Source organism: Eumetopias jubatus, unplaced genomic scaffold, assembly GCF_037043125.1.
Source record: "Eumetopias jubatus isolate StellerSeaLion01/CBP00866 unplaced genomic scaffold, mEumJub1_p1.0 scaffold_13, whole genome shotgun sequence".
In the NCBI taxonomy this organism is placed as follows: Eukaryota; Metazoa; Chordata; class Mammalia; order Carnivora; family Otariidae; genus Eumetopias; species Eumetopias jubatus.
The window spans coordinates 63,233,620-63,305,708 of record NW_028274819.1 but is presented as its reverse complement, the minus strand read 5'-3'; positions in this window follow the sequence as shown (position 1 = coordinate 63,305,708).

The window sequence follows — 72,089 nt, the reverse complement described above, 5'->3', positions numbered from 1 at the left end:
GGGTGTTATACGCAAGCAATGAATCATGGAACACTACATCAAAAACTAATGATATAATGTATGGTGATTAACATAACATAATAAAATAAAATTAAAAAAAAACACAATAAGTAAAGGGTATTCCAGACTAAATAAAAAATATGTGCAGAAGTCTTGAATCAGGGGTGCCTGGGTGGCTCAGTTGTTGAGCGTCTGCCTTTGGCTCAGGTCATGGTCCCAGGGTCCTGGGATCGAGTCCTGCATTGGGCTCCCTGCTTGGCGAGAAGCCTGCTTCTCCCTCCCCCGCTCCCCCTGCTTGTGTTCCCTTTCTTGCTGTGTCTCTCTCTGTCAAATAAATAAATAAAATCTTTAAAAAAAAGAAGCCTTGAATCAAGAACAACCATGGAATATATATATGTATATATATATTTCTAATGGCAACACTGTAAAACAGGTATTATCACCATCTTGCAACTGAGAAAACAGATTTAGCAAGGTTAACAAACTTGCTCAAACTTGCTCAAAATTAGTAGTTAAGTATAGCTCTCAAGATCTGACTCCAAGGAGGGGCGGAGCAAGATGGCGGAGGAGTAGGAGACCTGGAGTTTGTCTGGTCTCAGGAATTCAGCTGAATAGGGATCAAACCATTCTGAACACCTACGAACTCAACAGGAGATTGAAGAGGAGAGGAGCAACAACTCTCTGAACAGAGAAGCGACCACTTACTGGAAGGTAGGAGGTGCGGAGAAGTGAATCTGAGGCAATATTCGGGAGGATAGACGGCGGGGGAGGGGGCCTCCGAAGGCTGCTTCTGGCAAGTGATAGAGCCGCGGAGCACAAAATCGGACCTTTTAGAAGTCGGCTCCGCGGAGAGACGTCGCTCCAGTGGCTAAGCGGGAGGTGGAATCCTCGCGGGACAGTGTGGTCTCAGGACCCTCAGGGTCACAGAAAGACCAGGGGTGCCTGAGTGTGGCAGAGCTCCCAGGGATTGGAGCGGGGAAGCTGGCTGCAGAGACGGAGCCAAGGCGCGGGCTCTCAGCTCGGGGTTGCCATAGACTGTGATCCGTGTCCCAGTCGGGCCACTGCTCCTCCAGCAGGGACCCAACAAGCAGCAGAGCTGGGGAGACTCCCCTTCCTCCCCGGGGAGGAGCGGCACGGGAGCGCACCGCAGGGATCTGCTGGGTTTGGAGACTCCACACGGAGTCGGGTGCCAGAGTTAGAAACGATCGGTCACAGGCCGGGTGAGCACGGAGTGTGGCCGGAGACCGGGGACACGGGAGTGACTGGCTGCTTTTCTCTGGGGGCGCACTGAGGAGCGGAGCCCTGAGTTCTTGCCTCCTCTGGGGAGGAGACTGGGAGGCTGCCATTTTCACTGTCATCCTCCAAAGCCCTACAGAAAGCTTGCAGGGAACAAAAGCTCCTGAGAGCAAACCCAAGCAGCTTGCTTAGCTGGGACCGACAAGGGCGCGGCAATTCTGCCTCGGGCAAAGACATTTGGGAACCCCGGCAACAGGCCCCCTCCCCCAGAAGATCAGCACGAACAGCCAGCAAGCCAAGACCAATGTTACCAATCAAGGAGAACAGGAGAACTCCAGCGCTAGGGGAATACTGACCATAGAATTCATGGCTTTTTTTTTACCATGATTCATTAGTTTTTCAAAGTTAATTTTTTAACTGTTTTTTTAATTTCTCTTTTTCCCTTTTTCAACCAACATCTTATCAATCACTTTTTTTAAAAAAACATTTTTTATTTTTCATTCTTAGAGTCATATTTTATCCCTTCATAGTAGTTACCCATATTTTTGGCATATATATATAAGTTGTTCTCTCTTTAAAATTTTGAGATACAGTTTCTTCTAACAGATCAAAATATACCCTAAATCACTAGTGTATGGCTTTGTTCTAGTCTCCTGCCTGATCACATTCTCTCCCTTTTTTTTTTAAATCTTCTTCTTTCTTTTTTCAAACAACTTCTTATCATATCAATTCCTTTTATAAAATCTTTTATAATTTTCATCTTTACAGTCATCTTCCATCCCTTCATTGTATCAACCCTTATTTTGTACATATATAAGTCTTTTATTCCTTTAAAATTTTAGGAGGCACTTTTTTCTAACAGACCAAAATACGCCCAAAATCTAGTGTGTGGCACTGATCTATGCACTAGCCTGATCATATTTGATCACATTCTGCTTTTTTTGTATTGTTCTGTTTTTGTTTTTAATCTTTTTCTTTTTTGTTTTCTTTCTTTCTGTTCTCTTTCTTTTTTCTTTCTTTCCCTTTCTTGTCCCCTGGTTTCAGGTCTGTTCCGATTTGTATAGAGTATATTTGCTGGGGACGTTGTTAACCTGTTACAATTTTGTTCTCTCATTCATCTATTCTCCTCTGGACAAAATGACAAGACGAAAAAATCACCTCAGCAAAAAGAACAAGAGATAGTACCGTCAGCCAGGGACCCTACACCTAAAGGAGCTGGAGAAAGAACAGCAAATAAAGCCTAAACCCAGCAGGAGAAGAGAAATAATAAAGATCGGAGCAGAAATCAATGAAATAGAAAACAAAAGAGCAGTAGAACAGATCAACGAACCTAGGAGCTAGTTCTTTGAAAGAATTAACAAGATTGATAAACCCCTGGCCAGACTTATCAAAAAGAAAAGAGAAAGGACCCAAATCAACAAAATCATGAATGAAAGAGGAGAGATCACAACCAACACCAAAGACATACAAACAATTATAAGAACATATTATGAACAACTCTATGCCAGCAGATTAGATAACCTGGAAGAAATGGGTGCATTCCTAGAGATGTATCAACTACCAAAATTGAACCAGGAAGAAATAGAAAACCTGAACAGACCTATAGCCCCTAAGGAAATTGAAGCAGTCATCAAAAATCTCCCAACAAATAAAAGCCCAGGGCCAGATGGCTTCCCAGGGGAATTCTATCAGACATTTAAAGAAGAATTAATACCTAGTCTCCTGAAACTGCTCCAAAAAATAGAAATGGAAGGAAAACTTCCAAACTCATTTTATGAGGCCACCATTACCTTGATCCCAAAACCAGACAAAGACCCCATCAAAAAGGAGAACTATAGACCAATATCCTTGATGAACATGGATACAAAAATTCTCACCAAAATACTAGCCAATAGGGTCCAACAGTACATTAAAAGGATTATTCACCATGACCAAGTGGGATTTATCCCTGGGCTGCAAGGCTGGTTCAACATCCGCAAATCAATCAACGTGATACAATACATATTAACAAAAGAAAGAACGAGAATCATATGATCCTCTCAATAGATGCAGAAAAAGCATTTGACAAAGTACAGCATCCTTTCTTGATCAAAACTCTTCAGAGTATAGGGATAGAGGGTATATACCTCAATATCATAAAAGCCATCTACGAAAAACCTACAGCGAATATCATTCTCAATGGGGAAAAGCTGAGAGCTTTTCCCCTAAGGTCAGGAACACGGCAGGGATGTCCACTCTCACCACTGCTATTCAACATAGTATTAGAAGTCCTAGCCACAGCAGTCAGACAACAAAAAGAAATCAAAGGCATCCAAATCGGCAAAGAGGAAGTCAAACTCTCACTCTTTGCAGATGATATGATACTGTATGTGGAAAACCCAAAAGACTCCACCCCAAAACTGTTAGAACTCATACAGGAATTCAGTAAAGTGGCAGGATTTAAAATCAATGCACAGAAATCAGTGGCATTCCTATACACCAACAACAAGACAGAAGAGAGAGAAATTAAGGAGTCGATCACATTTACAATTGTACCCAAAACCATAAGATACCTAGGAATAAATTTAACCAAAGAGGCCAAGGATCTGTTCTCAGAGAACTATAAAGTACTCAGGAAAGAAATTGAAGAAGACACAAAGAAATGGAAAAACGTGCCATGCTCATGGATTGGGAGAACCAACATTGTGAAGATGTCAATGCTACCTAGAGCAATCTATACATTCAATGCAATCCCCATCAAAATACCATCCACTTTTTTCAAAGAAATGGAACAAATAATCCTAAAATTTGTATGGAACCAGAAGAGACCCCGAATAGCCAGAGGAATATTGAAAAAGAAAAGCAAAGCTGGCAGCATCACAATTCCATACTTCCAGCTCTATTACAAAGCTGTCGTCATCAAGACAGTATGGTACTGGCACAAAAATAGTCCCATAGATCAATGAAACAGAATCGAGAGCCCAGAAATGGACCCTCAACTCTATGGTCAACTCATCTTTGACAAAGCAGGAAAGTATGTCCAATGGCAAAAAGACAGTCTCTTCAACAAATGGTGTTGGGAAAATTGGACAGCCACATACAGAAGAATGAAACTGGACCATTTCCTTACACCACACACAAAAATAGACTCCAAATAGTTGAAAGACCTAAACGTGAGACAGGAGTCCATCAAAATCCTAAAGGAGAACACAGGTAGTAACCTCTTCGACCTCAGCCACAGCAACTTCTTCCTAGAAACATCGCCAAAAGCAAGGGAAGCGAGGGCAAAAATGAACTATTGGGATTTCATCAAGATAAAAAGCTTTTGCACAGCAAAAGAAACAGTCCACAAAACCAAAAGACAACCGACAGAATGGGAGAAAATATTTGCAAATGACATATCAGATAAAGGGCTAGTATCCAAAACCTATAAAGAACTTATCAAACTCAACACCCAAAGAACAAATAATCCAATCAAGAAATGGGCAGAAGACATGAACAGACATTTTTCCAAAGAAGACATCCAAATGGCCAACAGACACATGAAAAAGTGCTCAACATTGCTCGGCATCAGGGAAATCCAAATCAAAACCTCAATGAGATTCCACCTCACACCAGTCAGAATGGCTAAAATTAACAAGTCAGGAAACGACAGATGTTGGCGGGGATGTGGAGAAAGGGGAACCCTCCTACAGTGTTGGTGGGAGTGCAAGCTGGTGCAGCCACTCTGGAAAACAGTATGGAGGTTCCTCAAACAGTTGAAATTAGAGCTACCATATGACCCAGCAATTGCACTCCTGGGTATTTACCACAAAGATACAAATGTAGGCGTCCGAAGGGGTATGTGCACCCCAATGTTTATAGCAGCAATGTCCACAATAGCCAAACTGTGGAAAGAGCCTAGATGTCCATTGACAGATGAATGGATAAAGAAGAGGTGGTATATATACACAATGGAATATTATGCAGCCATCAAAAGGAATGAGATCTTGCCATTTGCAACGATGTGGATGGAACTGGAGGGTGTTATGCTGAGTGAAATAAGTCAATCAGAGAAAGACATGTATCATATGACCTCACTGATATGAGGAATTCTTAATCTCAGGAAACAAACTGAGTGTTCCTGTGGTGGGGGGTGGGAGGGATGGGGTGGCGGGGTGATAGACATTGGAGAGGGTATGTGCTATGGTGAGCGCTGTGAATTGTGCAAGACTGTTGAATCACAGATCTGTACTTCTGAAACAAATAATGCAAGATATGTTAAGAAAAAAGAAAAAGAAGAAATAGCAGGAGGGGAAGAATGAAGGGGAGTAAGTTGGAGGGGGAGAGGAACCATGAGTGATGATGGACTCTGAAAAACAAACTGAGGGTTCTAGAGGCGAGGGGAGTGGGGGGATGGGTTAGCCTGGTGATGGGTATTAAGGAGGGCACGTTCTGGGTGGAGCACTGGGTGTTATGCACAAACAATGAATCATGGAACACTACATCAAGTACTAATGATGTAATGTATGGTGATTAACATAACAATAAAAAATTAAAAAAAAAAAGATCTGACTCCAAGGAGCGCCTGGGTGGCTTAGGTGCTTAAGCATCCGACTCTTGGTTTCAGCTCAAGTCATGATCTCATGGGTTGTGAGATCAAGCCGCAGGCCTGCATCGGCTCTCCATTTGGTGGAGAGTCTGCTTGAGGATTTTCTCCCTCTGCCCTAACCCCTACTCTCAAGTGCTCTCTCTCTAAAATAAATAAATCTAAAAAAAAAAAAGTGTTAGTCATTGTAAAGGATTATGTGTATCCTAAAACTACTGGGAACACTAAATCCCCTTCAACTCTTTGTCAGCATTTTAGCCACTCATAGACAGTTATGACCTATTTCAGTATAATGCTGTTTCTGATTGAATCATTAATCTAGTCCCATAACTTCTAGAATGATCTTTGAGACCTTAGGGAAATCCTCATTGATTTATTGTCTCAAATACCTCCTTCATTGTTGAAACAAGCACTGTGATCCTTTAAGTCTAGTAAATGTATTATTTTCCATATGAGCAACTGAAGCCCAGATTGGAAAATATTATTTGCCTAAAGTCATTCAAATGGTTAGCTGCAGAGCAGACATGAGAACTAACATATTCTGACTCCTTCCTACTCTGTTTTCTTTTCTCTCATCCACAGACTTGAATTCTGAGTTCAGTGCAATTTAGTTTAATGAACTTTTACCTAGAGCCTGACACATGCTAGCCATGTGCTGTGATGGACGCTGAGATAAATTATGGTCTCTGACCTAGTGAGGACACATATACAGATAGTTAGGAAGAGGTTACATAGTAAAATAGAGGTTCTCACCTTCTAGGGAACATTGGGTGCTATGGGAGCACTTGTCTAAACCAGAATACCTTTCTGGGTATTTAGAGATATTTTCCTGCATGAAGTGATTCTTAAGAAGATGAAAAAATTAGTGAAGTTTTATCCAGAGAAAGAAGATGGAGACTGTAGAGGAAGGGTGGATCAAAAGGAGGGCCATTCTGGGCAGACAGGAACAGCAACGATAAGATTGCATCTTAGAGCAAGAATGTATTTCACATGTTTTTTGAGTTTTGTTTGGTTTTTAAATCCTAGCTTCTTCTGTAAATTAAATTTTTAGAAAGCACCAGAGGGTGCAAACTCAAATGCCTATCACAACTAGGCACGTAACCTTATAGGTGAAGTCAGCCCAGTATAGAAAAATTGCAACCAATATTAATTGCGGTGAATTGGAAGTCCCTTTGTAAGGGAGAAGTTGCTGTTCAGTTTGTGTGAATTAATGCCACAGGGTCCTAGCCTTGCCAGATATTTCCATTTTTCAAGAGACCGCCAAATGTGGACTTTTATGTGAAATTCTCTGAATTTTTAACTGTTGGTAATTATATACTTCAACTTTGAGACCCTGTACAGGCCAACAATGCATATCAAATTCATGAGCTTTAAAATGATTGCAGGTGTCATTGTATTACCAGATTTTGGGTAGCTTTTCTTTGTAAAATAAAACCACATACATAACCATAGTAGAACAGTCACTGAACTGGGAGTTAGGAGATGTGAGTTTTGTCTGTTAAGTGATTGTGTTATCTTTTTTTAAAAATTTTATTATGTTATGTTAATCACCATACATTACATCATTAGTTTTTGAGGTAGTGTTCCATGATTCATTGCCTGCATATAACACCCAGTGCTCCATTCAATGCATGCCCTCTTTAATACCCATCACCAGGCTAACCCATCCCCCCACCCCCCTACCCTCTAGAACCCTCAGTTTGTTTCTCAGAATCCATCGTCTCTCATGATTCGTCTCCCTCTCTGATTCCCCCCCTTTATTTTCCCCTTCCTGCTGTTTTTTTTTTTTTTAACATATAATGTATTATTTGTTTCAGAGGTACAGGTCTGTGATTCAACAGTCTTACACAATTCACAGTGCTTTACCCAGTTTTCTCAGCAGAAAGTCATGAATTGCCTAAGTATACAATTAGGTTAGCTAGTCAAGGCATTTTAATATTGATATAAATAAGTTTTTAAGCCTAGGAAAACTCATGATATGTTGTAAGATGTAGTAATTTTTACTTTCTTCCCTGCCTTCAACTTCCCACTGTCCAGCTCTCATGTTGCCCTATTAGGCGTTTCTGCCTCAGAGTTAAGTATGTGGTGTTTGGGGAGAGTATTCAAAAACATTAAAATCTGGGACAGCTGATTCACACTGTATCCCTTTCCCTGCTCATATTATACCCCTCACCAGTTACTCATTGTTGATCTTTGAACAAGTCAATGAGAACTAGTTTGAGAAAAGTAGATGGTAATACCACATAGCGACCTGAATATCTAGGGTTAGACTAGAGGCCTGGTTGAGATCTCCATGACAGAGATCCAGTGGATTCTATCAACCTTCTGCCACCAAAAACCTATTTGCACATGGATTCTTTGCTTCTTCCTCCTACCATAACAAGGAAAGTGTCCTACTTTATAATGCTAATCCCCCTACCTGGACATTACTTTGTTCCCTCCCACTTTTTCAGAAACCTTAAACTTCTATTCTTTGATATGCCATTTATTTCAACCATCCCCTCTTTGTAGGATCTTGCTCACTTACATTTAAATATATCCAAGTCTCTCCTGTTTATTACTAACAATAGTTTAAACAATGTAAAACTTACTTAGATTCACTAGTCCATATAGCTGCTACCCTTTATAGATTATATTCATGGCCTCTGTTTTTCATTTCCTCACCAACCTCATACTCCTTACTGTCTTTACTGTGGCTTTCTTTCATGCTTACCACAGCACATCAAAGTCACCATCATTCTTGGTATTAAATCCAATATTCAATATTCATCTCACTTGATATTTTGGAAATTTTTAACACTATCTGATACATCTCCTTTAAATGCTCTCTTACTGTGACTTTTAAGACCCTATACTCTCTTTAAGTTTCTGTTTAATTTTTCCCTTTCTTTCCTTTTTGATTATCTTTTTACAGTTTCTTGGTGAATGGGACTTACAGAATGCCTTTTTTGAATTGATAAATATACCTTTTAAACATATTTTGGTTATTTTTGTTTGCCAGTTATACATATAAAATTATCTCTCAGAAAATCTCTATTTGGGGATATGGTTGTATCTTGGGGGTGGGAGCAGTGCAGGTCACCTACATATCTTATTCTCTCTGTCCCGTCTCTATTTTGCAGATGGTCTAGTCTGGGTGAGAGCGCCTGAGACAACAGGGATTCCCTTCCCCTATCAGCTTCCAGTCTCTGACCCACATGCAACAGGCCAAGATTACTGCTATCCTGATTTCCCCTACCCTGGATTGTGTTTTGGATTGAGGCTTCATGCCAAGAGGGGCAAGCTGGGAAGACCAGAATTTACTGTTCCACTCCAATTTCCACTCATAGAGTGGAAGTGACATTCTGGTAGAAGAGACCACTATCCCAGTCCCTCATTTCAAATGCAGAGGGTGAGATTCTGACCAAGAAGTAGTGTTTAAGGACTAGTAACTCCAGTTTTGCCTGAGAGCATTTACTTGGACTAGGACATGGAGAAGTTCATGCCTAAACTAGGGAAAGAAACATCCAAGAAGGACTCTCCTGAGATCCTACTCATCCCTGGGGGTCTGGAAGGCTGGGACAATCAGAGCAGGAGAGTTGAAAGCATCCTCTATACTATACACGTTAATGAGCAAAGGGCGGAAGTCTAATAATGTCTCAAGAGATCTAAGCACAACCTTTGACCAAATGCTGGCTGAATAATAAGGTACTCTGACCCAGGGGTGACTCAAGGTAGCCAAGATAAAAAATAAAACAGTACTTATCATTGGTAGTCTGGAAAGCTGAGCATATGCCCAAAGTTGTATCCTCCCAGGAGTAATCAGAGAGGGGATTTCTGAACTATTAGTCACTGACTGGATGTGGGCAAAAGTATAAACTCCCTGGACTATAAAAGCTGTCTCCATGTGCCACAGAGATCCAGTAGTAAAGGGTGAAAATCTTCCTGGCTCAGGTGGGATAAGCACAACCTTGTTGCATTAGCATCAATGTCTTATGTTGACACAGGAGTGATGCTAAAGGTAAAAACAAGGGGAAAATATTTGAATTGACACCAGATAGCTATTCAAATCTATATAAAAAACCAAAGAGCTCTGGTAAAATTAATGATAAAAAAACAGTATAATTACATATTTATTTTCTTTTCATTTCTTAACTGACTTAAAAAGCAATTGCTTAAAACAATATCCATGAAATTGTTTTATCCTTTAACATATGGAAGTGTAATATATTTGACAAAAACAGCACAAAGAGGGTTGAGTGGGAATGAAGCTATCTTGCAGTAAGGAAATAACACCAGATGGCAACTCAGATCCACAGGAGTAAATGGAGAGAATTACAAATGATACATAAGAAAGTTAATGTTTTTAAAAAGAATTCCATAAATATTATTGAGCCCTCCTTTATTCTCTTAGCTTCTTTAAAATACATAATTATGTAGAATAATAATTATAATGATATATTCAGGGCATTTAAACATATATAGGCTTAATATGTGTGATAATAGTGGCACAGAAAAAGGGGAGAGAAAGGAATAGAAGTAATGTTTTTATTATTTATTTATATTTATTTTGATGTAGTGTTCCATGATTCATTGTTTGCGTATAACACCCAGTGCTCCATCCACAACGTGCCCTCTTTAATACCCATCACCAGGCTAACCCATCCCCTAACCCCCCTCCCCTCTAGAACACTCAGTTTGTTTCTCAGAGTCCATAGTCTCTCATGGTTCATCTCCCCCTTCGATTTCCCCTCCTTCATTTTTCCCTTCCTTCTATCTTCTTTTACTTCTTCTTCTTTTTTTTTTTTAACATGTAATGTATTATTTGTTTCAGAGGTACAGGTCTGTGATTCAACAGTCTTACACAATTCACAGTGCTCACCATAGCACATACCCTCCCCAATGTCTATTACCCAGCCGCCCCATCTCTCCCACCCCCTACCACTCCAGCAACCCTCAGTTTGTTTCCTGAGATTAAGAATTCCTCATATTGGTGATGTTTTTAAATCTTACTGGGGTGAAGTTACTGTAAACTTGCAGTAGATTCTGATGTTATACATATTTTAAGACCTAGAATAATTGTTAAGAAAATAACTAAAAACTAGTTAAAATTTATTAAAGGACTTTAGGAGGTATGTTAGAAAATGTCCACTCAGTGCAAAAGGTGATCAAGGAGGAAGAGTTACAAAATAGTCATGAGCCATAGAAAACAAAAAGCACAATAGCATTTGTAAATCCAAACATAATAATGATAGCATTTAACATGAATGGCTTCCATAACCCAATAAAATGACAGAGATTGTCAGACTTCATTTAAAAAAAATCTAATTATAGATGTGTATAGGAGATTCAAAGTTACAAATAGTTGAAAATAAAAGCCTGGTAAAAGCTACCCCATGCAGACAGCAACTATAAGAGAGTTGGTCTCTCTGACTCCTTTGCCAACTTATATTCCTTTACATTGCCTTAAATTTATTTTTCTATTTATATACCTATGGGCTATTTCATCTCAGCCCATCATTGCACTATTTCCCGTCAAATTTCTAAGGAAATCTTTTCTAATGTACGATTCGAGGCCAGTTCACTGTCAGAGACTACCTCTAGTCTCAGAGACTACCAGGAAGTAGTTCATGATATTAATTATAACTGTAATTAAATGAACAATTATATAACTAATTTGTGATGTTGTCCTCATCTGATAGGGTAGACCCCATTAAGAGCAGGAACTAAGCTGGCCTTGTTCTTTTCTATATCTCTGGCTTTCCTCATGAAGCCTGGCATATATTCGTTAAGTTTATTGAAATGAGTAAATAAACAAATACGCAAATGACCCCAGGAACTTACAGGAAATTTACCTCTTCTGGAGCAATGGCTCCATTCTCCCCCCTGTCCCATGGGTCACAAAGTGAACAAGAGGGAGTTCCTCGTAGCCAGTATTTCTTTTTTTTTTTAAAGTTTGCAACTACTTTATTTTTTTTAATTTTAATTTATTATGTTATGTTAATCACCATATATTACATCATTAGTTTTTTTAATTTTTTAAAAATTATCTTGTTTTAATTTGTATCTCTTTGATTATGTATGAGGATGTATTTTTATTTTTATTTTTATTTTTTTATTTTTATTTTTTTAATTTAAAGATTTTATTTATTTATTTGACAGAGAGACACAGCAAGAGAGGGAACACAAGCAGAGGGAGTGGGAGAGGGAGAAGCAGGCTTCCTGCCAAGCAGGGAGCCCGATGCAGGGCTCGATCCCAGGACCCTGGGATCATGACCTGAGCTGAAGGCAGACGCTTAACGACTGAGCCACCCAGGCGCCCCGAGGATGTATTTTTATATATTTATTGGTTATTTGTATTTCCTTTTTTTTGCATTTTTAATTTTATTATGTTATGTTAATCACCATACATTACATTATTAGTTTTTTATTTTTTTAAATTATCTTGTTTTAGTTTGTATCTCTTTGATTATATATGAGGATGTATTTTTATATATTTATTGATTATTTGTATTTCCTTTTTTTGCATTTTTTAATTTTATTATGTTATGTTAATCACCATACATTACATCATTAGTTTTTCATGTAGTGTTCCATGATTCACTGTTTGAGTACAACACCCAGTGCTCCATTCAAGGATCGTCAATTGAATGGTGTATTGGGGTTAATGGGATACTGGTAAAATGCCGACTCCCAAGCTCTGTTCTAGTTTATATTCAGTGAATCAGAATGGGCCTATGAATCTTTTAACACTTCATGGGATTTTTCTTCAATTTCCCTATACTACATGTGCTCATATTACCATAGATGGTCAAAGAAACACTTGCCAACTCTTGACTAAAGAATGGACACTAGGCAGACAAAAAATGGGGTAAAGACAGAATTAACAAGTGCAAAAGCACAACAATAGGAACTGACTTGGCAAATTTGGTAAACAGGAATACATAGCTGAAGCTCAAAGCATTGGATCACAAAGATGAAGCAGGGCCTGAAATAAGGCTACAAAGTTAAACATTCTCCAGGTCATTAGCAATTAGCATGTCATGAGAAGGTATTTAAATTTCAACTTAGAGATTTCACATAAAAGCATAAAAAATTTCAATCTGATAACCACAAAGCCGAAGGACTGGCTTTCAGCTTGGACCACATATGCACATGGCTAAGAAGAACTCCAGTAAACAGCAATACAGATGACTCAAATGATTCAGATACTCTTGTTGCCAGAAGAAGCTTTTGAACCCATTCAAATTCCTCATTTAACAGTTGAGGAAACTGTCCCAAGAGAATTGATTTTCCCATGGATGAACGATGATATTTTGGTGAGCTGGGTTTAACAGTCTCTTACTTTATGGTCCAGGGCTTTGAGTTGTGTGTGAATCCTTGTAAATAATACTTTGTATTTAAGTCTCAACTGACAAAACTTTTGAGCACTAACTGCTCTGGGTTAGATGCTGTCCAAATTGTCCCATTTATTTTTTTTTTCCAAACACTTTTACCTTATGAAATTAGGTATTTTTTTTCCAAATATTTTACCTTATGAAATTAAGAAATATTTGTTATTTTGGACTTATAGGCTTATTGTTGCAAAAGGAAAAATTCTCATTATATTGAAATAAAATAAAAAACCTGCTGAGACAAGATATTTATGGGTTCTAAATATAATATATAATTCAATATATATGCATATATGTGTATGTATATGTGTTACTAATAAATGCCCATACAGTTCTGCAAATAATATATCATGTGCAAATTAGTGTCTGAATTAATGTTGTGTGACTACAGCTAGAAAAAAGGAACCTATTTCATTATGTAATAAAATGTTTTTAATTGTTGGAGTAGAACAGCTTTATTACATACATTATTTTTGGAAAAGCCGACCTTTCCATTGATCAAAAAATGTTATCAGTCATAGCAAAACTGAAGGTAAACTAAAGAATAACACTCCTGAAAGGGTGAAAGAAAGTGAAATAAAGTGACACAAGTATGACTTTGAATACAAAATGGAACATAATTAAGGAGCAAGTTGCTAGCAGATCTTATAGACACATTCAGCTTTTTGAAGTCAATTGTTTATATCAAGAGCTTTGAAGTGTTAGCTTGTGTTCTTATTTTAATTCTGAAATGAGGGCTTCTATAAAATTACAAAAACAAATTTCAACAAAATAAAGCTAGACTCATTCTCCCTCCCTCTTTCTGTTGGTGCTTTAATTAAAGATGCTTTTGACTGTGTATACGTCTTTAGATTTAAATCAAAGGTAACTACGCAGGATGGTTTCTATGTTAACATTAACTTTTACAAAAGTTTGCATATAATATATATATATATATATATATATGAACAGGGAAAGGTGGGAGAGCTTGGAAAGAAAACAGAAAGTAAAGAATATAAAGCCTCCTTTCCTTGAAGAATATTGGTGAGAAACTTCTGGCATAATCTTCAGTTAGAGTGAAACTCAAGAGCAAGCATTTACCCAAAAGTTCCCTCTGGTGGAGGAAGGTGTAAAATTGCCCTGGAAAGCTGAAAGATTTGGGGAATGGAATTTATATGGTTCTTGTCAAGTGACATTGATGCATTGGAGAAAATAAATGAAAGAGTGTGGATGAAAATCTCCAATTAAGAACAAAGGGTGAAAACCAGAGGGACTCCTAGGCAACATACAAGAGATTTTTATCTACTAAAGTCCAGAAAAAGCTAAGGTTCAGTTTAGGGAATTAATTATGAGAGTGACAGAACTCTAAAAGGGTTGAATTTTTAATCCTACTATATTTGCTATGCAAGGTCACAGCCCTGGATAAAGTGATGTGGGGGCTCTTAAACTTAGCATGAGGTTATCCAGGTTGATGTACTTAAAAATCTTAAAACTTCACATCATCTGGAACTCTCTGTGTCTGCAGAAGTAACCCATTACTCCCTGTTAGAGGCTAATGCATTCCAGCTTTTCCTTGCTTGAAGACAATATCAATGTCTTCACCATGCAAATCAACATGTACTCCACTCCTGACTGCAAGACTACAACACTAGGGTCAAGTCACAACATAACCAAGTATAGGAAAGTACTGAGTCTATAAAAGGAAGAAAGAGTATGTGGAATGAGTTGCAGAGCCTAGTTAATTTACACTAACAGGTTCCAGGAGTATATAGAGGATTGTATTCAAGGATTGCTGGGTTAAGGGGTAGAATAATAAATTTGAATAAGGGAGACTTACAAAAATTTTTGCTCATGAGAATAATCTTCTATGATACATGATTTAAAACAGCTGGGCAAGACCTAGGAAGGTGATGTTTACCCATTGCTAGGATGGTATTTAGAAGTTTGGGGAAAGTGATGCCCCATAGAAGTGAAACAGAAATGCCACAACTGCTATGTCAGATGGTAGGGAAAGAGATCAAAAGGTGAAAAGAATGTAACAGATGTAATCCACTAGTGTTCTATGGTCTTTGGGAGAGCTTAGAGGCACTTTGTTTACTAAAGCAAATGCACAAATGAGAGGGGCAACACTAAGAAGTCAGAGTGGCTGCCCACTGTAGGTCAGGGAAAGTAAGACTTGGTAGAATTGGGATTCTTGATAAAAATGACAATGGTGGAATCCTGAAATAACGTTGTAGTGGCAGCTGGAGGTGTTGAGACACTGACCTTTAGAGAGCTACGGAGTTGCCTAACTGAACACAGTGCCCCTACAAGCAAGACAGACCGAAAGTTGAAGCAGTTATGCTCAAATTATGTAATCAGAATAGATCAAGGATGGATGATCAGGAGGTTGAGGACAGGTGCTTCAACAATAAGTCATAATTCCTTGCTTAGGTTTTGGATCTGGGTTAGTTTTCAAACTTGGGTGTCCCTGACTGCAGAAGTAGCATAGCCCCCAGGGGGAAGAATCCCCAAACACTGTGTGTACAGGGTAAAGACTCTTCTATCAAGAATAGTTAGGAATACTGATGATAACCAGGAATAATGTATTTGGAATCCAGGTAATCCACTGAGGCATCTTTTGGTAATTCCTTGCACAATTTTATTCGAGGATAGCACTGACAATCTAAGAAAGGCATGATGATCAGCGTTTATGACTCCTCGGGGATAAAAGGTCTCTACAACAGGTGAGTCACCTAGACTAGAGGTATGTGGTGAGGGTGAGAGAAGTCTAGTATGAGTAATGGAAGAGATGATGGGTATCAGTTACAGCCTCAAGACTAGCTGTAGTGTTACAGTTTGCTTCACTAATGTTCCTCTTAAGTATTTTTCTAGGAAAAGAAACCAACCAGAACCCTGGAAGAATTGTTCCTAGAACTTATACAAAGAAAGTGTGTCCAAATGGGGTAGATGTTGTGTTGTGCCACTCACATCTCCTACTCAGGACAAAACATTCATTTCCTCTGCTCGAGGGAGTATGGTGGCTGGTAGCTCCTAGCTGAGTCCCTTTGCATGCATTAATACTAGCTGAATGGATTAGCTTTGCCGAATGTCACTTGCTCTCCAAGGGCAGCCTACATCCAATGACAGGTTGACATAGGGTTATAAAGTCCTGGTCACTTTTGCTCAAGATTGGATAATTCTGAAGCACCATGATAGCTAAGATCTAAGACCTAAGAGCTAAGATCTTTATTATAATTGCACTGTAGTTCAGCACTTTGCTCTGTCCCATCCTACTTCACTCTCCAAAGGTGTTGCTTATCCCCCAGGATTCATTTCAATATATTGCTTATATGCTAATCTTTCAGAGTATGTTTCCTGAAGAAGAGTGAATTAGCATGGAAAATAATTATATTAAGAGAAAAGGTAGAATAAAAATGATTTTTAAGCGTTTTCAGCTATGTGAAAAATACATAGAAAATTAGAAGAAAATATACCAAGATGTAGCAGTAACCTCTTTTGAAGACTACAAATGTTTTCTTCTTCAGAGTTCTTATTTTTTAAAGAATTTTGAAAGTTTTACATTGGGTATCATTATTTTTACAATAATAAAAACTAGTATTTTAATCAATTTTATGTTCTAGATGTATATGTGCTAGACTGTACTATATTATATTTGATCTACATTCATAGGGTGGTGTGCATTTTGTTTAGAGATGTCAAATTCCTGATTTTATTCAGTTGCATCCCTGAAGGGATAATTTAAATATTCTTTCATCTTTCAACCTTCATAGAAACCCAGAAAAATGCAGTATCTATCTTTATCCCTTTGTCATTATGAAATTTATAATAATTTTGTTAAATTAGAAAAGGTTAATATTTCTGTATTTAAAAGTAGAGAACTTTAAAAAACAGTTCCAAATTTATACTATGCAAAATTCTCTTCAACACACAATTAATGATTCATTGAATAGCTTTGATATTTTGAGTACAGATAGATTTATTAAAATGCATGGACTATAATTTAATGGCTGGTAAGTTGGCAATATTCCTGGTTCCCTATTGTTGAACTTTAAAAAATATGTTTTAATGAACAATTATCATTTTGTATTCAAAAAGCACATTGTTGAGCAAATAGCTAGAAAACATTATATTACCTAGATCATGTAGATTTTTCTATTCTTCTAGTGATGGAAACTAAGATATATTTCTTCTAAAATTTAGCCCTGTGAACAGAGTTTGTCATTTCTGAACTTGTTTATATAGTTCCAACTATGTCAATGACTACAAGTATATTTTCAGAACCAGTCATGGATCTGTGGGTTTAATTAATTATGGGACTCTAATTTTATTTTTCTAACTCTATTTTATATTCATGTTTTTAGTTTAATTAATATGTAAACCATATTAATTAAACCATATGTATGTAACCATAACATGATAATCAGGTCAAAATAATTGAATTGCATAAAATGTGAACTCATATTATTGCAAGGTTAATGATATGACTAAGCTGGGTCTATGCTGTAACTAGACCAGGAGTTTGGTGAAGTCTACATGTAATCTAAATTCACTGCAGGCCTTCTGTAGGATGTAGCCTGGTGATAGATGTTCATTCAAGCTTAAATAAAAATTGGTAAGATTCTGGGTGTTTTGGCTATTGGCATTTCAAACTCTTTTTTTTAATTATTATTATGTTATGTTAATCACCATACATCACATCATTAGTGTTTGATGTAGTGTTGCATGATTCATTATTTGTGTATAAACCCAGGGCTCCATGCAGAATGTGCCCTCATTAATACCCATCACCAGGCCAACCCATCCTCCCACCCCCCTCCGCTCTAGAACCCTCAGTTTGTTTTTCAGAGTCCATCATCTCTCATGGTTCATTTCCCCCTATGATATCTCCCCCTTCACTCTTCCCCTCCTGCTAACTTCTTCTTCTTTTTTTTTTAACATATAATGTATTATTTGTTTCAGAGGTACAGATCTGTGATTCAACAGTCTTGCACAATTCACAATGCTCACCATAGCACATACCCTCCCCAATATCTATCACCCAGCCACCCCATCCCTCCAACCCCCACCACTCCAGCAACCCTCAGTTTGTTTCCTCAGATTAAGAATTCCTCATATCAGTGAGGTTATATGATACATGTCTTTCTCTGATTGACTTATTTCGCTCAGCATAATACCCTCCAGTTCTATCCACGTCATTGCAAATGGCAAGATTTCATTCCTTTTGATGACTGCATAATATTCCATTGTATATATATACCACTTCTTTATCCATTCATCTGTCAATGGACATCTTGGCTCTTTCCACAGTTTGGCTATTGTGGACATTGCTGCTATAAACATTGGGGTGCACGTGCCCCTTCGGATCCTTACATTTGTATCCTTGGGGTAAGTACCCAGGAGTGCAATATCTGGATCATATGGTAGCTCTATTTTCAGCTTTTTGAGGAACCTCCATACTGTTTTCCAGAGTAGCTGCACCGGCTTGCATTCCCACCAATAGTGTAGGAGGGTTCCCCTTTCTCCGCATCCCCGCCAACATCTGTCGTTTCCTGACTTGTTAATTTTAGCCATTCTGACTGGTGTGAGGTGCTATCTCGAGGTTTTGATTTGGATTTCCCTGACGCTGAGTGTGTTGATCACGTTTTTATGTGTCTGTTGGCCATTTGGATGTCTTCTTTGGAAAAATGTCTGTTCATGTCTTCTGCCCATTTCTTGTTTGGATTATTTGTTCTTTGGGTGTTGAGCTTCATAAGTTCTTTATAGATTTTGGATACTAGCCCTTTATCTGATATGTCATTTGCAAATATCTTCTCCCATTCTGTCGGTTGTGTTTTCGTTTTGTTGACTGTTTCCTTTGCTGTGCAAAAGCTTTTTGTCTTGATGAGGTACTAATAGTTCATTTTTGCCCTTGCTTCCCTTGCTTTTGGCAATGTTTCTAGGAAGAAGTTGCTGCGGCTGAGGTTGAAGAGGTGGCTGGCTGTGTTTTCCTTTAGGATTTTGATGGACTCCTGTCTCACATTTGGGTCTTTCAACCATTTTGAGTCTATTTTTGTGTGTGATGTAAAGAAATGGTCTAGTTTCATCCTTCTGCATGTGGCTGTCCAATTTTCCCAACACCATTTGTTGAAGAGACTGTTTTTTTCCATCGGACATTCTTTCCTGCTTTGTCAAAGATGAGTTGACCACAGAGTTGAGGGTCCATTTCTGGGCTCTCTATTCTGTTCCATTGAGGTATGGGTCTGTTTTTGTGCCAGTACCATACTGTCTTGATGATGACAGCTTTGTAATAGAGCTGGAAGTCTGGAATTGTGATGCCGCCAGGTTTGCTTTTGTTTTTCAACATTCCTCTGGCTGTTCTGGGTTTTTTCTGGTTCCATACAAATTTTAGGATTATTTGTTCCATTTCCTTGAAAAAAGTGGATGGTATTTTGATGGGGATTGCATTGAATGTATAGATTGCTCTAGGTAGCATTAACATCTTCACAATATTTGTTCTTCCAACCCATGAGCATGGAATGTTTTTCCATTTCTTCGTGTCTTCCTCAATTTCTTTCATGAGTATTTTATAGGTTTCTGAGTACAGATTCTTTACCTATTTGGTTAAATTTATTCCTAGGTATCTTATGGTTTTGGGTACAATTGTAAATGGGATTGACCACTTAATTTCTCTTTCCTCTGTCTTGTTGTTGGTGTATAGGAATGCCACTGATTTCTGTGCATTGATTTTATATCCTGTCACTTACTGAATTCCTGTATGAGTTCTAGGAGTTTTGGGGTGGAGTCTTTTGGGTTTTCCACATAAAGTATCATGTCATCTGCAAAGAGTAAGAGTTGGACTTCTTCTTTGCTGATTCAGATGCCTTTTATTTTTTTTGTTGTCTGACTGATGTGGCTAGGACTTCTAATACTATGTTGAATAGCAGTGGTGATAGTGGACATCCCTGCCATGTTCCTGACCTTGGGGGAAATCTCCCAGTTTTTCCCCAGAGAATGATATTCTCTGTTGGTTTTTCATAGATGGCTTTTATGATATTGAGGTATGTACCCTCTATCCCTAACCTCTGAATAGTTTTGATCAAGAAAGGATGCTGTACTTTGCAAAACTTTTCCTGCATCTCTTGAGAGGATCATACGGTTCTTGTTCTTTCTTTGATTAATGTATTGTATCACATTGATTTATGTGTGGATGTTAAACCAACCTTGCAACCCAGGGATAAATCCAACTTGGTCGTGGTGAATAATCCTTTTGATGTACTGTTGGATCCTATTGGCTAGTATTTTGGTGAGAATTTTTGCATCCATGATCATCAAGGATATTGGTCCGTAATTATCCTTTTTGATAGGGTCTTTGTCTGGTTTTGGGATCAAGGTAATGGTGGCCTCTTAAAACAAGTTTGGAAGTTCTCCTTCCATTTCTATTTTTTGGAACAGTTTCAGAAGCATTGGTATTAATTCTTCTTTAAATGTTTGGTAGAATTCCCCTGGGAAGGCATCTGGCCCTGGGCTTTTGTTTGTTGGGAGATTTTTGATGACTGCTTCAATTTCCTTAGTGGTTACAGGTCTGTTCAGGTTTTCTATTTCTTCCTGGTTCAGTTTTTGTAGTTGATACATCTCTAGGAATGCTTCCATTTCTTCCAGATTATCTAATTTGCTGGCATAGAGTTGCTCATAATATGTTCTTATAATCGTTTGTATTTCTTTGGTGTTGGTTGTGATCTCTCCTCTTTCATTCATGATCTTGTCGATTTGGGTCCTTTCTCTTTTCTTTTTGGTAAATCTGGCCAGGGGTTTATCAATCTTGTTAACTCTTTCAAAGAAGCAGCTTCTAGTTTCGTTGATCTGTTCTACTGTTCTTTGGTTTCTATTTCATTGATTTCTGCTCTGATCTTATTATTCCTCTTCTCCTGTTGGGTTTAGGCTTTATTTGCTGCTCTCTCTCCAGCTCCTTTAGGTGTAGGGTTAGGATGTGTATTTGAGACCTTTCTTGTTTCTTGAGAAAGGCTTGTATTGCTATATACTTTCCTCTCAGGACTGCCTTTGCTGTATCCCAAAGATTTTGGACAGTTGTGTTTTCATTTTCATTGGTTTCCATGAATTTTTTTATTCTTCTTTAATTTCCTGGTTGACTCATTCATTCTTTAGTAGGATGCTCTTTAGCCTCCATATATTTGAGTTCTTTTCGACCTTTCTCTATTGATTGAGTTCTAGTTTCACAGCATTGTGGTCTGAAACTCTGCTGGGAATGATCCCAATCTTTTGGTACCGGTTGAGACCTGAATAGTGACCTAGGAAGTGATCTATTCTGGAGAATGTTCCATGGGCACTAGAGAAGAATGTGTATTCATTGTTTGGGATGGATTGTTCTAAATATATCTGTGATGACCATTTGGTCCAGTGTGTCATGTAAAGTCTTTATTTCCTTGTTGATCTTTTGCTTAGATGATCTGTCCATTTCAGTCAGGGGGTTGTTAAAGTCCCCCACTATTGTTGTATTGTTGTCGATGTCTTTCTTTGCTTTTGTTATTAATTGGCTTCTATAATTGGCTGCTCCCTTGTTAGGGGCATAGATATTTACAATTGTTAGATCTTCTTGGTGGATAGACCCTTTAAGTAGGATATAGTGTCCTTCCTCATCTCTTATTACAGTCTTTGGCTTGAAATCTAATTTGTCTGGTATAAGGATTGCCACCTCAGCTCTCTTTTGGTGTCCATTAGCATGGTAAATGGTTTTCCACCCCCTCACTTTCAATGTGGGGATGTCTTTGGGTCTAAATTGAGTCTCTTGCAGACAGCATATTGATGGGTCTTGTTTTTTATCCAATCTGATAGCCGGTGTCTTTTGATTGGGGCATTTAGCCCTTTTATATTCAGGGTAACTTTTGAAAGATATGAATTTAGTGCCATTGTATTGCCTGTAAGGCGACTGTTACTGTATATTGTCTGTGTTCCTTTCTGGTCTATGTTGCTTTTAGGCTCTCTCTTTGCTTAGGGGACCCCTTTCAATATTTCTTGGAGGGCTGCTCTCGTGTTTGCAAATTCCATTAGTTTTTGTTTGTCCTGGAAGCTTTTTATCTCTCCTTCTATTTTCAATGACAGCCTAGCTAGATATAGTATTCTTGGCTGCATATTTTTCTCATTTAGTGTTCTCAAGATATCATGCCAGTCCTTTCAGGACTATCAGGTCTCTTTGGGTTGGTCTGTTGCCAATCTAATATTTCTACCATTGTAGGTTACCCATCTCTTCTCCAGAGCTGCTTTCAGGATCTTCTCTGTGTCTCTGAGATTTGTAAGTTTTACTATTAGATGTCAGGGTGTTGACTTATTTTTATTGATTTTGAGATGGGTTCTCTGTGTCTCCTGGATTTTGATGCCTGTTTCCTTCCCCAAATTAGGGAAGTTCTCTGTTATAATTTGCTCCAATATACCTTCTCCCCCCCCTTTCTTTTTCTTCTGGGATCCCAATTATTCTAATGTTGTTTCGTTGTATCGCTTATCTCTCAAATTCTGCCCTCGTGATCCAGGAGTTGTTTATCTCTCTTTTTCTCAGCTTCTTTATTTTCCATCATTTGGTCTTCTATTTCACTAATTCTCTCTTCTGCCTCATTTATCCTAGCATTTAGAGCCTCCTTTCGATTGCACCTCATTAATAGCCTTTTTGATTTTTACTTGGTTAGATTTTAGTTCTTTTATTTCTCCAGAAAGGGTTTCTCTAATAATGTCCCTGTTTTCTTCAAGCCCAGCTAGGATCTTTAAAATCATCATTCTGAACTCTAGTTGTGACATTTTACTAATGTCCTTATTCATTAGGTCCCTGGCGGTCGGTACTGCCTCTTGTTCTTTTTGTTGAGGTTATTTTTTCCATCTTGTCATTTTGTCCAGAGGAGAATAGATGAATGAGAGACAAAAATGCTAACAGGGTTACAACATCCCCAGAAAATATACACTAAACAAATCAGAAAAGACCTGAAACCAGCAGAAAGAAAGGGAAAGAAAGAAAAAAGAAAAAGATAAAAACAAAAACAAAACGAAACAAAACAAAGAAACCAGAATATGATCAAAGATGATCAGGCTGGTGCATAGATCAGTGCCACACACTAGATTTTGGGAGTATTTTGGTCTGTTAGAATAAAGTGCCTCCCAAAATTTTAAAGAAAAAAAAATTTATGTATTTAAAAAAATAAGGGTTAATACGATGAAGGGATGGAATATGACTGTAAAGCTGAAAATTATAAAAGATTTTATAAAAGGAATTGATAAGAAGTTGGTTGAAAAAAGAAAGAAGAGGATTTAAAATAAAAGGGAGAAAATGTGATCAGGCAGGAGAATAGAACAAAGCCATACACTAGAGATTTAGTGTATATTTTGATCTGTTAGAAGAAACTGTATCCCAAAATTTTACAGAGAACAACTTACATATATATACCAATAATAAGGGTAACTACTATGAAGGGATAGAGTATGACTCTAAAAAGGAAAACTAAAAAATATTTTTTTAAAAAAAGGGATTGATAAGATGTAGGTTGAAAAAGGGAAAAAGAAAAATTCCAAAAAAAAGATAGTTAAAAAAATTAACTTTGACTAAAGAATCATGGTAAAAAAGCCATGAATTCCATGTGCAGTATTCCCCTAGCGCTGGAGTTCTGCCTTTCTCATTGATCAGTAAACTTCGTCTTGGCTGGTTTGTTCTTGCTGATCTTCTAGGGGTGGGGTCTGTTGCCGTGGTTCCCAAATGTCTTTGCCGAAGGCAGAATTGCCCTGCCCTTGCTGGGTCTGGGCTAAGTAATCTGCTTGGGTTTGCTCTCTGGAGCTTTTGTTCCCTGCAAGCTTTCCATACAGTTTTGGAGGACGAGAATAAAAATGGCGGCCTCCCAATCTCTGCCCAGGAGGAGCCAAGAACTCGGGGTCCCACTCCTCAGTGAGCCCCCTTAGAAAAGCAGTCAGTCACTCCCGTCTCCCCGGTCTCCTGCTGCACTCCGTGCTCACCCGGCCTGTGACCTAGCGTTTCTATCTCTGGCACATGACCCCGTGTGGAGTCTCCACACCCAGCAGATCCCTGCAGTGCACTTCCACACTGTTCCTCCCAGGGGAAGAAGGGACATCTCCCCAGATCTACCACTTGTTGGGTCCCTGCTGGAAGAGCATTGGCCCGACTGTGCCGCAGATCATGGTTTATGGCAACCCTGAGCTGAAAGCCCACTCCTCGGCTCTGTCTCTGCAGCTGGCTTTCCTGCTCTGATACTTGGGAGTTCTGCCACACTCAGGCACCCCTGATCTTTCTGTGACCCCGAGAGTCCTGAGACCACACTGTCCCCGAGAGGGTTCCACCCCCTACTTAGCCACTGGAGTGATGTCCCTCAGCGGAGCAGAGTTCTAAAAGTTCCGATTTTGTGCTTCAATGCTCTATCACTTGCCAGAAGCAGCTGACGGAGGCCCCCTCCCCCACCATCTATCCTCCCGAATATTGTCTCAGATTCACTTCTCTGCATGTTCTACCTTCCAGAAAGTGGTCGCTTGTCTGTTCAGAGAGTTGTTGCTATTCTTTTCTTTGATTTCTTATTGAGTTTGTAGGTGTTCAGAATGGTTTGATCCCTATCCAGCTGAATTCCTGGGCCCAGATGAAATTCAGGTCTCCTACGCCTCTGCCATCTTGCTCCACTCTTGTGTTAACCCTGGCTGTTGGCATTTCTAAAATGCAGGCAGCAAACTTCAGAAATCTCATGGAATTTGGTGCCTATTTCTTCATCCTGATCTAGGTACCTGGAGGCAAGATAAATTGGAAGTATGGAGACCCATTTCCCTGCCTAGCCTTATCCTTCAATTCATTTTCTCCATTCCTACCACTGAAGATTAAAATATTAGCTCACTACTATTTTAATTACTGGTCATAAAACACCCTAGTTGTAACATTTCTGAACATATTATCTTAAGGTTTTATAGTATTAGCATCTTCCAATGTACAACACACTATGTTGGCTGGTTTGAAGTTGAACAGAGATAATATATAGCCAAATGTAATGATGATTGTCTTGGTTATTCTTTAAATCATTACTCTTCCATCAACAAACATTGCCTATTTTGTTCCAGACACTGTGCTATCCCTTAATAAACAAAAGCGAAAACAGCACATTCCTTATCCTCATATTGCTCACTGACTGATTGTCAAGAAAAGGTTGTAAATCAACAATTCTGAATTGAATGATAAGTGCTCTGGTGTCAGTACTAAAAGCTGTAAGAATATGGTGAAATATTTCATTGTAAATGGAAAAAACAAGACGTGAGAGCTAGTAAGAGATGGGGCCAAATACGTTAAATGGGACGAATTATATATACATAATCTAGACCATCCATGATTTGGGTGGTCATTTCTTATATAGAACTTTAATGATATATCTAATCCATGGAGGGATGTGGTAGGTGTGAGATTGGCTTTAAAATAGTTAGCAATTATATCTGTTTTTTTTTTAATAGTGGTTAGATTGATGTTAACCATTGGACCACTTTCAAAGTGCTTTTTAATCTACTATTATATAGTAGAGTGGATGTCAATTTGTCTTCCTTTTCTCAAACATGTTCCTCCTTTTGTGCATGTTCACCCAGAACTTTTCAATTTACTTTGAAAACACTACTTTGAAAGCACAATAAAGATTGATCAAGAAGAAAAACCTGTGTGTGAAAATGAGGAATCCAGTCTTCCATACAATTCTAGATCAGGTTTGAAATCCAAAGAGCTTTGGCTACAAACTAGTTTTCTGGATCATATTCCTTCTTCCTCTGACCCATTTTGTACAGAGGGTAAATCCTATTCTCAAACCAAGAATAAGGATCTAAGATGCTGTAATGTATGTATGTATGTGCATTAGAGAAAAGTGTAATGAGGATTCAGAGAGTGGCATTATGCTTTTCTTCATGTATATACTATTAGAAGATAAAAATCCTAAAAAATCTGATTTTTTTTTCCTTAGGGGATATGTGGATATATTTTGAAAGTAAAGTCAATTTTGAAAATAATATATAGTGTATTATTTAGAATTAGTCTTGGCAACACATAACAGAAAGTCAATATAACAAAGATAAAAATTTATTCTCCCACATTAAATAAGTCCAGAGGCATGTATGTCAAAGCTGATAGAGCAGGTGCGGTCATCAGAGCCCTGGGTTCCTTCTGTCTATCTGATCAACTACTCTCGTGCTGACTTTCAAACGTAAGAATACCTCATGTTTCAATATGGCTACTGGAACTCCTTCTTTGTCATTTTATCTTAGGCAGCATGAAGGAAAAAGGAGGGAAAGTCAAAAGGAAGTTCTGTCAGAGGAATGGTTTCTCTTGAAACAAACTTCCTAGAAAGTTCATAAAACTCTTATTCATCTCTCATTGGCTAGAACTTGCCACATGTTAACAGTAGTGGCAAGAAAAGTGAGGGAAACAATCAACAAAACTAAAAGGCAACCTTTGGAATGGAAGAAGCTATTTGCAAATGACATATCTGATAAAGGGTTAGTATCCAAAATCTATAAAGAACTTATCAAACTCAAAACCCAAAAACCAAATAATCCAATTAAAAAATGGGCAGAAGACATGAATAGACATTTTTCCAAAGAAGACATACAGATGGCTAAAAGACACATGATCAGCATTACTTATCATTAGGGAAATAGAGATCAAAACCACAATGACTTACCACCTCACACTTGTCAGAATGGCTAAAATTAACAACAGGAAACAACAGAAGTTGGCAAAGTTACAGAGAAAGGAGAACCCTCTTTTTTTTTAATTAAATTTAATTTTATTATGTTATGTTAGTCCCCATACAGTACATCATTAGTTTTTGATGTATTGATTCACGATTCATTGTTTTTGAATAACACCCAGTGTTCCATGCTGTACATGCCCTCCTTGATACCCATCATTGGGTTAACCCATCCCCCCACCCCCTCCCCTCTAAAGCCCTAAGTTTGTTTCTCAGAGTCCATAGTCTCTCATGGTTCGTCTCCCTCTCCGATCTCTCCCCCTTCATTTTTCCCTTCCTTCTCCTAATGCCCTCCATGCTATTCCTTATGTTCCACAAATAAGTGAAACCATATGATAATTGACTTTCTCTGCTTGACTTATTTCACTTAGCATAATCTCTTCTAGTCCCTTCCATGTATCAGTGTTGGTTGGAATGCAAACTGGTGCAGCCACTCTGGAAAACAGTATGGAGGTTCCCAAAAAGTTAAAAAAAAAAAAAAGGTTAAAAGTAAAACTACCCTACCATCCAGCAATTGCACTACTGGGTATTTACCCAAAGGATAAAAAATACTGATTTGAACGGGCATATTTACCCAAATGTTTATAGCAGCATTATCAACAATAGCCATATTTTGGAAAGAGTCCAAATGTCCAATGACTGAGGAATGGACAAAGAAGAGGTGGTATATATATACAATGGAATATTACTCAGCCATTAAAAAGAATGAAATCTTGCTATTTGTAATGACATGGATGAAGCTAGAGAGTATTAGGCTAAGCATAATAAGTCAGTAAAAGAAAGAGAAATACTATATTATTTCACTCATATGTGAAATAAGAAACAAAACAAATGAACATGGGCGGAAAAGAGAGGCAAACCAAAAAACAGAGTTTTAACTATAGAGAACAAACTGAGGGTTACTGGAGGGGAGGTGGGTGAGGAGATGGGTTAAATAAGTGTTGGGTATTAAGGAGGGCACTTGTGATGAGCACGGGGTTTTATATATAAGTGATGAATCACTAAATTCTACACCTGAAAATAATATTATACTCTATGTTAACTAACTGGAATAAAAAAAACTTAGAAAAAAAAGTAGTGGCAAAAGAAGATGATAAATGTAATAACTAGATGTATCACAAATTCAAAATGGATTTTCCTACTAAGGAAAAAGAATAGAAAATTGTATTTTGCATGGGAATTAACATTTTTGACCATAAATTGATACTTTTGTCTTCAAGTAGCAGGAAATCCAACTAAAAATGTTTCCAATAATAAAGATTTTTTGTTATTTCAGGTAGAAATAAGTAAGTAAGTAAATAAATAAATAACAATATGGTAGTTTAAGGTTTAGCATGGTTGTGTCATCTTTAATGTTGGCATATCCTGTTGGGCAGGTCTCCACATGGTCCCATTTCCAGATTTCATGTGCAGACTGCCATGTCCAGAGGGAGAAAATGATGTTTGTTCTACTTATGAACTGAGAAGAAAACTTCCTGGCAGCTTCCCAGCAGTCTTCCTATCATGTCTCATTTCCCAGCATTGGGTCACAAGCCTGTGCCTAGGACCAGCTACTTATCTGCAGGGCCAAAGTCATAATGAAAGTGCAGGACTTCCTGTTCAAAATTGAGTATTTCAAGATGAAAGTGACAGAGCTCTAGATCAAGCATGAGGCCCTTCTAAATATGCCCATGAAGTTGTTCCTTTATGCCTCAACAGATCAGCTGGAGGGAGAGTGAGTACAGCATGATTAACCTGAATTACAAAGATTCTAGGGCTAGAAGAGGTCTGTCTTTCATGAAGGATAAGTCCTTTGTAGAAGATGGTAAACGAACTCAAGGTTCTGTTGTGAAGGAAAATGAAATGAGTGCTTGTATAGACAATACTAGTTTGTTACTCAAAATGTTGTGAATTTGGAGTTATGTTCTGAAGGGAGAAATCAATCTTGGCCCCCAAATATCACAAATCATGCTGAAAAATAAATACATCTAAATACTTAAACAAGTCATATTTAAGTGAAAAAAAGTAAGAAAAAAAGACCTACTAGATTTGATTTTAATTATTCATCAACTAGTAGCAATTAAAGGGTATCCATACATGTACTCCTGGTGAGTTATGTAATTAGGATGATTACATACTTATACCTATCAAGACTGATGAAAACCACTGCTGGGATGATAGATATGGGTTGTGATCTGAGTCTGTTTTTAAGATGTATTACAAGCCTCCATGAACAGGAGGTCATTCCAAAGCAGATATAATCAGGTGTTGTCAGTGAAATTTCTTTTCTATGGACTTTCAGTTTAGTTTTCCCCAAATTAGAAATTCTATCAACGTGTAATTGTGACCAGGCAAGGAGAAGAAAGAAGGAAAGTTCACCTAATTGATTGTTACATTATCAACGAGATCCTCCGCTTATGCTACTACGTTTAATGCATACAAAAATCTTGTGAAGTTGGATGTCATTACTCTTATTTTGTGGCTAAGAAATAAGTTAAATACCATTTCCAAGGGTAAGTAAAGGACAGCTGGGACTTAAACTCAGAGATGTCTGACCCAAAAGTCAAACTCTTCCAACTCTACTATATGGCAATATGATTTTTAAGGTCCAGATTCATCTTTAGAAATATATGATCTGGGATTGTGGAAAGCTATAACTTAATTGGCACATTTTTATCTAAGCAAGTTTACCTTTTCATTTAAAAAAATTTTTGAAGATTTTATTTATTCATTCGAGACACGGAGATACAGAGAGAGAGAGAGAGCATGAGCAGGGGGAGAGGCAGAGGGAGAGGGAGAAGCAGGCTCCCCGCCGAGGCAGGAGCCGGACGTGGGGCCTGATCCCAGGACCCTGGGATCATGACCTGAGCTGAAGGCAGACACCCAACCATCTGAGCCACCCAGGCACCCCAGGTCTGTCTTTTCAACTAGCTCTTCTTTTTTTTTATGCTTACCTTCCATCTGTGAAAAGAAAAGTTGTTATTTTAATTACAGTTAATATACAGTGTTATATTGGTTTCAGGCATGCAATATAGTGATTCAACACTTCCATAAATTACAGTGCTCATCACAGCAAGTGCACTCCTTAATCCCCATCACCTATTTAACCCAACCTTCCACCCACCTCTCCTCTAGTAACCATCAGTTTGTTCTCTATAGTTAGGAGTCTGTTTCTTGGTTTGTCTTTTTCTCTTTTTTGCTCCTTTTGCTCATCTGTTTTATTTCTTAAATTCTACATATGAGTGAGATCATATGGTATTTGTCTTTCTCTGACTGACTTATTTTGCTTAGCATTATACTCTCTAGCTTTATCCATGTCATTGCAAATGGCAAAATTTCATCCCTTTTTATGGCTGAATAATTTTCCATTGTATATATATATATACCACCTCTTCTTTATCCATTCATCTACCAATGAATACTTAGGCTGCTTCCATATCTTGGCTATTGTAAATAATGCTGCTATAAACAGAGGGGTGCATTTATCCTTTCAAATTAATATTTTTGTATTCTTTGAGTAAATATCCAGTAGTGTGATGGCTGGATTGTAGGGTAGTTCTATTTTTAACCTTTTGAGGAAACTCCATAATGTTTTCCAGAGCAGCTGCACCACTTTGCATTCCCACCAACAATGCAAGAGTATTCCCCTTTCTCCAATTCCTTACCAACACCTGTTGTTTCTTGTGTTTTTTATTTTAGCCATTCTGAGAGGTATGAGGTGATATTTCATTGTAGTTTTTTTTTATGTTCAGTTAGCATATAGTACATCATAAGTTTTTCTTGTAGTGTTCAATGATTTATTAGTTGAGTATAACACCCAGTGCTCATCTCAACACATGCCCTCCTTAATACGCATCACCTGTTTACCCCATGCCCCAACCCCTCCCTTCTGTAACCCTCATTTTGTTTCCCAGAGTTCAGAGTCTCTCATGAACTGAAGGGGAAGAAATCATTGCAGTTTTGATTTGGATTTCCCTGATGGTAAGTGATGATGAACATCTTTTCATGTGTCTTTTGGCCATCTGGATGTCTTCTTTGGAGAGATGTCTGATCATGTCTTCTGCCCATTTTTAAAATGCATTATTTGTTTTTTTGTGTTGAGTTTTATAAGTTCTTTATATATTTTGTATACTAACCCTTTATCAGATATGTCATTTGCAAATATCTTCTCCCATTCTGTAGGTTTCCAATTAGTTTTATTGATTGTTTCCTTCACTGCACAGAAGCTTTTTATCTTGATATAGCCAATAGCTATTCTTTTTTAAATTTTATTTTATTATGTTATGTTAATCACCATACATTACATCAGTAGTTTTTGATGTAGTGTTCCATGATTCATTGCTTGCATATAACACCCAGTGCTCCATTCAATATGTGCCCTCTTTAATACCCGTTACCAGGCTAACCCATTCCCCACACCCTCCCCTCTAGAACCCTCAGTTTGTTTTTCACAGTCCATTGTCTCTCATGGTTCGTCTCCCCCTCCGATTTACCCCCCTTCATTCTTCCCTTCCTGCTATCTTCTTCTTTTTTTTCTTAACATATATTGCATTATTTGTTTCACAGGTACAGATCTGTGATTCAACAGTCCTACACAATTCACAGCACTCACCATAGCACATAACCTCCCCAATGATTATCACCCAGCCACCCCAAGCCTCCCACCCCCCACCACTCCAGCAACACTCAGTTTGTTTCCTGAGATTAGCTATTCTTCATCATTTCAAGAAGTAATGAAAATTCTGTCTTTGCTACAAGTATAGGCAAACCAAGATGAGAAGAAATCCATTAACACAGCCACCAAGGTGTTTCAGGGATGATTTAGTAAGAAAGATTAGAAGAATACATAAGCAAAAATGGACTTAATTATGGAGGTCATAGTAATTACTGACATATATTTACAGGATAAAAATACTAAGGAAGTTGGATAGCTACTGTAGCATTAGGGTGCAAAAATTGGAACTAAGGTGGATAGTGAGGGAATAAAAGAGGAGCCAAGCATTAATACAGTCTTCTGCTATGCAGTTTTTTTAAAAATAAAGAATAATCTTTCCTCAGATTGCTGGTTGCCAGAGGCAGGGTATGGGGGATAGGGGAAATAGGCAAAGGTGATCAAAAGGTAAAAACTTCCAGTTATCAGATATATAAGTAAAAAAACAATAAGGCAAATAGGTTCTAGGGATGTAATATACAGCATGATGATTATAGTTAATAATATTTCATTGCGTATTTGAAAGTTGCTGAGAGTCAATTTTAAAAAATTCTTACCACACAAACCCATACACCCACACCCACACCCAGTTGTAACAATATGGGGTGATAGATATGTTAACTAATTTATTGTGGTAACTATTTTGTAATATTTACCTATTTCACAAATTACGATACATCTTCAACTTATTCAGTGTTATATGTCAAGTATATCTCAGTAAAGCTGAACCAAAAAAATTCTTTCCTAAGCATGACTTTTATAAAGCATTTAGACTAGAGTTGACCAACAGCTATATAAAAGAACCATTTTAAATATAGAAAACACTTAAAAGCAATGGTTTTTCTACATTTTATTAGGCAGATAGTAAGTAGTTAGGGTCATTGTTATGGGTTGAATTGTGTTCTCCAAAAATTCATATGCTGACATTCTAACCCCAAGTGCCTACTAAGGTGACTTTATTTGGAAATAGAATTGTTACAGATATAGTTAGTTAAGATAATGAGGTTAGTAGGGTGGACACCTCCAGTATGACTGATATCTTTACCAAAAGAGGAAACTGGCACAGAGACAGATATTAATAGAAGGAAAGCAATGTGAGGAGATTCATATCAGTACAATAATTCATTTTTCTGCTGCTTTTAATGTGCTTTTAAATCTATCCATTGAGTTCTTTGTTTTAGTTATATTTTTTGGTTCTTACATTTCAGGTGTGCTCTTTTTAGGATATATGGTCACTTTTTATAGTTTCCAGTTACCTTCTGAAATTTTTATGCTTGTCTTTAACTCCTTGAGCATAACATGCAAAGCAATGTTACAAAATATATCTTCTAATTCCAATATCTGTGTCCATGTCCACTATTTGTTTACATTCCTCTCCTGGTTTCATAGTAGTCCTCCCTTTTCTATGGGGAATACAGTCCAAGACCGCCTGCCCCCAACCAGCGGATGCCTGAAATTGCAGATAATACCAAACCCTATATTTATATATCTATTTGGGAAAGGGAAAGAGGGTGGGGAGGGGCGGGTGCCAAGAGAGGGAGAGAGAATCTCAAGCAGACTCCACAGAGTCTGATGTGGGGCTTGATCTCACAACCCTGAAATCATGACCTGAGCTGAAATCAAGAGTAGGACACTCAACTGACTGAGCCACCCAGGTGCCCCAAACCTGAACGCTATACATACTATTTTTTTCCCTATACATACTACCTATGATAAAGTTTAATTTGTAAGTTAGGCACAGTAAGCAATTAACAACAATAACTAAGTAGAGAAATTATAGTAATATGCTGCAACAAAAGTTATGTGAATGTTGTCTTTCTCACTCTAATTATCTTATTGTACTTACCCTTCTTCTTGTGATGATGTGAGATGATAAGATTCCTATGTGGTGAGATGAGGTGAAGTATGTAGGCATTGTGATGGAGCATTAGGCTACTATTGACCTTCTGATGATATATCTGGAGGAGGATCATTTGCTTCTGGACTGCAGTTGACCACGAGGAACTGAAACTGTAGAAAGTGAAATTGCTGATGAGGTGAGGGGCTCCTACACCTCGTGTTACCTGTTAGCTGGTATGCTCAATGTATGTTTGATCTTCTATTTGAAAATTTATTTAAAAAATTAAACCGAGACTACAGGATGATGTTCTCCTCTAGAAAAGGAGAATATCATGTTTATGTTCCCAAGGTGCCTAAAGACTGGCAGCATGGAAACAGTGTTTCCAAGTTCAAGGCTTGAGGTTTTCTCAACCGTTTAAACAATGTGAACAAGGAAACAAGGAATAGAGTGTGAAAGTTGTTTTTTTTTTGTTTGTTTGTTTTGTTTTTAATTCTACATATAAATGAAATCATATGGTATTTGTCTTTCTCTGTTTGGCTTATTTCACTTAGCATAATATTCTCTAGGTCTATCCATGTTGTTATGAATGGCAAGATTTCATTCTTCTTTACAGCTGAGTAATATTCCATTTATGTATATGTAAGTTTATATATATTTCACACACACACACACACACACACACACATCCCACATATTCTTTTTCCACTCGTCTATTGTTAACTTAGGTTGCTTCCACATTCTGGCTACTGTAAATGATGCTGCAGTAAGCATACAGGTGCATATATCCCAGAAGTGGAATTGCAGGATTGGATGGTATTTTTCATTTTTTGAGAAACCACTATACTGTTTTTCACAGTGGCTGCACCAATTTATATTTTTACCAACAGCACTTTTTTTCTCTACATGTTCACCAGTGCTTGTTATTTCTTGTCTTTTTTTTTTTTTTCTTCTTGTCTTTTTTGATACTAGTCATTCTGACTGGTGTGAGGTGATATCTCATTGTGGTTTTGATTTGAGTTTCCTTGATTAGTGATGTTAAACATCTTTTCATGTGTCTTTTGGCCATCTGCATGTCTTCTTTGGAGAAATGTCTATTCAGGTCCTCTGCCCATTTTTAATTGGATTAGTTTGGGGTTTTTTTGTTTTGAGTTTTGTTTGTTTTGTTTTGGTGTTGAGTTGTATGAGTTCTTTATATATTTTCAATATTAGTCCCTTATCAGATATATCATTTGCAAATTATCTTCCACATTCACTATGTTGCCTTTTTGTTTTGTTGGTGATTTTCTTCACTGTACAAAAACTTTTTAATTTGATGCAGTCCCACTAGTTTATTTTTTCAATGAAACATATGTTCTTTACCAAGCTCTACAACTTTGTCAGGACTGAGATTCTAATTTTATAACTCTGGTCACTCCAGGCCACCCAGAAGCACAAAACAACCCCCAGATGCTTCTCAATGATAAACAAATGCCCCTGGGACCAAAGCATTCCTGCTCCTCTCTTTGGAATCTTGACATTTCCTAGATATTGACTTTACTAGTTGATTAAGGTTTGATTAGATTCTTGATGCTTTTTATGGAAGATACAGTTTTTATTTCATTCATCTTTGAACAATTTCTTCAGTAGAAGAGTTGCTCTAAATTATATGGTCTGTAATTACCTGAAGCAGAATCATCAGTTTTCTTTCCATTACAAAATATTCAAAACTTCTTGAAAACTTACTTTAGTAATAGTGCAAAACAAGAAATTTGGTGGCTAATTTTTAAAATAATCTTAATTTTCTGTCTTCAATTAAATTATAAATCCTTCATTATTCAAACTCTACATGGTAACTTTCATGACTGGCATAGACCTAGAGGATGCTTAATAAGTGAATTGAGTGAAAGAATTAATTGGTGAATGCAATTTATTAGGTCATAATTAAGTGATGAAATTTCACCAGCTAGAAAACTGGGGTAGGGCAGGTAGTAAAATTTTTCCTATCTCCTCTTTTATTACAAAAGAAAGTAAACATTGTGACATCACTACATTTGGATGACAGATATCTTTTCCTTTCCCTTTATATCTAGGTATAATGGTTTCAGTCTCTGATTTTATATACTAAGGTTAAGAGTTACTTTAAAATTTCTGAGAAATTTCAGAAGCTCTTATGTAATCAAAGTCTACAGTTGAGTTTCTTCCTCCTTTTGAATCAGTTCACTTTAAACATCATCTCATCGATCAGGACATGTTCTCTGCATGTCCACACAGATGTAGAACTGAGGTCTTTCTGTTATTTCCTTATCTAAACTCATATTCTCACTTATATTTACAGTTTTATATAATAGAGATCATGCTGCATATACAACTTTTTTCACCTAAAAGTTTATTATGAGCTTTTTCTTATGTCATGAAATATTATCTGAAATCAAGCTGTGCATCATATTCCTTGGTATATATGTACCATACTTTAATAATTCTCTATTTGGGAGAAATTTAAAGTATTTCCTTTGTATTCTGTCACATAAATAGCTGTTCAATAAATATATTGATTCATAATCTTTGTCCAGTTTTTGTCTATTAGTGTGGAATTATGTCCAGGGGAGGTATTACAAGCTAATTATTATATGAACTTGTTAAAGGCTCTGCATATTCCAAAATACTTCTCCACAGGTTGTAAAGATTTACATTCTTTCCAACAGTTAATGATAATGCCATTTTTATGCCACAATTGGCAAGATTAATTCTTTTTAAAATTGCTAATTGAATAGATTAAAACAATACATCATTGTTTAAATATACCTTTTTTTTTTTACTACAAATGAAATATTTTGTTATATTTTGGCCTGGTAAAATAACTTGTAACTTTTGTTTCACAATGAATGCTACTAATATGAATAAATGGGTGGAATATGGAATATAATTTGTGTTCCATTTATAAAGACTTAATTGGCCAAGGAATCTTGAAGATATCTTCTTTGTGTGCCTTAGTAGTGACTAGAAAAATGAAAAGGCTACTGAATTTGTCTGAAAGCCAGATTGTCTTACTCAAGACCATGCTGTCATGAGAATCCATCAGAACTGGACAAATGTCCGGTTTAGGATGTGATGAAAATCCATGTGCACAGGACCATAGCATTTTCTAGAAGTAATGAGAACAAATACCAGTAGGAATGGTTTCATAGAAAAGTTGAAGTACAGGATGTGTTTCAGATTGCCTGGGCATGGAGATGAAGCTGCCCCCGTCCTAAAGTTGTTAACCTCAAGCTGATCCACGTGGCAAGGACACTATTCTCTGAAGATCTAACATTACCTAAAATTTAACTCTCAGATATGAAATGTACTCAAGAATGTGATGCTGAAAGCAGTTATACTTTTTTTAAATAATTTTTTATTGTTATGTTAATCACCATACTTCATTAGTTTTTGATGTAGTGTTCCATGATTCATTGTTTGTGCATAACACCCAGTGCTCCACGCAGAATGTGCCCTCTTTGATACCCATCACCAGGCTAACCCATCCCCCCACCCCCCCGTCCCCCTAGAACCCTCAGTTTGTTTTTCAGAGTCCATAGTCTCTAATGGTTCATCTCCCCCTCCGACTTACTCCCCTTCATTCTTCCCCTCCTGCTATCTTCTCCTACTTTTTTTTTCTTAACATATATTGCTTTATTTGTTTCAGAAGTACAGATCTGTGATTCTTCAGTCTTGTACAATTCAGCGCTCACCATAGCACATACCCTCCCCAATGTCTATCACCCAGCCACCCAGTCCCTCCCACCCCCCCCACCACTCCAGCAACCCTCAGTTCGTTTCCTGAGATTAAGAATTCCTCATATCAGTGAGGTCATATGATACATATCTTTCTCTGATTGACTTATTTCACTCAGCATAACACCCTCCAGTTCCATCCACGCCGATGCAAATGGCAAGATCTCATTCCTTTTGATGGCTGCATAATATTCCATTGTGTATATATACCACCTCTTCTTTATCCATTCATCTGTCAATGCACATCGTCGCTTATTCCAGAGTTTGGCTATTGTGGACATTGCTGCTATAAACATTGGGGTGCACATAACCCTTCGGATCCCTACATTTGTATCTTTGTGGTATATACCCAGGAGTGCAATTGCTGGGTCGTATGGTAGCTCTATTTTCAATTGTTTGAGGAACCTCCATACTGTTTTCCAGAGGGGTTTCATCAGCTTGCATTCCCACCAACAGTGTAGGAGGGTTCCCCTTTCTCCACATCCCCGCCAACATCTGTCGTTTCCTAACTTGTTAATTTTAGCCATTCTGACTGGTGTGAGGTGGTATCTCATTGAGGTTTTGATTTGGATTTCCCTGATGCCGAGCGATGTTGAGCACTTTTTCATGTGTCTGTGGCCATTTGGATGTCCTCTTTGGAAAAATCTCTTTCATGTCTTCTGCCCATTTTTTGATTGGATTATTTGTTCTTTGGGTGTTGAGTTTGATAACTTCCCTACAGGTTTTGGATACTAGCCCTTTATCTGATATGTCATTTGCAAATAATTTCTCCCATTCTGTCGTTTTTCTTTTGGTTTTGTGGACTGTTTCTTTTGCTGTGCAAAACCTTTTTGTCCTGATGAAATCCCAATAGTTCATTTTTGCCCTTGCTTCCCTTGCTTTTGGCGATATTTCTAGAAAGAACTTGCTATGGCTGAGGTCAAAGACGTTGCTACCTGTGTTGTGCTTTAGGATTTTGATGGACTCCTGTCTCACGTTTAGGTCTTTCAACTATTTGGAGTCTATTTTTGTGTGTGGTGTAAGGAAATGGTCCAGTTTCATTCTTCTGCATGTGGCTGTCCAATTTTCCCAACACCATTTGTTGAAGAGACTGTCTTTTTGCCATTGGACATACTTTCCTGCTTTGTCAAAGATGAGTTGACCATAGAGTTGAGGGTCCATTTCTGGGCTCTCGATTCTGTTCCATTGATCTATAGGTCTGTTTTTGTGCCAGTACCATACTGTCTTGATGATGACAGCTTTGTAATAGAACTGGAAGTCCGGATTGTGATGCCGCCAGCTTTGCTTTTCTTTTTCAATATTCCTCTGGCTATTCTGGGTCTCTTCTGGTTCCATACAAATTTTAGGATTATTTTTTCCATTTCTTTGAAAAAAGTGGATGGTATTTTGATGGGGATTGCATTGAATGTGTAGATTGCTCTAGGTAGCACTGACATCTTCACAATGTTTGTTCTTCCAATCCATGAGCATGGAACGTTTTTCCATTTCTTTGTGTCTTCTCCAATTCCTTTCATGAGTATTTTATAGTTTTCTGAAACCGATCCTTGGCCTCTTTGGTTAAATTTATTCCTAGGTATCTTATGGTTTTGGGTGCAATTGTAAATGGGATCGACTCCTTGATTTGTCTCTCTTCTGTCTTGTTGTTGGTGTATAGGAATGCCACTGATTTCTGTGCATTGATTTTATATCCTGCTACTTTACTGAAATCCTGTATGAGTTCTAGCAGTTTTGAGGTGGAGTCCTTTGGATTTTCCACATACAGTATCATATCATCTGCAAAGAGTGAGAGTTTGACTTCCTCTTTGCCGATTAGGATGACTTTGATTTCTTTTGTTGTCTAATTGCTCTGGCTAGGACTTCTAATACTATGTTGAATAGCAGTGGTGAGAGTGGACATCCCTGCCGTGTTCCTGACCTTAGGGGAAAAGCTCTCCGCTTTTCCCCATTGCGAATGATATTGGCTATAGGTTTTTCATAGATGGCTTTTATGGTATTGAGGTATATACCCTCTATCCCTATACTCTGAAGAGTTTTGATCAAGAAAGGATGGTGTACTTGGTCAAATGCTTTTTCTGCGTCTATTGAGAGGATCATATGGTTCTTGTTTTTCTTTTCTTAATGTATTGTATCACGTTGATTGATTTGCGGATGTTGAAGCAGGCTTGCAGCCCAGGGATAAATCCCACTTGGTCGTGGTGAATAATCCTTTTAATGTACTGTTGGATCCTATTGGCTAGTATTTTTGGTGAGAATTTTTGTATCCGTGTTCATCAAGGATATTGGTCTATAGTTCTCCTTTTTGATGGGATCTTTGTCTGGTTTTGGGATTAAGGTAATGGTGGCCTCATAAAATGAGTTTGGAAGTTTTCCTTCCATTTCTATTTTTTGGAACAGTTTCGGGAGAATAGGTATTAATTCTTCTTTAAATGTTTGGGAAGCCAACTGGCCCTGGGCTTTTGTTTGTTGGGAGATTTTTGATGACTGCTTCAATTTCCTTAGTGGTTATAGGTCTGTTCAGGTTTTCTATTTCTTCCTGGTTCAAATTTGGTAGTTGATACATCTCTAGGAATGCACCCATTTCTTCCAGGTTATCTAATTTGCTGGCACAGAGTTGCTCATAACATGTTCTTATAATTGTTTGTATGTCTTTGGTGTTGGTTGTGATCTCGCCTCTGTCATTCATAATTTTGTTGATTTGGGTCATTTCTCTTTTCTTTTTGGTAAATCTGGCCAGGGGTTTATCAATGTTGTTAATTCTTTCATAGAACCAGCTCCTAGTTTCGTTGATCTGTTCTACTGTTCTTTTGGTTTCTATTTCATTTGATTTCTGCTCTGATCTTTATTATTTCTCCTCTCCTGCTGGCTTAGGCTTTATTTGCTGTTCTTTCTCCAACTCCTTTAGGTGTAGGGTTAGGTTGTGTATTTGAGACCTTTCTTGTTTCTTGAGAAAGGCTTGTATTGCTATATACTTTCCTCTCAGGACTGCCTTTGCTGTATCCCAAAGATTTTGAACAGTTGTGTTTTCATTTGCATTGGTTTCCATGAATTTTTTAAATTCTTTAATTTCCTGGTTGACCCATTCATTCTTTAGTAGGATGCTCTTTAACCTCCATGTATTTGAATTCTTTCCGACTTTCCTCTTGTGATTGAGTTCTAGTTTCAAAACATTGTGGTCTGAAAATATGCAGGGAATAATCCCAATTTTTGGTACCAGTTGAGACCTGATTTGTGACCTAGGATGTGATGAATTCTGGAGAATGTTCCATGGGCACTAGAGAGGAATGTGTATTCCGTTGCTTTGGAATGGAATGTTCTGAATATGTCTGTAAAGTCCATTTGGTCCAGTGTGTCATGTAAAATCTTAATTTCCTTGTTGATCTTTTGCTTAGATGATCTGTCTATTTCAGTCAGGGGGGTGTTAAAGTCCCCCACTATAATTGTATTGTTGTCAATGTGTTTCTTTGCTTTTGTTATTAATTGGCTTATGTAATTGGCTGCTCCCATGTTAGGGGCATAGATATTTACAATTGTTAGATCTTCTTGTTGGATAGACCCTTTAAGTACGATATAGTGTCCTTCTTCATCTCTTATTACAGTCTTTGGTTTAAAATCTAATTTGTTTGATATAAAGATTGCCACCGCAGCTTTCTTTTGGTGTCCATTAGCATGGTAAATGGTTTTGCACCCTCTCACTTTCAATGTGGGGGTGTCTTTGGGTCTCAAATGAGTCTCTTGCAGACAGCATATTGATGGGTCCTGTTTTTTAATCCAATCTGTTAGCCTGTGTCTTTTGATTGGGGTATTTAGCCCATTTACATTCAGGGTAACAATTGAAAGGTATGAATTTGGTGCCATTGTATTGCCTGTAAGGTGACTTACTGTATATTGTCTGTGTTCCTTTCTGATCTATGCTGCTTTTAGGTTCTCTTTTTGCTTAGAGGACCTCTTTCAATATTTCTTGTAGGGCTGGTTTCGTGTGTGCAAATTTCTTTAGTTTTTGTTTGTCCTGGAAGCTTTTTATCTCTCCTTCTATTTTCAATGATAGCGTAGCTGGATATAGTTCTTGGCTGCATATTTTTCTCGTTTAGTGTTCTGAAGGCCAGTCCTTTCTGGCCTGCCAGGTCTCTGTGGATAGGTCTGTTGCCAATCTAATGTTTCTACCATTGTAGGTTACATATCTCTTCTCCCGAGCTGCTTTCAGGATTTTCTCTTTTTCTCTTAGACTCGTAAGTTTTACTATTAGATGTCGGGGTGTTGACCTATTTTTATTGATTTTGAGTGGGGTTCTCTGTGCCTCCTGGATTGTGATGCCTGTTTCCTTCCCCACCTTAGGGAAGTTCTCTGCTATTATTTGCTCCAATACACCTTCTCCCCCTCTCTCTCTTTTTTCTTCTTCTGGGATCCCAATTATTCTAATGTCGTTTCGTCTTATGGTATCACTTATCTCTTGAATTCTGCCCTCGTGATCCTGTAGTTGTTTCTCTCTCTTTTTCTCAGGCTCTTTATTTTCCATCATTTTTCTTCTATATCACTGATTCTCTCTTCTGCCTCATTTATCCTAGCAGTTAGTGCCCCCATTTTTGATTGCACCTCATCAATAGCCTTTTTGATTTCGACTTGGTTAGATTTTAGTTCTTTTATTTCTCCAGAAAGGGTTTCTCTAATAACTTCCACGCTTTTTTCAAGCCCAGCTAGTATCTTTAAAGTCATGATTCTGAACTCTAGGTCCGACATCTTATTAATGTCAGTATTGAGTAGGTCCCTGGCAGAAGGTACTACCTCTTGTTCTTTTTGCTGAGGTGATTTTTTTCGTCTTGTCATTTTGTCCAGAGGAGAATAGATGAATAAGAGAACAGAATGCTAACAGGTTAACAACATCTCCAGCAAATATACTCTATACATATCAGAAAAGACCTGAAACCAGGGGACAAGAAAGGGAAAGAAAGTAGAAAGAGGAAAAAAAAAAAAGGAAAAAGAAAAAGGAAAAACAAAGAAAAACAGAACAAAAAAACAGAATATGATCAAATATGATCAGGTTAGTGCATAGAACAGTGCCACACACTATATTTTGGTCATATTTTGGTCTGTTAGAAGAAAGTGCCTGCTAAATTTTAAAGGAAGAAAGACTTATATATTTACAAAATAAGGGTTGATACAATGAAGGGATGGAAGATGACTGTAAAGATGAAAATTATAAAAGATTTTATAAAGGGAATTGATAAGGTAAGAAGTTTTTTTTAAAAAGAAAGAAGAAGATTTAAAAAAAAAGAAAAAAGAAAAAAGAAAAAAAAGGGAGAGAATGTGATCAGGCAGGAGACTAGAACAAAGCCATACACTAGTGATTTAGGGTATATTTTCATCTGTTAGAAGAAATTGTATCTCAAAATTTTAAAGAGAGAACAACTTATATATATATATATATATGCCAAAAATAAGGGCAACTATTATGAAGGGATAAAATATGACTGTAAAAATGAAAAATAAAATGTTTTTTTTAAAAAGGGATTGATAAGATGTTGGTTGAAAAAGGGAAAAAGAAAAATTAAAAAAAAAAACAGTTAAAAAATTAACTTTGAAAAACTAATGAATGATGGTAAAAAAGCCATGAATTCTATGTGCCGTATTCCCCTAGCGTTGGAGTTCTCCCGTTCTCCTTGATTGGTAAACTTGTTCTTGGCTTGCTGGCTGTTCATGCTGATCTTCTGGGGGAGGGGCCTGTTGCCGTGGTTCCCAAATGTCTTTGCTGGAGGAGGAATTGCCCCGCCCTTGTGAGTCCGGGCTAAGCAAGCCGCTCGGGTTTGCTCTCAGGAGCTTTTGTTCCCTGCAAGCGCTAGGTACAGCTTTGGAGGACAAGGGTGAAAATGGTGGCCTCCCATTCTCCTCCCAGAGGAGTTGCGAACTCAGGGCCTCGCTCCTCAGTGTGCCCCCGAGAAAAGCAGTCACTCCCATCTCCCCAGTCTCCGGCCGCACTCCGTGTTCACCCGGCCTGTGACCGAGCATTTCTATCTCTGTCAGTCGACCGCATGTGGAGTCTCCAAACCCAGCAGATCCTTGCGGTGCACTTCTGTGCCGCTCCTCCCGGGGGAGGATGGTGAGTCTCCCTGGCTCTGCCGCTTGTTGGGTCCCTGCTGGAGGAGCAGTAGCCCGACTGGGCCGCGGATCACAGTTTATGGCAACCCCGAGCTCAGAGCCCGCGCCTCGGCTCCGTCTCTGCAGCCAGCTTCCCTGCTCCAATACCTGGGAGCTGTGCCGCACTCAGGCACCCCTGGTCTTTCTGTGACCCCGAGTGTTCTGAGACCACAGTGTCCTGTGAGGGTTGCACCCCCCCGCTTAGCCACTGGAGCGATGTCCCTCAGTGGAGCTGACTTCTAAATGTTCTGATTTTGTGCTCCGCGGCTCTATCACTTGCCAGAAGCGGCCGTTGGAGGCCCCCTCCCCCGCCATCTATCCTCCCGAATATCGCCTCGGATTCACTTCTCTGCACGTTCTACCTTCCAGAAAGTGGTTGCTTTTCTGTTCAGAGTGTTGTTACTATTCTTACCTTCAATCTCCTGTTGAGTTCGTAGGTGTTCAGAATGGTTTGATCTCTATTCAGCTGAATTCCTGAGACCAGATGAAATCTAGGTCTCCTACTCCTCCGCCATCTTGCTCCGCTGCCCTCAAAGCAGTTATACCTTTATGTAACCTCATGTTACATAAAATGTATATAATGTGTATATAAACTGTGACTACTGGTAAATTTTCTTAAACTTTCTTCCCTAAATTTTCATGTTTTGTTATAATTTTTCTAGTGTTTTAATAGAAATAAAATAGGCTTTAAAAAAGGAAAATTAGATTTTAACCTTAACTCTGTCACTTTCTTACATTTATGATTAGGCTGACTCCTATTCTTGCTCTAAGCCTCAGTTTCCATGTATTAAGATGTGGATAATATTCTACTTGCCTTTCATATAGGATTGCTTTGATGATCAAATGTGACTCAGATAAAAGAATATTTCAAGATTTTGCAGTCAAATGCTCTACCACTGAGCTATACCCCCAATTTCAAGATTTTGAAAGTATTTAAGAAACTTGAAAACATAAAATTTTTCTTCCCCTTGTCACAAAACTCCATTTTTGGAGTAAGTTGCAGTTTACAATGCTATAACAATTAAGATCTGACTCACTAAAAACAATTGTGCCTTTGCTGGGTATGAGGATAGTAGTAAAAGACTTTCAGCGGTCTCCTACAGAAACAGGCACATAATAGCAATAGACTGTGAATTCATGAAGCTTGTCTACTTATTTTTAAATACCAGGTTTTAAATCCCTTTTGGGTGGAGGGGTCTGTATGATTGGAATAGCACTGACCTATCAGTTTGACATGGTGACAACCCAAAAGACATTATCACAGGGATGGATAATATTTTAAAATGATCATGTGTTAACCATTAATCTGGTGCTGACCATTCTCTCTGCCTGAGACAAAGGCTATGCAGGAGCTGGAATTCAGAGCCGAGTCAGGGCATCCAGCAGGTATTTCTGACACATCACATGCCTTTGGAACAGCATGGTCTTCCTTGATAACAGATGATACAAAGCCATCCTTCCTGTGGGGAAAGGTGGGGAGATAAAGAGCAACACTGAAAAGAAAAGAAAAGAAAAGAAAAGAAAAGGCAGATCTTTTCAAAGATAGCTCAGCCAAGCCTAACCCTGTTTCCATTTCTTTCATAAAAAAGGAAAGAAAGAAAGAATAAAGAAAGTTTATCTTCCATATATTCAATCACCAGAAGTCTACTGTCATTTCATTGGACAAAATGCATTTTGTACAATTTCAGTCCTCAGCTATGGGGCTGTGGGAATTCTGGGGCAATGTTGGTATTTTTAAACTTTTGTTTGAAGGAAAAAATATACATGACACTGATTTTCATTTTCTTTATCAAATTCTTTATGATCAAATATTTGGGAGTCCAGCTAAAAAGATGCAGATAATATTCTTTTATAACTTTTCCTGCCCTTTGGTTAAAATGTCATATATATCATCAAACAATTTTTTTTTTTTGCTCTCCAGTCTTTCCATTTGAATCATTGCTCCAATTCCCTCCTGCTCCTCCTCCCCATTCTTAAGTCTGAAAATGATTCTGATATCCTACTCATAAATATACTTCCTTTGGTTCCATGTCTCCTTTAAGCATGAGAAGAAACTGCTGTGAGTGTGAGCTTTGGAGTCTGGCAGATCTAGGTTTGAGTCTCTACATCTACTCTTACAATCTATGTGACTTTATTTAATGTCCCTAAGACTTAGTTTCCTTACATGTAAAGTGAAAAGGATGACAGTACATATTTCAAAGAGTTGTGAGAATTAAATTAGGTATGGGATATGAAGGGCTCAGTACAGTGCTTATCACACTGAGGCATTCTTTTCCTTAATTCACCACAACAATTCTTCGTCAATGTAAGTCTTGAGTGCAAGGAAAAGTCTTGCATTTTTTTGTTTACTGCAATACCTACATTGCCTAGAATGGAATTTGGCACACAATAGGTGCTCAATAAATGTTTTGTTGAATGAATGAAGAAAACAGAAGCATAGTCTCCATTTAAAATCTCCATATCACTTCCTACCTTTCACCTCCCCTAGAAAAGGAAAGTACCTCCTAATATAGTACTTAAGAGCCAGCCTGCTTGTTTTTGCATCTCAGATATGCCACTTAACAAGTTGTAAGATCATTTGACAAGTTTCCTCATCTCTGTCTGCTCAGTTTCCTCATCTGTAAAAGGTGGATGATAATAGTCGTCCCTATGTCAGGGGGTGGTAAGGATTAAGAGCTAATACTTGCAAAGCACTTAGAGCAGTCCAGGTTGCATCATGAGCACCATGCAAGCATTTACTACTATTGTAGTCTGACTTGCCCAGAATTTTGCTCATCATTCTTTAATACCATTTTTCTATCCTGGCGGGACTTTTTATGGATTGTCATGTCTCTCTTATTTACTTCTTATTTCCCCAAACTGAACAATGGAGCTGGCAAACATTAACTGTTAAAACACATGTACTTCAGGGCGCCTGGGTGGCTCAGTTGGTTAAGCGACTGCCTTCGGGTCAGGTCATGATCCTGGAATCCCGGGATCGAGTCCCGCATCGGGCTCCCTGCTCAGCAGGGAGTCTGCTTCTCCCTCTGACCCTCCCCCCTCTCATATGCTCGCTCTCCCTCATTCTCTCTCTTTCAAATAAATAAATAAATAAATCTTAAAAAAAAAAAACACATGTACTTCAGATGAATATTCCTCCCTGTGGTTTTAAATCTTCAGAAGATGTCTTGGCAATTGTACTCATTCCATTGCTCAGAGCCTCCCACATACAGACCTCTTACTTTGGCATCCAGTTGTTCATTTCCAGACCATTTAGGAAACTCAGTGTAGGTCTTTATGACCTGCTCATAAATACTCCATTCCAAAGATTATCTTACACCATGCCCTAGAGTTCTTTTTTTTAATTTATTTATTATTTTTTTATTTTATTTATTTATTTTTTAAATAATTTTTTATTGTTATGTTAATCATCATACATTACATCGTTAGTTTTTGATGTAGTGTTCCATGATTCATTGTTTGTGCATAACACCCAGTGCTCCACGCAGAATGTGCCTGCTTTAATACCCATGACCAGGCTAACACATCCCCCTACCCCTCTCGCCTCTAGAACCCTCAGTTTGTTTTTCAGAGTCCATCGTTTCTCATGGTTCGTCTCCCCCTCCGACTTACTCCCCTTCATTCTTCCCCTCCTGCTATCTTCTTCTTTTTTTTTTTCTTAACATATATTGCATTATTTGTTTCAGAAGTACAAATCCGTGATTCATCAGTCTTGTACAATTCACAGTGCTCACCATAGCACATACCCTACCCAATGTCTATCACCCAGCCACCCAGTCCCTCCCACCCCCCACCACTCCAGCAACCCTCAGTTTGTTTCCTGAGATTAAGAATTCCTCATATAAGTGAGGTCATATGATACATGTCTTTCTCTGATTGACTTATTTCACTCAGCATAACGCCCTCCAGTTCCATCCACGTCGTTGCAAATGGCAAGATCTCATTCCCTTTGATGGCTGCATAATATTCCATTGTGTATATATACCACCTCTTCTTTATCCATTCATCTGTCGATGGACATCTTGGCTCTTACCACAGTTTGGATACTGTGGACATTGCTGCTATAAACATTGCGGTGCACGTACCCTTCGGATCCCTACATTTGTATCTTTGGGGTAAATACCCATTAGTGCAATTGCTGGATCGTATGGTAGCTCTATTTTCAATTGTTTGAGGAACCTCCATACTGTTTTCCAGAGTAGCTGCAACCAGCTTGCATTCCCACCAACAGTGTAGGAGGGTTCCCCTTTCTCCACATCCCCGCCAACATCTGTCGTTTCCTGACTTGTTAATTTTAGCCATTCTGACGGGTGTGAGGTGGAATCTCATTGAGGTTTTGATTTGGATTTCCCTGATGCCGAGCGATGTTGAGCACTTTTTCATGTATCTGTTGGCCATTTGGATGTCTTCTTTGGAAAAATGTCTGTTCATGTCTTCTGCCCATTTCTTGATTGGATTATTTGTTCTTTGGGTGTTGAGTTTGATAAGTTCTTTATAGGTTTTAGATACTAGCCCTTTATCTGATATGTCATTTGCAAATATTTTCTCCCCTTCTGTCGGTTGTCTTTTGGTTTTGTGGACTGTTTCTTTTGCTGTGCAAAACCTTTTTATCTTGATGAAATCCCAATAGTTCATTTTTGCCCTTGCTTCCCTTGCTTTGGCGATGTTTCTAGGAAGAAGTTGCTGTGGCTGAGGTCGAAGAGGTTGCTGCCTGTGTTGTGCTTTAGGATTTTGATGGACTCCTGTCTCACGTTTAGGTCTTTCAACTATTTGGAGTCTATTTTTGTGTGTGGTGTAAGGAAATGGTCCAGTTTCATTCTTCTGCATGTGACTGTCCAATTTTCCCAACACCATTTGTTGAAGAGACTGTCTTTTTTCCATTGGATATTCTTTCCTGCTTTGTCAAAGATGAGTTGACCATAGAGTTGAGGGTCCATTTCTGGGCTCTCAATTCTGTTCCATTGATCTATGTGTCTGTTTTTGTGCCAGTACCATACTGTCTTGATGATGACAGCTTTGTAATAGAGCTGGAAGTCCAGAATTGTGATGCCGCCAGCTTTGCTTTTCTTTTTCAATATTCCTCTGGCTATTCAGGGTCTCTTCTGGTTCCATACAAATTTTAGGATTATTTGTTCCATTTCTTTGAAAAAGGTGGATGGTATTTTGATGGGGATTGCATTGAGTGTGTAGATTGCTCTAGGTAGCATTAACATCTTCACAATGTTTGTTCTTCCGATCCATGAGCATGGAACGTTTTTCCATTTCTTCGTGTCTTCTTCAATTTCTTTCATGAGTATTTTATAGTTTTCTGAGTACAGATCCTTTGCCTCTTTGGTTAAACTTATTCCTAGGTATCTTATGGTTTTGGGTGCAATTGTAAATGGGATCGACTCCTTGATTTGTCTCTCTTCTGTCTTGTTGTTGGTGTATAGGAATGCCACTAATTTCTGTGCATTGATTTTATATCCTGCTACTTTACTGAATTCCTGAATGAGTTCTAGCAGTTTTGGGGTGGAGTCTGTTGGGTTTTCCACGTACAGTATCATATCATCTGCAAAGAGTGAGAGTTTGACTTCCTCTTTGCCGATTTGGATGCTTTTGATTTCTTTTGTTGTCTGATTGCTGTGGCTAGGACTTCTAATACTATGTTGAATAGCAGTGGTGAGAGTGGACATCCCTGCCGCGTTCCTGACCTTAGGGGAAAAGCTCTCCGCTTTTCCCCATTGAGAATGATATTTGCTGTAGGTTTTTCATAGACGGCTTTTATGATATTGAGGTATGTACCCTCTATCCCTATACTCTGAAGAGTTTTGATCAAGAAAGAATGCTGTAATTGGTCAAATACTCTTTCTGCATCTATTGAGAGGATCATATGGTTCTTGTTCTTTCTTTTGTTAATGTATTGTATCACGTTGATTGATTTGTGGATGTTGAACCATCCTTGCAGGCCAGGGATAAATCCCACTTGGTCGTGGTGAATAATCCTTTTAATGTCCTGTTGGATCCTATTGGCTAGTATTTTGGTGAGAATTTTTGTATCCGTGTTCATCAAGGATATTGGTCTGTCAGTCTCCTTTTGATGGGGTCTTTGTCTGGTTTTGGGATCAAGGTAATGGTGGCCTCATAAAATGAGTTTGGAAGTTTTCCTTGCATTTCTATTTTTTGGAACAGTTTCAGGAGAATAGGTATTAATTCTCTTTTAAATGTCTGATAGAATTCCCCTGGGAAGCCATCTGGCCCTGGCCTTTTGTTTCTTGGGAGATTTTTGATGACTGCTTCGATTTCCTTAGTGGTTATAGGTCTGTTCAGGTTTTCTATTTCTTCCTGGTTCAATTTTGGTAGTTGATACATCTCTAGGAATGCACCCATTTCTTCCAGGTTATCTAATCTGCTGACATAGAGTTTCTCATAATATGTTCTTATAATTGTTTGTATGTCTTTGGTGTTTGTTGTGATCTCTCCTCTTTCATTCATGATTTTGTTGATTTGGGTCATTTCTCTTTTCTTTTTGAGAAGTCTGGTCAGGGGTTTATCAACCTTGTTAATTCTTTCAAAGAACCAGCTCCTAGTTTCATTGATCTGTTCTACTGTTCTTTTGGTTTCTATTTCACTGATTTCGCTCTGATCTTTATTATTTCTCTTCTCCTGCTGGGTTTAGGCTTTATTTGCTGTTCTTTCTCTAGCTCCTTTAGGTGTAGGGTTAGGTTGTGTATTTGAGACCTTTCTTGTTTCTTGAGAAAGGCTTGTATTGCTATATACTTTCCTCTCAGGACTGCCTTTGCTGTATCCCAAAGATTTTGAACAGTTGTGTTTTCATTTTCATTGGTGTCCATGAATTTTTTAAATTTTTCTTTAATTTCCTGGTTGACCCATTCATTCTTTAGTAGGATGCTCTTTAGCCTCCGTGTATTTGAGTTCTTTCCGACTTTCCTCTTGTGATTGAGTTCTAGTTTCAAAGCATTGTGGTCTGAAAATATGCAGGGAATGATCCCAATCTTTTGGTACCGGTTGAGACCTGATTTGTGACCTAGGATGTGATCAATTCTGGGGAATGTTCCATGGACACTAGAGAAGAATGTGTATTCTGTTGCTTTGGGATGGAATGTTCTGAATATGTCTATAAAGTTCATTTGGTCCAGTGTTTCATTTAAAGTCTTTATTTCCTTGTTGATCTTTTGCTTAGATGATCTGTCCATTTCAGTTAGGGGGGTGTTAAAGTCCCCCACTCCTATTGTTTTGTTGTCAATGTATTTCTCTGCTTGTGTTATTAATTGCCTTATATAATTGGCTGCTCCCACGTTAGGGGCATAGATATTTACAATTGTTAGATCTTCTTGTTGGATAGACCCTTTAAGTACGATATAGTGTCCTTCTTCATCTCTTATTACAGTCTTTGGTTTAAAATCTAATTTGTCTGATATAAAGATTGCCACCACAGCTTTCTTTTGGTGTCCATTAGCATGGTAAATGGTTTCCACCCCCTCACTTTCAATGTGGGGGTGTCTTTGGGTCTAAAATGAGTCTCTTGCAGACAGCATATTGATGGGTCTTGTTTTTTAATCCAATCTGATAGCCTGTGTCTTTTGTTTGGGGCATTTAGCCCATTTACATTCAGGGTAACTATTGAAAGGTATGAATTTAGTGCCATTGTATTGCCTGTAAGGTGACTGTTACTGTATATTGTCTGTGTTCCTTTCTGATCTATGCTGCTTTTAGGCTCTCTTTTTGCTTAGAGGACCTCTTTCCATATTTCTTGTAGGGCTGGTTTTGCGTTTGCAAATTCCTTAGTTTTTGTTTGTCCTGGAAGCTTTTTATCTCTCCTTCTATTTTCAGTGACAGCCTAGCTGGATATAGTATTCTTGGCTGCATATTTTTCTCGTTTAGTGCTCTGAAGATATCATGCCAGTCCTTTCTGGCCTGCCAGGTCTCTGTGGATAGGTCTGTTGCCAATCTTATATTTCTACCATTGTAAGTTACATATCTCTTCTCCCGAGCTGCTTTCAGGATTTTCTCTTTTTCTCTTAGACTCGTAAGTTTTACTATTAGATGTCGGGGTGTTGACCTATTTTTATTGATTTTGAGTGGGGATCTCTGTGCCTCCTGGATTGTGATGCCTGTTTCCTTCCCCACATTAGGGAAGTTCTCTGCTATTATTTGCTCCAATATACCTTCTCCCCCTCTCTCTTCTTCTTCTGGGTTCCCAATTATTCTAATGTTGTTTCGTCTTATTGTATCACTTATCTCTCGAATTCTGCCCTCGTGATCCTGTAGTTGTTTCTCTCTCTTTTTCTCAGCCTCTTTATTTTCCATCATTTGGTCTTCTGTATCGTTGATTCTTTCTTCTGCCTCATTTATCCTAGCAGTTAGTGCCCCATTTTTTATTGCACTTCATTAATATCCTTTTTGATTTCGACTTGGTTAGATTTTAGTTCTTTTATTTCTTCAGAAAGGGTTTCTCTAATGACTTCCACACTTTTTTCAAGCCCAGCTAGTATCTTTAAAGTCATGATTCTGAACTCTAGGTCTGACATCGTACTAATGTCCGTATTGAGTAGGTCCCTTGCAGATGGTACTACCCCTTGTTCTTTTTGCTGAGGTGATTTTTTTCGTCTTGTCATTTTGTCCAGAAGAGAACAGATGAATGAGAGAACAGAATGCTAACAGGTTAACAATGTCTCCAGCAAATATACTCTATACAAATCAGAAAAGACCTGAAACCAGGGGACAAGAAAGGGAAGGGAAGAAGAGAGAAAAAAAAAAAAGGAAAAAGAAAAAGATAAAAACAAACAAAAACAGAACAAAAGAAAAAAAACAGAATATGATCAAATATGATCAGTCTAGTGCATAGATCAGTGCTACACACTAGCTTTTGGGCATATTTTGGTCTGTTAGAAGAAAGTGCCTGCTAAAATTTTAAAGGAAGAAAGACTTATATATGTACAAAATAAGGGTTGATACAATGAAGGGATGGCAGATGATTGTAAAGATGAAGATAATAAAAGATTTTATAATAGGAATTGATAAGATAAGAAGTTGTTTTTTATAAAGAAAGAAGATGTAAAAAGAAAAAGAAAAAAGAAAAAAAAGAAAAAGAAAGGGTGAGAATGTGATCAGGCAGGAGACTAGAACAAAGCCATACACTAGTGATTTAGGGTATATTTTGATCTGTTAGAAGAAATTGTATCTCAAAATTTTAAAGAGAGAACAACCTATATACATATGCCAAAAATAAAGGTAACTACTATGAAGGGACAAAAATATGACTCTAAAAATGAAAAATAAAATTTTTTTTTAAAAAAGGGATTGATAAGATGTTGTTTGAATAAGGGAAAAAGAAAAATTAAAAAAAACAGTTAAAAAATTAACTTTGAAAAACTAATGAATTATGGTAAAAAAGCCATGAATTCTATGTGCAGTGTTCCCCTAGCGCTGGAGTTCTCCCGTTCTCCTTGATCGGTAAACTTGTTCTTGGCTTGCTGGCTGTTCGTGCTGATCTTCTGGGGGAAGGGTCTGTTGCCGTGGTTCCCAAATGTCTTTGCCGGAGGAGGAATTGCCCCGCCCTTGTGAGTCCAGACTAAGCAAGCTGTTAGGGTGTGCTCTCAGGAGTTTTTGATTCCTACAAGCTCTCGGTACAGCTTTGGAGGACCAGGGTGAAAGTGGTGGCCTCCCAAACTCTGCCCGGAGGAGCTGAGAACTCGGGGCCCCGCTCCTCAGTGCACCCCCAGAGAAAAGCATTCACTCCCGTGTCCCCGGTCTCCGGCCGCACTCCGTGTTCACCCGGCCTGTGATCGAGCGTTTCTATGTCTGGCACCCGACCCCGTGTGGAGTCTCCAAACCCAGCAGATCCCTGCGGTGCACTTCCGCGCCGCTCCTCCCAGAGGAGGAAGGGGAGTCTCCCTGTCTCTGCCGCTTGTTGGGTCCCTGCTGGAGGAGCAGTAGCCCGACTGGGCCGCGGATCACAGTTTATGGCCACCCCGAGCTGAGAGCCAGCGCCTCGGCTCCGTCTCTGCAGCCGGCTTCCCCGCTCCGATACTTGGGAGCTCTCCCGCACTCAGGCACCCCTGGTCTTTCTGTGGCCCTGAGGGTCTTGAGACCACACTGTCCTGCGAGGGTTCCACCCCCAGCTTAGCCACTGGAGCGACGTCCCTCAGTGGAGCCCACTTCTAAAAGTTCTGATTTTGTGCTCCGTGGTTCCACCACTCGCCAGAAGCGGCCAACGGAGGCCCCCTCTCCCGCCGTCTATCCTCCCGAATATTGCCTCGGATTCACTTCTCCGCACATCCTACCTTCCAGAAAGTGGTCGCTTTTCTGTTCAGAGTGTTGTTACTCTTCTTATCTTCTATCTCCTGTTGAGTTCGTAGGTGTTCAGAATGGTTTGATCCCTATTCAGCTGAATTCCTGAATAGGACAAAATCCAGGTCTCCTACTCCTCCGCCATCTTGCCTCCTCTAGTTCTTATTTTATTTCATGATATAAGAAAGTACCAGTAGCACTTCTGCATTCTACATTGTAATTTTCTGTAAGATTATGTCTTTGCTACCTTGTTTTGGGCCTTGGGAAATTTACCTAATCTCTCTGTACTTCCCTTTATTTGTCTGTAAAATGGGAGTTCCAGTAGAATCCTTGAATGCTACAACAAAAACGTATGATGTATCATATGCTGGCTAACTGAACATAATTTAAAAAAAAAGAAAAAATTTCTGCATTTTCTGTGGTTTCTATATTTTGTGAATACATTTGTATAAAAAGGTGCCTAGAACAAGGCTTATCACCCAGTAAATGCTCAGTAGGTCTGACCTAATTATTATTATAAATGTTCTTGAAATTTAATCTCTTTGAGGCCCACTTCAAGTCTTAGCTAATTATATATAGGTTTACCACACAGGTAAATTTGTTTAACATGTGACTATTACATTTTGATTGCTTCCGACAAGGGAAGAACACCACAAGGAATAATTCTGCCTCTGCAAATCCAGCTGTTGGAGCCCAGAAAGTATTTGACACTTTGAATCTTTATCTGATTAATATGGATGGTTTCCTGTATGTTTAATAGACTATATTTTCTTTAGTTTTTCTTCAGTATTTACATAGGCCCTATTTTTTATATTATTTCATGTTTATCACACTGATGCTTTGTATGAATATATATTTCTTCCTGGAATGACCTGCCACTGATTTCCACTTCATTATCAAAATCCAAGTCAGATGACATTTCCTCTAGTCTATGAGGAACATCCTTTCACTTTTGAGCCTTACCTAAAAATTGCATGTAAGTTGCACATATTTAATTTATTGCATTGTCAGTATTTCTGCAGTGTTTACTTACATGTCTGTTTTCTCATACAAAATTTGCTTTAATCATTCCCATATCCACAGTACACAAGAAATGGGCTCCCATATAATAAGTGGTGAATAAATGCTTATTGAATTAAACTGGATTTTCAGGGGATGACTGGGTGGCTCAGTTGGTTAAGCATCTGCCTTCAGCCCAGGGTCCTGTGATCGAGCCCTGCATTGGGCTTCCTGCTCAGCAGGGAGTCTGCTTCTCCCTCTCCCTCTTCTCCAGCTTGTGCATTCCCTCCCTCTCTCTCTCTCGCTCACTCTGTCTCTGAAATAAAGAAAATCTTTAAAAAAATAAACTGGGTTTTCAGGAATAGATTCTATTAATGACAAGGGAAGTTGTTAATGGGCAAGCTTTTAATTAAGGTACAATTAAAGAGCAGAATTGTTGAAGAATCTACTGGATAATTTTAATACTATGGTGATTCATCTGTTTTCATGCATGTGAAATTATCTGAGAGAGATGAAACTTGTTTAAGATTCAGAAATGAGATATAAGGAATTTATGCACTGAAAGGGGAAAAGATATGTGAATGAGATGACTTCACAGGTCCCTTGGGAGCTTTCATTATTCGTAGATATAAGATATAATCATAAAGAAACAAATTATAAAACCAAAACTTCATACGATATAGATAATAGTAAGTAATGTAAGTGAGAAAAGACAATTACTATAGGAGTTCAGTAGAGAGTCTGATTTGGAAGTAAGTCTAAGAGGTAGTGTGCCATGTGTTTGTAGAGGGAATTTCTGGCACTGATAATCCAATGGCCAACCTGATGCCTTGGTGCTTCACAATGGGCAGTGGTCCAGCAATGCTGGCAGAGGAACCTGCACTGGCCTCTTCAATCACACAGTTGAGAGATGCTGGCCAGCATCACAGTATCAGTGTTTCATGAACCAAAATCAGAGCTGTGTTGATCAAGTCTTAATCTTCTCTTGGGAACACTGAAACAGGAAAATTTAGAATAGGGCATTCCCCCAAATGCAGCACATGCTTCTAATCCATACAGTGCTTTTTCTTCCCTTGTTCATTTGTTTTTCAACCTCGTTCAACATTTAACTCCATAGTTATGTGGTTCTCAAAAAATGTTGCCTGAATTAAAAAAAAATGAGCATATAAATGTTATCACCACAGTTTTTATAGTAATAAGAATTTGAAGAGTGTGCATGTTTTATTTATTCATCCATAAAACATGAATGAGTACCTACGAAGTTTTGTAGCTATAAAGTAAGCAACTCAAGAGTTTTTTTCTTCTATTCCTAATAACCAAAGTGTCACAAAGTCATAGCACTTCTACCTGATCAATATATGTGCCATCCTCTATATTCCCAGAATCATAATTCATGTACTTATTACTGTATGTCTAGATGAGGGCAGTAGTGCCTAATTGTCCTTCTACTTTGACTCTGACTCTTTATCTGCTAAGCTACCCACCATGTAACTTCTAGAGGATCTTCATCCCATGTAAATCTGATCATACCATTCTCCTGTACACACTTCCTCACTGATTCTTCAAATCCCCCTTCCTTTTGTCATTGTGCCTGGTCCTTTTATTCTAGTGCTCTTCTCTGCACTGATACACTTTGTTGTTCTTGCCACTCCACAGAGCAGAAACAAAGATCATCCATTTGTCATTCTCAAGCACATCCCTGAGTTTTTAAAATAGACTTCATTTTTTAGAGCAATTTTAGGTTCACAGCAAAACTAATTAGAAGGTACTGAAATTTCCCATATGCTTCCTCCCCCAAACAAGCACAGCCTCCCCCATTATCAGTATCCCTCACCAGACTGGTGCATTTGCTACAATCAATAAACCTAATTTGTATATCATTACTAGCCAAATATCTCTGTTTTTTTAGTTTATTGTTCGCTAATATATTTCTGGGTTCTTTTATGGATATGTTATTCCCACTTTACATTAAATATAGGCTTTAATTCATTTAAAAAAAAAAACACATGAGCTTTTTCCAGCCACTACATCAGGCACTGGGAATACAGTGTTGAGTAAACAGATGCAGTCCCAGACCTTGGGTGCCTATATGCTAGTTTCTGACACAGACACTGGCCTTTACTGGAATTAGTATGGTGAATAATGGGTGATGATCGCAGAAAGTTCAAGAAACAGGAGTGCTTACACATGTTTCTGGTAGTCTTTATTTCTTGACATATGTTTTGAGAGATGTCTAATGTGTCCCATAAAATGACTAATGATACACTATGCCTCCTTGGGCTGGACTCACCGCTCTAAATGGATCTGGCCTATTAAGCTATAAGGTCTGTGTTGGTCATAGCCTTTCTCCTTGCTATTCCTGATCCAACTTGAACTCTTACCCCATATTTCATGACCTAGTCCTAACCATTTAAGTTTCTGACATCTTAGTTAGGGGTTCATACTAGATGTTTGGTGGGAAGCTCAGATGAATGCTTTCTCCTGTTTTTCATTGGTTTCTTTTCTGCACTATAATTATATCTCCCTAAGACTATATTGACATATTTTTCCTTGGGCAAATGGTTCACCAACTTTGGCATAGTCTCTGGAATTCTGTATGTGAATCTATATGTATCCTTGACTTGTTTTGGTTGACTTCAGCCTCATGCACAGGTCCAAAACACTCACAGTGCTTTCCACACCTTTCCACTGTTTCATTGCTCTGGGCAATGTAATATATTTGAAATATGGAGGACAAGCATTTTACCCTTTTCCCTGCCCTTTCTGTTATTAATAATCACCATGACTTTTCAAAGTCTCACCCTTCTCCCTCCACCCGCCTCTCCCTGGAAGTGTCCTGTCTCCTGTCTAATTAATGGCCATAGTTTACAGACAGTGCAGCTGTCTACACATATGGTTCATTACCCTTAAGACAGAAAACGATGTAAGAGTTGAAGGTTTCTTTCTCAGGGTTCTTTGGGCAAGTATGAAGGATGAAATCATTAACGTGACTTTTAACTAAAACAGGTCCTTGTGGTATTGCATCATCTTGTACTTCTAGTGCACTCACTAGAATCATTATAGCTTTTAAATCAGAGTTTATTAGCTTTAGTTTATAGCCAAATTTGCTTGGTGCCAGAGAGAACTGAAAAATAATAATAAAACATTTCACATTGTATCTGAGTTTTTGAAATGTCTCACATTTAGGATGAACTACCAATAATAAAATGAATTAATTAGAAAAGAGGACTCAGTATTTTCCTAGAAAGACAACAGGCTGATCATGAGAGCAGCTGACATGTTTTAGAGATGGGTGGCACTTCTAAGTCTGGTGAGAGGGAGTTCTTGGGTGCTTTATAGAGTTGACTTTATTCATTCATGTGACACATATTTATTTATATTATTTGTCAGATGCAATATTAGGTTCTGGGTACTAGTAAACAAGAACTACTCCTTGCCCCCTAAGAAATTAAGGGATTGCTTTGCTCTTTTGATACCAATAAGATTGTTTAGTCTGCTTATCTGTTCAGCTTCCACCATCTCACAGGAATTCCTGGTAATTGTGACTACTGATGAATCAGACAACCTCCACCAAGTCCCTGTCTTTAGCTTCTGCCTTACCCAGGCCCTTATGGTGGCCTTTAGTTACTGCCACATGACTCTTCCTGTTTGGTTTCATAGCCAGGTCCTGTGCCTATGCCACCGTGTCAGGTGGTAGTCACCCTCATACCCACAATCTAGTGAGGAGGGAACTAATCATGGCTTGTGTGCCTGGGGCAGCCCTGAGAAATGGGTGCTTACTAAAAGTTATATCATCTTTCACTGTCTTTTTGCTTTTGTCTCTGGTTCTTTGCCCTCCACTGTTTTGTTTAACTGGAGGTCTATTCTACTACATCAAAAACTAATGATGTATTGTATGGTGACTAACATAACATAATAATATAAAATTCAAAAAAAACTTTCCATCTTGCCTAGGACTTTAGCACCCAAGGACCTCTAGTTCATGACTGAGTGGTTCAGATCCTGTCTCTATTCTCTGATGAGATTTTCTCTTCCCTTTCATCTTTCATTTGTTAATTTCCTTTCTGTTCATCCTTTAAATAAAGGGTTCAAAATCTGGCTTCTACAATCCTTAAAAGGTCTTTGGATAGACTTCATGAAATGCATGGGCTCCTGAAATTATATCCACAAATTGTTTTTATGTGTGCCCATGCCATTTTCTAACAGAGAATTCATGAACTCTTCAGATTCTTAAAGTGATCCTCAAATATACTCCAACAACAAATTTTACTCTTTGTTGTTTTCACTCTACACTTTTGTCATTCTCTGAGCTATTGCCACCATGCTTACAATAGTTACTACCATATAAATACCACTCAGTCTCCAACTGTATCTCCAGATTAGAATTCTCTCTTGTTCAACTTCAGCTACAGAACATTTTACTTCTAAGAATCTCATAGGCTACTCATATCCAAGCCCAACCTGTTGTCCTATTGTTCTCCTATAACTCTTTTGCCTATTGCTTCCTCTGATGTTTTTGTTTAGGGTTATCTTTAACTGAGACAGATAAAACAGAAATCTTGAGCTCCCCTCTTTCCCTCACCATTCCGTTTACACTGGTTTGTAGATATCACATATTGTACCAACTTTTTGCATACTACTTAAATCTCCTTATCCCTCTATCCTTTGCTATTGCTTTAGGTAAAACCTTTACTTTAAGACTATTGGCTTCTGTCTGTATCTATTTTTGCTACCCTCCAAAGTATCTTTTCCATACTGGCCAGAGAGATAATGCTCAAATGCATGTATAATGATGTCAATCATTTATTTAAAATGCTTTAATGTTTCCCTTGCTTACAGGATAGGATGATATAAAAATGCTCTTAGCACTTGCTGTAACACATCCATGATCTGATTCGTATCTGCCTCCCCAGGCTCATGTCTCGGTTACTTCTCATGTATATTGGTGTCTCCAATGCTTGAATGCTTCTTGTACTCATGCAGTAAAGTACCCTCCCATTGATCATGGGGCTTATTTCTTTTCTCCTTGACTCTATGTCCAACTATGTGATATGCTTTAACTAAAGAGATAGTAGCATATGTGATACAAGCAGTATCTTGAAAATCACTTGAATGACTAGCCTGATTTGTTTTTGTGCTTCTGCTGCCATCATGAGAAGGGCATGCCTAATCTATCCTGCAGGTCCTGGGAAAAGGATGTTGAATAAATGGAGCAGACCTATTCCAACTTTAAGTTGCTCTTAGCCAAGCACTACCTAGAACATAGTCCTCTATAAATTAATAAGCAAGCCTAAATGACATAACCAGAATCCCATAGCTTAATGTTGTATGCCTCTGGGTTTTGGTGTAGTTTGTTACACAGTAAAAGCAAACTGATATATTTGTCATAAAACTTTTTGTACTTTGGCCCTGTTCAACTGCTTGGTGCTACTCAAAGCCATAAACGCTTCCACTTAAGATTCTTTTGATTCCCTTCAGATTCGTGTCTGCCTAGTAAATTCTTACTTATACTTTGTGACCCAAACCAAGCTTTTCTTCCTCAGTGAATTTTTATGTGAATCTGCCAAGGAAGTTGTCATTTTCTCTTTTGGGACATGTGGCATTTTCTACCATATTAACCTGCATTTGCAGCTTATCATATGTCTTTTTCCCCTACAAGTCTGGGTGCCCAAAGGACAGGGCTGTTTGTTTATCTTCAGAAAAGGTCAGGAAAGCATTTACAAAGGAAGACATATGTAAGTTGAGCAATGAAGGATGAAGATGAATAGGTAGGCAAGAGGTGGATCAAGAAAGTCTGGGTAACCAGGGAGCCGATGTAACCAGAAGTGTTTGTGACTAGATAATTACATTTTTCCTTGATATTTATTCTACTTCTCAAGTATTAATGGAGCCCATTGTTCAGTACAGTAAGGAGAGCTATTCCAGAAGCACAGTCCTGGATGTACCCTGGAACTCTGTGATTTTCTTCCCTTGGAGCAGGAAAGCCATGTGCAACATGGTCAGCACTTGCTTTTCTCTGGGCATTCTGTCCAGCTGTCGAGTCTGTGAGAGATATTGGCATTTACAACCATTACAATGCAACTATCCTGGCTGCTTGCCACAGTGGGACCCATGTCCAAGTGGCTACCATTTGGCAGGACATCTGCTCAGCCACTGGAAGGGCTTTGGATGCAGCAACATGCCCACAGAGAAGACATTGCACTCTGCCCTTTGGGGGAGGAGGTTACATTGCATTTCCACCCATGCAAGAGATGAAGAGTGAGAGTGACTCAGAGGGGGGCCTTTCGATTGTGGCTGTGATCCTTCATGGCCTTCAGGTTTGGGAACCCTGACAATATGTTTAGAATGTACTTAATGAGAACTTGATGAGAAAAGCCAGACTGAGTGGGTTCCCATCCTGGCTGCATTACTTTACCATGTGATCTTGGGACATGTTACTTAACCTGTCCATTACTTGCACTGATTCCATCAATAAATGTCAGCTATTTTTATTTTTAGACAGCACCTTAGGGTTTGTCATGTGCTCTGGGACTCTGAGGCTGCCAAGGATTTCCATGCAGTGCCCTTCAATGACACTCAATTCCTACTCCAGTTGACATCACACTATACCCCAGCCATACTGAAATACTTGTATTTCCCTGAATTTTTAACATGCTTACTGACACTTCATTGTCTTTGCACATGATCCTCTGTCTGCTGGAAAACTCTCATTGTCTCCTTATCAAGTTAATGCTTCATCATTTAAGATCTCCTGAAAGCTATCTTTGATTACCTCTAGGCTACATATTGCCATAACTCTCTGTGTACTGACCCCTGATATTGGATGCATGGATGGATTGATGGATTAGGTACTTACGCATGATATGTATTACTCTCATTTAATTAATCCTTAAACAGTCAAATTAAGTGCTGTATTATCTTCTTGAAAATTAAAAAAAAAATCTATTTGTTCTTGTTTCAAATACAGATTGTAGCCCACAAGGGAGGCAATCGAAAGCCCAATCCTAGAGAATGAGGTTGGAACAATTACATGATGCTTTCCTATCCAGATCTCCTCCAGCATGATTATGTTCAGCCAAATTGACCAGCTGGAAAGAGCTGATTTGGGGAATTGGTTATTGGTCCAATATAGACATTTGTTTGGCTGAATCTAACCATGTTTAAGATGATTTTAGTTAAGTGGAATTGTATGTACATGCTGTTACTGGATTTAGGAATAAAGATGAAGCCATTTGGCCCCTAGAAATTCTGTATTTTTTTGTTAAAGTTGAGGCTAGCCAGCCTCCTAGGCAGACAAGTGATTGTCCAGTATATGAAATTTGAAGAACTCTATGGGGCTTACCTGTCCAGAAACAAGTTTCTTTCCAACTTGAGATCAGACCTAAAATTCTTACCATTTTATCCAGTTTTTGAGTTAAATTTGTATCTCTAGAAATTTGCAGTAGTAAGATAACTTTGTTAACTGAAATTGATAGTGTCTTAACCAATGTAATTAAAATAATAATAAACATTAACATATTTGTTCATTTAACAAGTAAATCTTTCTTATATAACATACACTAAACACCTTTCTATTGATACATGTTTGGAATAGGTCAATGAATAAAGCAAATACAGATTCCAGGACCTCACAGTCTGGTAAGGAAACAGAAGCTAATGAATGAACATACCATATAAGCAGAATGCAAACAATATTGGAAGGCAATAAATTCTATGAAAAAAATAAATAAGATACTAATTTTTATACTTTATATAGGCCTTTCACATATCATGTGATACTTCTGTATACCTTGAGGTAAGCAGAGGACATATTATTTCTATTTATAGATGAGGAAACTGAGGCAAAAAGGCAATATGGTGTCAGGTCCTGTCTGGTCCTACTCTTCTTCATAGCTTGAAGTATCTGAAAACACCTGTTAGCGTAGATTAAACAGATATTTAAATAATTACAAGAAAGCATTCTTGGGATGTATATCAAATGGCCTTGGTCTTAGTATGGGTCAAATTTGTAGACTAGTTCTACAATATGGCACCTCTTACCTTTTAGCTGAGATTCTAACTTCCTCGTTTATAGATTAGTGTTAGAACCTAATTCTTGTTCTTAGTGTCTTCTGTGCCTGCCGGATAATCTTGAGAACTAGAGTTCTGCTGGTATGCTTGCTAGTCACCCCTCTGGGTGCCATGATTCTAGGGTTTAGAGTCTTCTCCCTGAACCTCTGCTTACTAGTTGTCACCTTGATTCATAAAGACATATACACTCATGACAGATGCTCTTGGTTATGGAGCATTGAGTGAATTCAGTGTAAGGGCCCTAGGAATGGGCAGGCAGGGCCAGAGTGGGAGAGTACCCCAAACTAGAGGCAAGACAGGAACTCAGAATCAGGACAGAGATCTAAACGGGACAGAAGTAAAGGTAGCAGATAAACAAATGATATTAGGTAGACAAAAAGAAACACATTTGGAGGAATTATAAAAACTTTCAGGGATTCAAATGATTATCTTAATGATAAAAATGAAATATCATTAATAATAATTTACTCTTATTTTGTGTTCCATTTATTTTTTGGATACTAGAATATATACTTAACATATACCTTTTAATCTTCCAAAGAATCACTTAAGTAATATGACATTTTTAAAAGCTGAAATTTGGCTCACAGAAATTAAATGATTTTATGAGTTTCAGAGCTAATAAAAAGAAGGTTCTAGAGGTTCTAGAACCAAATTATGGATTCATACCAAATAGCTTTGTGCCTTGATCAAGTTTCCTCATATATTAAAAAAAATAGAGCTAAAAACTTACCTTATGGGGTGTGGGGAAGTTTAAATAAAATTATGAATAAAAATAAGAGCCCAGATCTGGCATATGGTACACATTCAAGCTATTTTGTAATTACTATTCTTATTGTGTTCCTGCATCTATGTTTACCCAGTTGGGTCTAGCTCAGACTATAACAGAGCTGCTGCCCCTCATTGTGACTTAGGGCAGGTGAGTGGTCGAATTAATGGCTGTAAATCTTACTGGGTGCAACTCATGAGCAGTTCTATGGCTACCAAAGAGAGGCTGGCAAGACATTAGTATTCATGATGCTATTTATCTCCCTATTCACTAGGAGGTGTTTTGAAACTGATGCTTTTACTTGGTTTCAAATTGTTTCTGTTACATGTTTTGGTGTCTTTGCAGAATGGATATTCATTTCACAATTACTTTTGGTATTTGTAATACATAGAACAACCTCTACATATTGAGCCATGACACTTCAGCTCCTTACTCATTGTTCTTATATTCCATTGTCAGAACCCTAGCACATCAGTTCCCCTTGGTGTAGTAGAGAGGGGGGACAAAAGCGAACAATTCTGGTTCTATTTCCTGCCAGCCATGTGAACACAAATCACTTAACTCCCTGGAATAAAAAAAAAAAAAAAGATGAATAGCTTATATTTCCCAGGGTTGTGAGGTTAAAAGGAACAATACACTAAAAATGATGAGCATATAATATAGGTGCTTAATAAATATAATTTCCTTTCCCTACCATCTTAAACTCTGAGCCATCAGAGAAATGATGGGATTAAGGAAGGATAGTGGCCTGCTATTTCTCTCTTCCTATTCCCTCTCCCTCACCTCCTCCTCCTCCTTCCCTTCTTCCCTCTGATATATCTGTCAGATAACCCTGTTCTCAAATCTGGAACACCAATGCACAAAATTGATACAGTGAGCTCCTCTGGCAAACCCAATCGCATAACCAACTTTCAGACCTAAAACTCAATGCCCAGAGCAAGTCACATGTCTTGTCAGACTATCAGAGCTCTACAAAGCTTGCATGGTAATAGGGTGGATTCAATGAGAGACCTGGAACTGTAAATGTAATCAAATTTACCAGAAATAAGTATAGGTCCACAAGTTGATTTCACTGACATTTGTTCAAGTAGTTGGAATAAGGACACTCACATATCAAATCCTGGTTCTGCCACTTATTATCTTGACATGTAACCTCTCTATGTCTAACTCATCATTTCTATAGAAAGAGGATAATAATATACTCTTCCTTGTAGGACTATTGTTGAGATTATATGAGTTAATGTATATAAAAGTTTAGAATGGTGCCTGATACCTAGCAAACACTATATAAGTGTTAGCAATTACTACATATTATTATTACTATTATTATTATTTACTATCATTATTATTATCAGTCCTTGAATTATGAACACCTATCTGTATATAAACAAACTTTCTCTGACACCATCAACATATAGGAACTGTTTAATGGAATAATGGAAACAAATCATTTTCACAAGTTTTATTTGCCTGAATTTTTTTCCTTCCTTCCATATTCCCTAATGATTTTTTTTTTTGCCAGATATAAAGTTTTAGTTTGACAATATGTACTTTTTATTTCCATTCAGTGCATTTAAAATATTGATCCATTTTCTTCTGGCTGGCATGGTTTCTGATAAGCCTTCTCTATCATCCTTATCTTTATTTCTCTGTGTGTACTAGGCTTCTTTTTTTTTTCTGTCTGAATTTAGCATTTTTTTCTTTGCCACTGGGTTTCAACAATCTGATTTGATACCCTTTGCTCTGTATGTGTGTGTGTGTGTGTGTGTGTGTGTGTGTGTGTGTGTGTGTTTGTATGAATGAGTACATGCATGCAAATGCATGTAGAGTTACCCTTCTTGGAGTATATGGAGATTCTTGTATCTGTGTTTACAGAATTCTTTACATTTTGAATATTTGAGGACAGTATTTATTTATATATTTTGTCCCATTTCCCTTTTTGGGACTTCAATTAAGCATGTTATATTACTTGATATTATTTCACAAGTCATCGAGGCTCTGTTAAAAATTTCAGTCCCTCTCTGTCTTTGTTTAAGTTAGTTAGATTTTATTGCTTTGTCTTCAAGATTATAATTTTTTATTCAGCTCTTATCTTTTTTCCATTTCTTTCCTCAGTATGTTCATGTTTTCTTTTAAGTACATCTATCTACTTATTTGTAATAGTTGCTTTAGCATTTTTGCTACTGTTCCATCATTTAGGACCTTTTTGTTTTGTTTCTTTTGACAGGTATCTCAACTAGTTATTGATAATATTCTCTGGTATGTGATTTTTTAACTTTTGACATGGTAGGTTTGCTATGGTAGGTTTCTGGGCATGGTAGGTTCATATTACTGAAATTCTGGACTTTTTTGTCTCCATTTTTAAAGAATATTGCACTTATATGCATGTATTTGCTGAAGAGTTTTATCCCTTCAGTGCCTAGTTTTAACTTTTGCTATGCTGAATCTGGTGTACCATCATTCCCATCATAGTTTGGTCTTACTTCTGTGGCAACACTTTGAGTTTTCCACTGCTTGCCTCAGATGATCACTAAGTCCTCTCCATGCTGAATGATCCAATACCAAGCATCTACAGCCCTGTGTAAGCTTGGGGAATCATCCAGTTTATGTCACTCTGGTCTTTCTTTGACTAAAAATGTAGTTTGAGTTTCTACATGCATACTCTTGTTGGATTTCTGGTTGTTTTTCAATGTAACTCTCCACTTTATGGGAATCTTCCTTACTATTTTGAGCCACCTAAGCCTTTCTGAACTGTGATTTCCATCTCCACAACTCAGCAAAGTCATCAGACTCTGTTCAGATTCTCTGTCTCTACCCTTGCAGTCTGAATATTTTCTTCAGGTAGATCCAAAGAAAATACAGCTTTATTTTATTTACCTTCTCTAACGATTACAGCCCTGAGGTTCCTAATGTCCAATGTCTGAAAACACTTCTCTCTTGTCTAGTTTTCTAGTTCTTTACAGTTGGAGACTATATCCAGTACTGCTAATCCATCTTAGCCAGAAGTAGAATTCAGTTTTTATTTTTTTGCCATATCTGTATCCATTTGTTTTAGCATTATTTATTGAATAATCTATTCTTTCTCCTACTGAATTCCTTTGGTGTAAATGCAAAAAAATCAATTGACTATATAAATGTGATTACTTCCAAACTATTTATATATTTGTTTTTTATTATGCTAATACAGTTATGTTTTGTTTATTTTAGCTTTATAGTAAATCCTAAAATCAGGTAGCCTGAGAATTCAAGCTACATTTTTCTTTCTTAAGATTGTTTTGGCTACAAGATGTCCATCGACAGATGAATGGATAAAGAAGATGTGGTATATATACACAATGGAATATTATGCAGCCATCAAAAGGAATGAGATCTTGCCATTTGCAACGACGTGGATGGAACTGGAGGGTGTTATGCCGAGTGAAATAAGTCAATCAGAGAAAGACATGTATCATGTGACCTCACTGATATGAGGAATTCTTAATCTCAGGAAACAAACTGAGGGTTGCTGGAGTGGGGGTGGGGTGGGAGGGGTGGGGTAGCTGGATGATAGACATTGGGGAGGGTATGTGCTATGGTGAGCATTGTGAATTGTGCAGGACTGTTGAGTCACAGATTTGTACCTATGAAACAAATAATGCAATATATGTTAAGAAAAAAAAAAAGAAGATAGCAGGAAGGGAAGAATGAAGGGGGGGAAATCGGAGGGGGAGACGAACCATGAGAGACGATGGACTCTGAAAAACAAACTGAGGGTTCTAGAGGGGAAGGGGGTGGGAGGATGGGTAAGACTGGTGATGGGTATAAAGAGGGCACGTTCTGCGTGGAGCACTGGGTGTTATGCACAAACAATGAATCATGGAACACTACATCAAAAACTAATGATGTAATGTATGGTGATTAACATAACAATAAAAAATTTAAAGAAGAAAAAACAAACAAACAAACAAAAAGATTGTTTGGCTACTAGAGATACTTAACATTTTCATTTAATTTAATATTGAGTTGTTACTCCTCAAATTTTTGCAGAGCTTTTTGATTTGTATTGTGATATTTGTATATAGATTAATTTATGGAGAAAGATTATAGTATTGAGTTATCCAAATAATTAGAATTGTATCATTCTTCATTTATTTAGGTCTTTTTATTAGTTCCATTTAGCAGTATTTTTAAATTTTCCATGTAGAAGTCTTGTACATTTGCCATTTCAATTACTCCTATGTATTTGATGTGGGTTTTTTGATGCTATTATGGTATTTTAGAATTTTATTTACTTAGAACTTTATTTGGAAATTATTTACTGCTAGTACATGGAAATATGATAGATTTTGTTTATTGACCTAATATTTTCTCACAGATTATCTTATCCAGTTTCAGGTTTTGCTTCTATGTGATGGATGCCACCTTAGAAACACCCATCCAACATCCTATCCCTAGACATTTATTATCATTTACATCCAAGTGAATGTATGAAAAAAAGAGAGACAAGAGTTCTATTTCTGTCTCCCTGAAATCCTTTCCTGGTTTCCTGCTTAAAACTCATTTCTTTCCCTATGAACACTGTAATATAGTTTATTTTTACAGCTGGAACACTTTTTAAGTCAAAAAGAGTTAATATTTAAAAGATGTAAATCAGCATTGCAAATATGGTTGAAATGACTCCTTCTATCCCTGTATGAATACCACCTTGCAATATTGCTACTCCTCCTATCAAGAGGTGGAATTATTTCTCCATGCCTTGAATCTATTTTATACCACTTGAACATGGCCTGATTTTATGACTTACATTGATTAATAGACTATGACAAAGTGGCATATGGGAATTCCGGGTGTAGACCTCAAGAAGTCTTGCAGTTCCTGTTCTATTCCTCTCTGAATGCTATTCTAAGACCACCACTTGAAACAGCCAGTCTACGAGGAGGTTGAAAGGTTGTGCATAGCAGAAATAAGCTGGCTTTGGAGCTTCCCTAGGACAAGTAGTCAATAGCCAGAAGCAAAGGAACCATTCTAGAACGTCTAGCCACAGCAAATTACCAGATGACTTCAACTTCATGAAGAATTTAAAGTGAGACCAGAAGAATTAGAATTGTATTTTAAGACACTACATTTTGGAGCAATTAGTTATATAATACTTATATGGCTAGGAATATTCAGGGTAAACCAAGTCTTGTGATTAATAATAATTTACATCAATCCTTTTTATGAAGATATCATCACCCTTTTCACATGAAGTTATGTTCTTTACCCCCACCTTATAAATTTAATAAACATGTCTTGAGATGTGAGGTTTGTTGTTGTTGTTGTTGTTGTTGTTGTTGTTGGTGGTGGTGGTGGTGGTGTGTGTGTGTGTGTGTGTGTGTGTGTGCTTGGAGTAAAGGGTTCCAATAATCAGAAACTGCAAAAGATGTGGAGAAGAAAAGGATATAGTTGATTTTGAAAGATCTTTTACACAAGGCACTGTTACTCCATTCTTCATAGCATAAAAATAACAACAAAACAAAATGAAACACAACAAAGCAGTCCCTAGTGACATTTTTCTATGTCGCTGACCCTAGTAAAGTGTTAAAGATACAGTACCAGTTTCAAGCTTTTTTACTTTCCCTCTTCTCTTCTGTAGGCTTCCACTCCTCTCTCTTTTCATTCTTTGTCCAGGCATAGTACAATACATACAATAATGATTTACCATGCAAAGTGACAATCTCAGCAACAGCAAGATGGCGGAGGAGTAGGAGACCTGGATTTCATCTGGTCTCAGGAATTCAGCTGATAGGGATCAAACCATTCTGAACACCTACGAACTCAACAGGAGATCGAAGAAAAGAATAGCAACTCTCTGAACAGAAAAGCGACCACTTACTAGAAGGTAGGACGTGCGGAGAAGTGAATCCGAGGTGATATTTGGGAGGATAGACGGCGGGGGAGGGGGCCTCTGTTGGCAGCTTTTGGCAAGTCATAGAGCTGCGGAACACAAAACCGGAACTTTTAGAAGTGGGCTCCAATGAGGGACGTCGCTCCAGTGGCTAAGCTGGGGGTGGAACCCTCGCGGGACAGTGTGGTCTCAGGACCCTCAGGGTCACAGAAAGATTGGGGGTGCCTGAGTGCAGCAGAGCTCCCAGGTATCGGAGCGGGAAAGCCGGCTGCAGAGACGGAGCTGAGGTGCGGGCTCTCAGCTCGGGGTTGCCATAAACTGTGATCCGCGGCCCAGTCGGGCCACTGCTCCTGCAGCAGGGACCCAACAAGCAGCAGATCCGGGGAGACACCCCTTCTTCCCCTGGGAGGAGTGGCGCAGGAGCGCACGGCAGGGATCTGCTGGGTTTGGAGACTCCACACGGGGTCGGGTGCCAGAGATAGAAACACTTGGTCACAGGCCGGGTGAGCACGGAGTGCGGCCGGAGACCGGGGACCCGGGCGTGACTGCTTTTCTCTGGGGGCGCACTGAGGAGCAGGACCCGAGTTCTCAGCTTCTCCAGGCAGAGATTGGGAGGCCACCATTTTCACCCTGGTCCTCCAAAGCTGTACTGAGAGCTTGCAGGGAACAAAAGCTCCTGAGAGCAAACCTGAACAGATTGCTTAGCCCCGGCTGAAAAGGGCAGGGCAATTCCGCCTCCGGCAAAAACATCTGGGAACCCCAGCAACAGGCCCCTCCCCCAGAAGATCAGCACGAACAGCGAGCAAGCCAAGACCAAGTTTACCAATCAAGGAGAACGGGAGAACTCCAGCACTAGGGGAATACTGCACATAGAATTCATGGCTTTTTTACCATGATTCATTAGTTTTTCAAAGTTAATTTTTTTAACTGTTTTTTTTTAATTTTTCTTTTTCCCTTTTTCAACCAACATCTTATCAATCCTTTTTTTTAAAAAAAACATTTTTTATTTTTCATTTTTAGAATCATATTTTATCCCTTCATAGTAGTTACCCTTATTTTTGGCATATGTATATAAGTTGTTCTCTCTTTAAAATTTTGCGATACAGTTTCTTCTAACAGATCAAAATATACCCTAAATCACTAGTGTATGGCTTTGTTCTAGTCTCCTGCCTGATCACATTCTCTCCCTTTCCTTTTTCTTTTTTTTTTTATTTTCTTTCCTTTTTCAAACAACTTTTTATCAATTCCTTTTATAAAATCTTTTATAATTTTCATCTTTACATTCATCTTCCATCCCTTCATTGTATCAACCCTTATTTTGTACATATATAAGTCTTTCTTCCTTTAAAATTTTAGGAGGCACTTTCTTCTAACAGACCAAAATACGTCCCAAATCTAGTGTGTGGCACTGATCTATGCACTAGCCTGATCATATCTGATCATATTTTGTTTTTTTTTTTGTTCTGTTTTTGTTTGTTTTTATCTTTATCTTTTTCTCTTTTTTTTCTCTTTCTTTTTTCGTTCTTTTTTCATTCTTTCCCTTTCTTTTCCCCTGGTTTCAGGTCTTTTCTAATTTGTATAGAGTATATTTTCTGGGGATGTTGTTAAACTGTTAGAACTTTGTTCTCTCATTCATCTAGTCTCCTCTGGACAAAATGAGAAGATGAAAGAAATCACCTCAGCAAAAAGAACAAGAGGTAGTACCGTCTGCCAGGGACCTACTCAATATGGACATTAGTACGATGACAGACCTAGAGTCCAGAATCATGACTTTAAAGATACTAACTGGGCTTGAAAAAAGCATGGAAGTTATTAGAGAAACGTTTCTAGAGAAATAAAAGAACTAAAGTCTAACCAGGTTGAAATCAAAAAGGCTATTAATGAGGCGCAATCAAAAATGGGGGCACTAACTGCTAGGATGAATGAGGTAGAAGAGAGAATCAGCGATATAGAAGACCAAATGATGGAAAATAAAGAGACAGAGAAAAAGAGAGAGAAACAACTACAGGATCACGAGGGCAAAATCCGAGAGATAAGCAATACGATAAGATGAAACAACATTAGAAAAATTGGGATCCCAGAAGTAGAAGAAATAGAGATAGGGGCAGAAGGTATATTAGAGCAAATTATAGCAGAGAACTTCCCTAATTTGGGGAAGGAAACAGGCATCACAATCCAGGAGGCACAGAGAAGCCCACTCAAAATCAATAAAAATAGGTCAACACCCCGACATCTAATAGTAAAACTTACGAGTCTCAGAGACAAAGAGAAAATCCTGAAAGCAGCTTGGGAGAAGAGATATGTAACCTATTATGGTAGAAACATTAGATTGGCAACAGACCTATCCACAGAGACCTGGCAGGCCAGAAAGGACTGGCATGCTATCTCCAGAGCACTAAATGAAAAAAATATGCAGCCAAGAACAATATATCCAGCTAGGCTGTCATTGAAAATAGAAGGAGAGATAAAAAGCTTCCAGGACAAAAAAAAACTAAGGAATTTGCAAACACAAAACCAGCCCTCCAAGAAATATGGAAAGAGGTCCTCTAAGCAAAAAGAGAGCCTAAAAGCAGCATAGATCAGAAAGGAACAGAGACAATATACAGTAACAGTCACCTTACAAGCAATACAATGGCACCAAATTCATACCTTTCAATAGTTACCCTGAATGTAAATGGGCTCAATGCCCCAATCAAAAGACACAGGCTATCAGATTGGATTAAAAAACAAGACCCATCGACATGCTGTCTGCAAGAGACTCATTTGAGACCCAAAGA